This window comes from Plecotus auritus, assembly GCF_963455305.1.
Source record: "Plecotus auritus genome assembly, chromosome: 6".
NCBI classification, from domain to species: Eukaryota; Metazoa; Chordata; class Mammalia; order Chiroptera; family Vespertilionidae; genus Plecotus; species Plecotus auritus.
The window spans coordinates 6,166,991-6,238,730 of record NC_137773.1 but is presented as its reverse complement, the minus strand read 5'-3'; the positions used below and the strand labels follow the sequence as shown (position 1 = coordinate 6,238,730).

Sequence of the window (71,740 nt, the reverse complement as noted above, 5' to 3'; positions counted from 1 at the left end):
GGAGGCAGATGACACCCCTCCCGGGCTACGCACGGCGACAGGAGAGTGGGTCTCCACGGGGAATCGAGGTGCTGTTAGGAGGCAGGCTGGCTGCTGACTAGCCCCGGCCCACCCACGCTCACTGCAGAGACTACCCTGTGACTCCAGGAGAGAGGGAGATGCTTCTGGAGGGGACCCGAGCGGAGCTGGGTGGCAGGCGGGGAAGGGGAAGGTGGGTTTCTGCGGCTCCATGCCCCGCGGTAAGGGGAGCCGAGAGGGCAGCGCCCGCGCCTCCAATGATCAGCCCGTGGGACCGGTCTGAGCTGCTGCTCTGAGCGGGGGCCTGACAACAGGGCCCCCCGAGGACGCAGCCAGAGCGAGAGTGGGCACGGGGCAGCACAGGACGAGCAAGCTCCGGTGACTGCAGAGCCGGGGCCAGAGCGGCGGCCAGGCTGCTCCCCGGTGCTGGGCCCCACGCCTGAGCGGCAGGGGGTGCGCATGCCAGCCCCGTGGGCTGGGAAGCACACAGCTCTTCAGACGGGGGCCCCGACACCTGCTAAGGGGGCTGAGCGCGGGCTCTCCTGGGGCTCGCAGCGTTAAGAACACACTGTTATTAACGACCCTGAGAGACGGGAGTATGTAATTCTCTCTCAGCACGAGGATGCCTCGGCCCCTGAAACACGCCCCGCCTGACACTCAGCCCCGTCCTCGGAGCTTTTCCAGCGACGTTGAGCAACGTACCTATTTCGCAGCCCGGAGCTTTCCATCCCGCCCACTCCGGACGGCGGAAATGTCAGAGGAACCCTGAGAGCCGCCAAGGGCCGCCACCCTCCGGAAAGGAAATCTGGTTCAGTGAAAACACTCGAGACGGAGCCGACAAGCACATCTCCCTCTCTTTTCTCTGGAAGACGGCTTGCCGCCGTTAGCCACACGATCCGTTTTCTAGATGAGGAAATAATGGCTTGGGGGCGGCGATGCGGAGGCCCAGCATTCATCACCGGTCAGCTCCGCGGCCTGTGCTGCGCACCTGTCCCCCACGGGGCCTCCGGCACACGCCCTCACACATGACAACACACGCAGGGTTTGCTCTGCCCCTCGCCGTCTCCAGATTCCCGGGCGTCGTGGCCTCCCTGTTGGCTCCCAATGGCGCACCGTGCGGACTTGGTCACTTCCTCGCTTGAAACCCCTTACTGACTTTCCATGACCTTCAGGAGACTCGTAGCACCATTTGCCAAGTCTCTCGGGACCCTGGCTCCTGCCCGTAACGCCAGCCTTTCTGCCTTTCCTGCCCCACAGGCCGCCTACCCCGAGCTGATCTCTCATCCGTCCCCTGAGTGCCATGGGGCCGCCGTCCAAAGCGGCTGCTCTGCCTGCTGCGAGGGACCCATCGGCAGCGCACGGGGCAAATGAGACCCCTTCTCTTAAAAAGCACATATCCTGAGAGCCAAGGAGATGACAATGAGGGGAAGGAAGAACTAGGAGCCTCTCGCGCTGTGAAAAGCCCCACAGGGCAAACGCAAGAGGGCGAAGGGCGAGAGTGACGGGGAGGGGACGGTGCGGCTCTCGGTCAGGTGTCATGGAAGGCAGGGACACCTGAGAGCCAGCCCTTCCCAGCGACTGGGAATTCCGTGACTAGTCAGATGCTCGGGCCGCCTGCGTGCATGCGCACGGGCTGCTGCCTCCTCCAAACTGCGCCACCCCCACCCCCATTCCTCTGCTGCCTTTGAGGCTGGCGCAGTGCCACCTCCACAGGAAGCTGCCCCCAATCTGCCGTGTGCTGCCCAGATGCCCAGAGCCCGCTCCAGCCTAATGCCCCCTCCACAGCATCACACCTACCCGTCCCCGTCCCCGGGACACCCAGCATCAAGAGAGGGGGCCCAGACGTCGCCCCTGCCTCGTGGGAGAACCAGGGAAAGAAGGAAAAGCTGGAGGGAATTGGAGGGACCAGTTGGGGTCTGAGCTTGGTGAACATCAACGATTTTTCCAGCATTTTCTGTTTGATTAAATCCCAAAGGATGTTTTTTCCCTCCAGTTCCTTTTCCCCTCCAACTCCCTTTTCCTTTAACTTTTAAGCCATATGGTTCTGATTCATTTATACTTAACTAATTACAACATTGGTTTTGTAAGAGCCATTTGATGTCCGTGAGCCTTCGGAGCCCTTTCATACGGTTTTCTAACCCTTTTCACTGTGAAGCCCGAAGTGGTCCTTCGCCAGCCGTGAGCGGCGGCCAGTGCCAGAAGGTTACGGTTTGGTCTTAGTTTGGTCACAGGGACCAGGCCCTGCGGTTACAAGACCTTGGAATTTGGCAAAATGTGTTTTTTGACTCCCAATGAAATTCTTAAAAGGTTCTCAGGAAAAAATAATGAGAAGAGAACATGTACATGAGACAAGCAGCTCTTAAAAAGCAAGGCCCTTCCCTTCTGAGGAGCCCTCCTGCAGGCACGCTTCCTCCAGCCTGCCCCCGGGGACCGCGGCTGGCGTTTGATGGCTCAATAAAGTCCAGAGGCCTTTTCGGATCCTGCCCTGCCTCTTAGGCTCTTAGAAAGTGACATTTGTGTAAACAGGTAGGATTTTATGGGGGTGCATGTGTTCTGGCCAAGCTGGCCGCTGAGCAGCTCTATTTTTGTTCCTTGGAAGACCAGAGGAACTCAAGCCAGCTGAGGGCCCACTGTGTGCTGGACCCACTGTGTGCCTGGCGCTCTGCAATGCCAAGGGCGAACAAGGATGAGAAAAGCGCAGTCCTTGGTCTCAAGGAGGTTTGAGTCTAATATTCCCATAACGTGCAACAGCAACTAGCACCGATTGACCAGGGGCGGACACCGTGCTTCCAGAACATGTTTCCATTAGTATCTGTGGTGACTTCGGAGGTTGGTGCTCTTCGTAGATTCCACGAGCACACGAGGAAAGTGAGTCTCCGAGCGTTGAAGTGACAGGGTTGGGGAAGCCGTAGACTTGGCATTGGAACCCAAGTCTCTCTCACCCCCAAAGACCACAGTCCGTGGAAAATGGCAAGAAGCTTATGAGAAGGCCCAGGGAGTAGGCCAAAGACATCATTGTAAAGGTCAGAGAATAAGGCCTGGGAGGCAGAGGCATGAGATAGTATTGTTGAACACCTACTGTGTGCTAGGCACTACAACCCCAGGAGGTCAGTCCTATTCACAACGCAGTGAATGGGTGAGGAAGCTGAGGCTCCGATTGGAGATGTCACTTACCCAAGGTCACCAGGCCAGTAAAGAGGAATGTAGAGTTTAGGCCTGTTCCCTCTGACTCCAAGGTTCTCTCCAACACACCCTTACAGATGTGATAATGTCTCCCTCCCACTCCCCCCGCCCCAGTTCATTATAAAACCACCGTCTCCTACATTCAGCTAAAATCTATATAAAGTGGGATTGTGCAGATAAAATCCAGAGAAAGCCTCTGTAAGACAATTTAAATAAATGCTAAACGGGGAAAGGAGCTTGGCATCCCCCTGAGAGGGGGATGAAATCATGGAAACCGGGTTTGGAATGATTAACAATGGAAAAGATGTCTGAAATGCAATCACCCCAAGTGGTAAACGTGCAAAGTTCTCAGCAAGAGCGCGAGGAGGGAGCAGACAGTGGCCAAACCTGGGTGGTAGCCAGGCAAGTAGAAAAGCGAAACCGTGAGATCAAAATGTATCTAGGTTGGTCAAGAGAGAAAGGAGTTGGCAAGTGGGGGACAACGTGCAGTTTCTTTTAAAAAGAAAGAGGAGAGAGAAATAGCTCTGCAGAGGTCTGCCGAGGCTTGGCCATTTTTAAATGGGTTTATCTCATTTAGCACATTTTCTCATTTCATCTTTTCAGGGGCCTTCAAAAATTGGCTCGAGTCTCATCCACGTTTTACAGAGGGAAGAATAAAAGCTCAGAGACATAACATGACTTTCCCAAGGTCATTGACTTGGAAAGCATTAACTGGATCGTGTGCTCGTCCTGCCTAAAAAACAGATGGCTTCTCATTGGTCCTCAAATAAGCCGTAAACATCGTACCAGGACCTATAAGAATCTGACGTCTCTGACACATCGTAAAATGCGTACCCCATCACCCTGAATGTTCTAGTCACAGGTTATTTTTAGTTCCTTGAGTACACTGTCTTATTTCCCATTTGGAGCCTTCAGATATGCTGTTATGCCCACAAGAATGTCCTTTTTCCAGCTCTTGATTCATCTGCATCCTTTGATTGCTCAAGCGTTAGCTCAAGTGACTTCTCCTCCGAGGAGCCTTCCTTGACTGCATGGTTCACAAGGGCGCCTTCCCACTGCTCTCTTGGACAACACCCCATCTTTTATCACAGACTGTGTTAGTCATATATTGGAGTGTTTTCCTGTCTATTGTCCATCTCCGCACGCAGGCCATACGCTCTAGGAGAGCTGACTTATTAGTCTGAACCCTAACATGAAACACCCCTTACCATGCATGACTCAATGCTCATTCAGGATGGATTCCAATAGAGCCTTTCTCAGGGAGCCAGCACCCCCAGCCCTGCCCACTCACAGCCCCTCCTGAAGGGAAGCCACCAGTAGGTCACATGACACCATGACTGACTGGAAACCAGATGAAGAGCAGACCTTCACACGAGCCCAGGCAGAGCTGTCAGGACCTGGAATCGAATCAGACCTGAGAATCCACACCGAGGGTATCGTGAAACGATGAGCTGGCCCATCCTATTCCTCCTTCGAGATTTCCCAGGGAGAGCTGAAGCCAAAAGGATGTCATGTGCTGAAGTCAGGGCCTTGATGGGGCACCTTCTGTGGAGATTTGAAGCAGCAGAACTCACAAGAAGTGATTGGAACTAGGCCAGCGCTGCCACAAGAGAAGAGACTCAAGAGCCTCATGTCCCCAGGGCCGCCTTGCTCCTGCCTGAACTGCAATTCCAGTTCCCACCAAGGGGAGTCTCCAATGAGCCTCCTCTTCCAGAAGGCAACTAACAGTTACATCAAAAAAAAGGAATCTCCAAGGCAGCCAATCAATGCTTCTCTCATCATTGATGTTTCTCTCTTCCTCTCTCTCCCCCCTCCTTGCTCTCTGAAATCAATTAAAAATATATATATATATTATTTTTTTAAAAGTAATCTCCACGCCAAAGTTATATATCCAAAATCTGTTTGGGCTTGTACTGAGAGGGTGAGGGTGTCAACAGCCTGCAGACATTAGCCACTGCAGAATGTCGTCAGGAAAGATATGCTGAAATTGTGCTCGACTCATTGTCTCCCTGACCTCTGCCAGGGCAGCCGGTGTATCAGTCACAACTCCTCCCATCACAGGAGACAAAAACCCAGCTCACGCTGGCTTTGGGAACTGATGGATCCAGGCGCTCAAGTGTGCCTTGTCATCTCAGGCCTGCTTCAGTGCCTAAGAGATGGTGATGGTGGTGGTGGTGATGATGATGATGATGATGATGGAGGAAAAGAAGACAGAGGAGGAAGAGGAGACAATGATAATGTTAGGGATTGACTCCAGTCTTCAGATTCTCACCGTTGGAAAGGACCTTTGGAAGTCACCTGGGCCATCCAATTCCTGTGACCTGTATCAAGATGCTAAGAGATAGAATTGGACTGTGTGCCCAAGTTGGGAAAACTGAGGCTCGGAAGGAGGAAGAGCTTGCCCTTGGTCTCGCAGCCAAAGAAGTAGCAGAGTTGGGCATGAAACCCCAGTCGGTCAGCTCTGAAGCCTGGACCCTCTACCAGAGGCTGCTGCCTCCCAGCACATGGACGAGCGCCTCCGGCTTCACAGAACGTCCGTAGCGCCTGCGAATGAGCGTGCCCATGACTTTGCCCTGTGTATTGGGAAAGGGGCCATTGCATACAGGACGCTCATCTCTTTTTCTTTGGACTTCTTTCTACCATCGTGAGCACCAGACAAAAGAAAAGCTTCTATTTTAAAAGGGGAAGAAAGAACACAAATTATAAGAGCCACCCATATTTCAAAAGCAATTTCACATCTTCCCTGAAATTCCTCTCCGTACAAACATTTCGCAGATAAGAACAAAGAAATGCACTGAAGAAAAGTAGGCCAACTCTGCCTGCTCCCCGCAGATGGCGCGGGGCCGTCACGCACATCCATTTTAGTCCTGGCCAGCGCCTTCGTCATTAGTGTTGGCCCATGAGCTGTTTAAAGAAGTGTCTTCTTACCATGAAAAGAACAAAGTCAAAGTAAAAACATCTTTGGACACATTTTTGAAGAGCTGAAAAGAACCCAGTAGAGCCAGAAGCCGTGCCAGCACATCACCGGTTCTTTGTGAAATTCAAGTTTACACAGACACGTACGCTGTGGCAGCTTATATATAATGTCTCCTTGGGCCTAGAAAGAAATGGACTTAAACACAGCCTTTTGGACGTGTTTGCACATGGATGCTTTCTGGATTTCTATCCGCAGTAATGGCACTAAGCATTGCTTTATATTAGCCAGACAATTAATGGCATTGTCTAGACATGACCCACACTTTACATCGCGCCATGGCAGCCACGGTCGGTTACTTAGGCAACAGCTATTCCCTCCCCTTTCTTCCTTCCCAGTGAAGTCTCTTCCCAATAACAGAAGTTGAAAATGGTAGAGGCAGCATCCAGGGGGGGGCAAACTTTTTGACTCGAGGGCCACAATGGGTTCTTAAACTGGACCGGAGGGCCGGAACAAAAGCATGGATGGAGTGTTTGTGTGAACTAATATAAATTCAAAGTAAAGGAGTGGAGGGGAGAGCAAGAGAACCGGATAGAACAGCCGGATCCGGCCCGCGGGCCGTAGTTTGCTCATGGCTGATATAGAGTGCTGACAATAACAGGTAAGGAGAGCTCGCTAAGGAACTGCTTGATAAAAAGAAATGGGTGCAGGCGGAGCAGCCTGGTGCTTCCTGCTTCGCATAGTAGCCTGGGGAGGTGTGATGCCTGGAGCTGCCACAGCCATTTTGCAACCACGAAGTGACAAGCCTAAGGACCAAAAAATAAATTAAAAAAAAAATCAGCAGGCTAAGCGTGGTAGAGCTGAAGGATGGACAGATGCTGGCTTTCTGATGACTGGGCGGAGCCAGGAACCCACCTCAGCAACGCACTTCTGAGCCATCTCCCAGGTAGGAGAACAAAAGTATGTGGTAGTTAAGAGTTTGTATTTTCCAGCTTTGGGTTCCATGAAAGACCCTCGTTTCCTTTCTTACACGGGTTTGAAGTAGGAGCCTGTTTATTTCAGCCTCGCCATGACCCCAGGATGCTGGTGGCCACGCTGGGGCAGAACTCCATCTCCCGACTTGTTGCTGCGCCCTGCTGTCTCAAAGAACCATAACTAATATGTACTGAGCATTTTCTAAGTGCTAGGCACTCCTCTATCGCACTTCACTTGTACTGTATTTAAACCTCACAACAATGGGGTTTCCTAGGCGGAGGGGGGACTGAAAGGAGTTTTTAGGGGTGAAATAGGTAGGTTTAGGAAATTTTTAAAAAATTAAAGGGTCCATGGAAAAAGCACAGGGCTACAGGGCTGCGAAAGGGCACACTTCCATAAGACAAGGGAGTTGGGAGCAGCAGAAGTTACATTTCCATAAGACAAGGGAGTTGGGAGAGGCAGAAGTTATATTTCCATAAGACAAGGGAGTTGGGAGAGGCAGAAGTTATATTTCCATAAGACAAGGGAGTTGGGAGCAGCAGAAGTTACATTTCCATAAGACAAGGGAGTTGGGAGAGGCAGAAGTTATATTTCCATAAGACAAGGGAGTTGGGAGCAGCAGAAGTTACATTTCCATAAGATAAGGGAGCTGGGAGCAGCAAAAGGTCTATATTTACAAAATAAAGAAGGAGGAAGAAAGCCCAAAGGGAATAGGAGAACAATAAGGGAGAAGAAGGAGGGTACTTAATGCACTTCATGTGAGGCTTAAGCTCAGGAGTTGCTATAGTGACCAACCTAAGGGAACAGTGACCAATCAGAGGGGATATCAAGGCACAAAGATCTGCAGCCTTTATAAACCATAGGGAAAAGGGACTCAGTGGGACTCTTCCCCCTCCCCACGTGGGAGTCTGTACTTGTTCTCCAATAAATTTCTACCTTTACTATAAAAAAAAAAAAAAAAAAAAAACACAAATAAAAACTCACAACAATCCTATGAGATAGGTCCAATTTTTGACCCCATTTTTCAGAAGAGGAAACTGAGGCTCAGAAGCTTTAAGTAACTTGCCCCAAACTACACAGTACGCATGTGACTGAGCCAGCTTTTGAACTCCAGAGTTCAAGCTGTAACCACGTAGCTCTACTATCTCACCTTCCTATTCCTTCTGCCCTTCCCACCACCTAGTGGACGACAGAGGACCCAAATGTTTTCAGTGGGTGCATCCCTTGTACACACCCCGGAGCCCGGATGCTTGGGCCACTAACTGTCTGAGAAACCCAAGAAGGCCTCCTGGAAGAGTTGTTATTAGAGTAAAGTATGTGAAGATAAGGTAGAATTGCCAAACAAACAGAATGGAGGGGGAGGTTGTACTAGTCAGAGTCCACAGTTCCCAGTACAGGTGCTGATTTCGGCTTTTTTAAAATAGAAAAAGAATTCATTAAATGCTAGGAGCTCAAAGAACTGCTGGGAGGAATGAAGAACCACATTCTAGGCAACACAGCCAGCAGCACCGCCCAAATCATATCACAGAACTGGTCTAACGAGGACCTCACAACCTTCCCCCCACTCCCTCCCCGCCCCAGCACCACAGCTCCCAACACCAGCCCAGAGGGGTTTGTCCAGGCCCCTTCTACTCTGCTTCTACAGCTCCTAAGGCAGCCGTGGGCAAACTACGGCCCGCAGGCCCGATCCGGCTGTTCTATCTGGTTCTCTTGCTCTCCCCTCTGCTCCTTTACTTTGAATTTATATTAGTTCACACAAACACTCCATCCATGCTTTTGTTCCAGCCCTCCGGTCCAGTTTAAGAACCCATTGTGGCCCTCGAGTCAAAAAGTTTGCCCACCCCTGTCCTAAGGGCAAGGTCAGGCCAAGTGCATCTGATCGGCAGAGCCTGGGTCCCATGTTACCCTAGCTGCAAGGGAGGCTGAGAAAGTAGGCCTTGGTGTCCTCAGCTCCTACTCTGCGGGATGGGTTCTGCCACTACCGAGACTCATAGGAAGAGCATTCAGGTGCTGGGTGACCAAAGACAAGGTCGAGCATCCACTGCAGGAGGCATTGAAGGCAAAGGAACAGTTATGCAAAGGCACAGGAAGCACGTGCTGGCCTTGGCTCGGAGCAATGAGATGCCACTGGGAGCCTTGGAGTATATATTTAGTGCTGCATTGTGCCTCGTGAATTGCTGTTTGGACAGCTTGCCTTTGCATTTCAATGCCTTCGGTCTGCAAGGGCAGAGTCTGTGCTTGACGGGCCTCGGAAGACCTGGAGGGGTGCCAAGCGTTCCAGAGAGACTCGGTGGCTGTTGAGGAGGAGGAGGAGGAGGAGGAGGAGGAGGAGGAGGAGGAGGAGGAGGAGGAGGAGGAGGAGGAGGGGAGAACGGTAAGACGACAGAGTCACTATGCAGGTCCCTTTTGTCCAAGGCCCAAGTCCCCGGGGAAGCAAATTCACAAAGGATCCCAGCCTCTGCGGAAGGTCATCCTCTTGCATAAGAACTGCCCTTTCGGAAGACGCCAGAGTCCTGCCAAGAAAAGTTCTCCCTCAAGGGCCGGCTTCCAGTGGTCCAGTCCTTGCCCCCCGAAGCCTTCACCACTTACCCCGAGGGGCAGGGGTCAACGTCTTCCCAACCCTCCCCCCCCCCCACCCCCGCTGCCAGCCATCAGCGACCTGGGCCTGGCTTCACCTTTCAGAGACTGGCTAGAAATCCTGCACCAGGCTCTGGGCCAAATACAGCCAAATTGAACTCATGTCAGACAGTAGCATGAACATAGCCAGAGCACTCGTTTTCTGCTGGAAACATGGGAGGCTGCCCCAGCCAGGACAGTGACCCGTCCTGTCTCCACTCTCTCTCCCCGCCTTGGGGAGCAGCAGCCGTGGGGCCACCGATGCCCCGCCCCCAGCACCACCGCCTCGCTCCAGAGGTGTCCCTGGCAGCCCGCCCAGCACATCCAGGGAGATGCGAGCCCAGCAACCCCTGACCCCTCAGAGACTGGTCTTTCTCCAAAGAGACTGGACAGGCGCCTTCCCGGGCGCCAAGAGGGAAAGACCCTCTGGGAGTCGCTCTGCATTGGGGGGAAATATGCTAAAGAGCCCTAGTCACTCCTTCTGTCCCCCAAGGCCCTGTGTCACACTCACTGCCAGGAAGATTAGCCAAAGCTGAGGCCTCTGATGGCTGGGGTTCCGTGGAGGGAGCTAGGACAAAGATGGCCTGACCACCTCTCCCCGCCCCCCCACCCCCACCCCGGGCGAGCCTCAACACCCTCCCAGCGTTGGCTCCTGTAGCTCCCCTCTGGGCCCAGCATTCAGCCAAGGGGCTGACCCCTGGCCCTGCTGTCCTGCCTTCAGCCTTTACTCACACTGGGCCCACCCCCCGAAGGTATGTACCTGCTAACCCTACACACCCACGGCCTGTCTATTAGAAGCTGTCTGGAAGCCTCCTTCGTACCCACAGTTAGAAGGGATCACAGCATTTTGAAGATGTACTTCCCCTTAATTTCTAGTCCTGAACGCTACACTTCATCCTTCCTAACGGGCAGTGGCTTTTCCAAGGGCGGGAACTCTCCATTCCTTTCGAAACCCTCCGCGCCTAGCACAGGGCTGGCCCCAGCACGTGGCCAGCTAGTGAGATAAACACGCCAGCTCAGCCATCATCTCGCCTTCCTCTTAGCCTTCTCACAGACTGTTCCTTCTGTCTGGAACACCCTTCCTACCACCCACCACCAAGGCCCATGTCCCCACGCTAAGCTTTCACTCCGATCTGGCCTCACAGGGCACCTTGCCTGGCCCCTGTCGGTGCCCTGCTACATGAACCGGTACCAGCCGGGCGTCTTCTTTCACAGTCTTGGCCACACTTCAGCAGATCCTCTCTTCACTGGCCCTACGCAGTCGGCTCCCCGGGTTCGGGCACTGTCTCTGTAAGATACACGACTGACGTCCCGAGCAGGCCAATGCTCCCACCTGCCGGGCCACAGTGCCGCACTTTGGGCTGCCTTCCCGACACTCATTTCGTGTCCCTTCGTCCTTTCTGTCAAAGCCCAGGGCCCTTTATGGAAACATAAGATGCCAGTCACCTGCTTTCCCAGCCTCCTTTGCAGCTGGGACATAGGCGGGCGAACAGTCCTGGCCAATGGGAGCTGAGCAGCTGGGGACTGGGGACATCTGGGGGAGGTTCCTCAGAAATGCTAGGTGACCCTGCAGGGCAGTGAGGAAGCCACCAGGGACGGTGGGAAGGTGGGAGGGAGACAAATAGGAAGGCAGAGAACTGAGCAGGAAATGAAAAGGGCAGAAGTCGGACAACAGTCATCAATCTCTCACTTGAAAACTTTGTATGAGAAGCAGAAGGAGGATGGATGATACCAGGGGAGGGATTATGAAACAAAAATGATTGTATAATATAGGAGATTTGATTAGGTAAATATCCTGGGGAGAAAAGGAAAAGAGGAGAAGAGATTGGAATCGCCCGGCCAGCATGGCTCAGTGGTTGAGCATCAACCCATGAACCAAGACGTTACGGTTGGTTTCCTGATCAGACAGAGCACATGCCCTAATTGCTCGATTCCCAGGGGGCTGGGGGCATGCAGAAGGCGTCCAATCAATGATTCTTTCTCATCATTGATGTTTCTATCTCTCTCTCCCTCCCCCTTCCTCACTGAAATCAATACAAAATATATTTCAAATAAAAACAAAACACCTTCATTTTTTTTTAGAAAACCACCCCTCCCCCAGGCTGTCATGTGACTCATGAGTGGCTGACCACACCTCGACTCCGTGATGGGCATGACAAGGCCTGAATATTATTGCTGTCTTTTCTTCTCCTGTCACAGTGATTGGACCAGAGCAGACCCATGACCCAAACGAGGCTGGTGAGAGCCTTTCCTAGGACTTGTGTTGCGTGTGTTTAGAAAGAGGCAGCCAGAAGGTGGCAAGCCTGTCCGAGGAGGACGTCTGTAAGGCGGGAAGTGAGCTGGAAGGGGAAAGAAGTGCCTGATGACGTCATCTGTCACGTGGATCCGGCCATTCCTGGAGTTGCCGGTATATCCCAGCCGTGGGCAAACTACAGCCCGCGGGCCGGATCCGGCTGTTCTATCCGGTTCTCTTGCTCTCCCCTCTGCTCCTTTACTTTGAATTTATATTAGTTCACACAAACGCTCCATCCATGCTTTTGTTCCGGCCCTCCGGTCCAGTTTAAGAACCCATTGTGGCCCTCGAGTCAAAAAGTTTGCCCACCCCTGCGACTGTTCAGTTAGGCCAGTGGTCAGCAAACTCATTAGTCAACAGAGCCAAATATCAACAGTACAATGATTGAAATTTCTTTTCAGAGCCAAATTTTTTAAACTTCTTCTAACGCCACTTCTTCAAAATAGACTCGCCCAGCCGTGGTATTTTGTGGAAGAGCCACACTCAAGGGGCCAAAGAGCCGCAAGCCACAGTTTGCCAACCACTAAGTTAGGTAAACCAGGGACTTCCATTTCCAAGTAGAATGAGGTGGATTGCAATAGACCGACATTCCCTCTGAGAACAACTGGAAAGGATGAACTAAAAATACATATTTAAAAAACACACAACACTATTTAAAGGCGTTGGAAATCCACTGACATGACCAGACCTAGAGGCAACAGAGTCAGGGAGCAGGAATCGTGACGAGATGAGCGGGATTCTGAAGCCCCCTTTTCCCAGGGGGCATCTGTGGACTCGGGGTCCAGGGAAAGAAGATGGGAATGCAGACTTTCCTGGCAGAGCTCACTCCCGGGGTCAGAGGCACCGACCGAGGTTTTGTAAGTCTCGCAGGTCTGGAAAGATAAACTTAGAGATGAAAGGGACCAAGATTCCTACGAGAAGGAGGAATCTGAGCTTGGCACTCATTTTCCCCTCAAGATATTTGTCAAATTCTGAAGCTAAACAGAAAGCGTTTTTGAAAAGCACAGTTTCAGCAACCTCACAGTGCTGAGGAGACCAGGACGGGGTTCAGGCTCAGCCAGGGGGAGGCGGGCCCAGGAGACACCAATCTCTCCATTGGAAGTCCTGGAGGACTGTGCCCTGTGGGCAGGAGAAGACTAGTTATATGGAGACTTCCCAAAACTGCAACCCAGCCTCAGCTCAGCTCAGTCCAATTAGAGGAAGGTGAGCCCCCCGCCCCCCGTCTTCCTGGTACAGAAAAAGGTGAACAAACCTTCCCCGGAGGAAGATCCCATCATCTGGAGACTTACAAGATTTCATACACGTTGTCTGATATTCCATCAAAAACTATCGCCCGGCCGACTTGGCTCAGTGGTTGAGCATCAATCTATGAACCAGGAGGTCACGGTTCAATTCCTGGTCAGGGCACATGCCCGGATTGTGGGCTCGATCCCTGGTGTGGGGCATGCAGGAGACAGCCCATCAATGATTCTCTCTCATCATGGATGTTTCTCTCTCTCTCTCTCTCCCCCCGCCTTTTCCTCTCTGAAATTAATAAAAATATGTTTTTAAAAAATATATTAGGCATTCCAAAAGACAAGCCCATATGACTAGAAAAAAGGTGGGGGGTGGGGGGACAGACAATAGAAATAATTATCTGAGCCAATAAATCTGCCTTTTCGCTTAAGCCACCTGGAGGTGGGTTTCTATCACTCAGGATCGAAAAGTTCCTAACGACTTCATTCCAGGGCTTTTCCTGTCCTCTCCAGCCCATTAACATCACAGCAGCCGAGGCAGAACTTGTACCAGTTGCTCTCGTTCTTTATCCAGGTTTGAACTCGAATATTTTATTTTTTTAATATATTTTTATTGATTTCAGAGAGAGGAAGGGAGAGGGAGAGAGAGAAACATTAATGATGAGAGAGAATCATTGACTGACTGCCCCCGACTGGGGATTGAGTCCACAACCCGGGCATATGCCCGAACCAGGAATTGATCCCTGACCTCCTGGTTCACGGATTGACGCTCAACCACTGAGCCACAGCAGCCGGGTGGAGCCTGAATATTTTAGACCTAAAGGTTTCGATAACAAAAATCACCATACATGTACGTTCTCTGTCTTTCAGCAGCAATAGCAATAGCAGCTAGTACTTTGTATGGAACTATCTAGTTACAAAATACTTCACATACATCACCAATACTCAAGGTCATACGGTGTACTTGAGGTAAAACATCATTTCTCTATGCGTAGATGATTAACCTGAGTATGTCTTGGCTACAGATGAAGAAGTTGAAGATTAGAGAGATTAAATGATCTGCCCCAGGTCACACAGAAGTCAGTGGCTCATGGTGTCTTGAAGCCAGGCTTCCCGATTCCACTGAACAGTGGATCCAGGAGCCCTGGGTTCTGGTCCCAGCTCTAGCATTCACTGGCTCTGTAACCCAGGGACAGCAGCTCACCTCTCTGTGCCGCAGCATATTCACTGCCCCTCCGTACTTATTGCCCTGGACCCTTCCTGACATCCGTCACAACGTATCTAGTCTATTTTCCTGGCTTTTAGAGCAAAAGGATTTTACTATGAGGTCTCTGGATGCCCATTTCGGTGGATTCATTAACACCAGGGAATTGTAAATAAATTTCGCATGGATGTGCACTCTGTGAGGGCACATGAGAGCCTTATGACCCCCCAAATTTAAGAATCCCTTCTGAGAGCATGCTAGCTGAGCAGCCACACATGGCGTGCCTTCACAGTTTCCGCCCCTCTCTGGCTGGATTTGCATTTGAACATGAACTTGCAATGCCTAACCCAAGGCAATGATACACGCCCAAAACTGTAGGCATCAGGGCAGGGTCAGCTCAGAGGGCAGGGCAGGATGGGGAGTTTTTGCTTCCTTCAATAAAAACAGCGCTCAGGATTAAGCGGACAGCAATTACAACTGTTATTTCCATTTTGTTTGGTCTTCATTAATAATTCTGCCTTTAAAAAGGGAACAGAAGTAATGATCCCCCATTGTACAGTTTCCAAGAACTTAAAAGAAGAGTTCAGGTTCAACAGTCAGTATCTGGTCCAGGGGTGGGCAAACTTTTTGACTCGAGGGCCACAATGGGTTCTTAAACTGGACCGGAGGGCCGGAACAAAAGCATGGATGGAGTGTTTGTGTGAACTAATATAAATTCAAAGTAAAGGAGCGGAGGGGAGAGCAAGAGAACCGGATAGAACAGCCGGATCCGGCCCACGGGCCATAGTTTGCCCACGGCTGATCTGGTCCGAGGCAGAGCCAGGACGTGAGATTGAGAGTTTCTAAAACAGGACGGCTGGCCCTGTGGGCTCTCTATTCCTGCCGGGGGTGGGATCAGTGCAGTAAGGAAGGAGGCCGGTGTCCTTCGAACATTTCTTCCTCCTCCCCCCTTCCTATCTTCTAAAGCCCAGACTCAATAAATAGTCTACCCAGCGCCCCTCTAGGACACCACTCCCAAGGCATAGAGGGACAGCAAAAGCAGCCGAGATCCCTAGCGTGGTGTTAACAAATCACATCTTCTTACTAGCACCCTGTCCCCTCACTCCCATGCGTGTTTCTGGGCGTGCTGAGCACTACAAACCAAGTGCAGCTGGTCTCGAGCTGACGGCCAGGACTCACACACACACACACACACACACACACACACACACACACACACACACACTCGTGTTTAGAGGACGCCTGCTGCCAACTTCTTGCCTGGCAAACCAGAAACATTTCAGTGGTTTATAAATATGATCCCAGTCCGTCTTGGACTTCTCAGGTTCAAGCCCATCTGTGTCAGGTGCTCGGAGGGCTCCGAGTCCCTTTCCGTCCACACCCACACTCTACCCCAACAAAGCCGTCCACGTCCCATGAGGCACCGCGCTCCCCAGCACCAAACATCTGAACCGGACAGTCCACAGGCCCCATCGGTCATGTCAGTCTGTTCTTTTTTTTCTCCTGTGTGATGGAAATGTTATTTTTTCCACTCATATACCAACCACCTCTCACCCCTCCCAAATCAGCCCGTTGGAAAAGATTTATTTTGCTTTGCCGTGGCATAATTTAATATCAGACAAGTGCATCTCTGGTGCAGACAGTACATTCCTGGGACATACATTCGAGATTCTGATTGATCAGCATTACAAATCTATCACGTGGTCCTGGCCGACGTGGAACTGGCACCCCGACATCATGTTTCTGTCCTTCGGGCCTTGCCAGTGGCGGCGAAGATTGCCAGGGGGCTTTTCTCCACAATACATTAGGATTTCAGAAATAGTTGGCAGTGCCTTAAAAGAAGCCTGTTTTTTAACATGAGATAATGTATGTTTTCTTTCTACTTACTTGGAGAAGGTCGGATTGGGCGCCACCCAAGTTCACTTTTAAATCATTTTTCTGCACGCTAGACGCAGCTTTTGAAGTCGTCTGCCCCAGCCCACAGGGAAGCCAGAGCCCTGGCCTCTACCCGTGGCCCCACTGTGTGCCTGGCAGCCCATAACAGGAAGTGTGTCAGAGCTGGGTGGGCACGGGGTGGGTGGAGCGGGCCCACGGGGCTCGGTTCCACCAAACGGAAAATCCTCTGACGTGTCCTCAGTGTATGTGTCTGGAGCCCGAGCAGGTCAGATGTCACCCTTGCCTCCAAGTCTCAACACCCCTTTGTGTCTGCCCCGCTGGCCTTCAGACGGAGCGCATGGCGCAACAGCTTTGTTTCAAAGCGCAGGCCACAGGAAATGGCATCTGAAGGGCCTGGCGTGGAGGGTATTTTTATACCGTTCACTTTTTCCTTTTTCTTTTCATCTGTTTTCTGCATTTTTTCAGTTTGCTTTTTCTTCTTGATTTATTGTTGTATTATTCTATTTTTAAACCAAGACATACTTTCCCATCAGACTCTTTAATGTAACTCATATGAAAACTAGAGCTGGGTGGACCTCAGACAGGGCAGGGGCTGCATCCAGGCGGAGCGGACCTTCCCAAAGAGCAGATGCTTATCAGAGTCCACATCTCACGAGACGGCCTCAGCTCCGAGCCAGCGAGACCAGGGCTGAGACCCCTGCTCGCCTGGAGGCCTGGGCTGAGTCTCTTTACTAGTAATGCCCTGGGTTCAGTCTGCATAAAAGACTTTGCTTCTGTCAAGATTAAAGAAATAGTTTGTCAAACAAACGGTGGGTGCTCAGCAAAGAGGTAGCTGGTCTTAGGATCCCAAGAGCTGTTCCAAATGCCCATTCAGACTGAAGTCGACCTTCCAGCAGTCACCTTTCATTTCCACGTATGTGCCTTCTCTGTCTCCCTCTTTGCTCTGCTCCGATCGGAGAGACTGTGAAAAGTAAGGGCCACACACCACGTGGCCTCTCCGGAGCCACAAGGAAACGCCACCCTGGGAGAGCAGCTGCGGCAGATGGAACAGCTGGGACAAAGGGCTGGAATGACAATGATCTTGGCACGGTCAAAAAACTGTGGATGGGGAAGAGAGGGATCCAAGATAGGGACGTAGGGATGTAGAGGGAAATGAGACCAGGTCAGTTTTGTATAAACCAGGGTAAAGATTTTAAATCTTTTTTTTTTCTTTTTATATTTTGGTGAAAGAAAAATTTTAATACCACTACAATAATACAATGTTAACAAAAATTGGCCAGGTACTGAGGTTAAGATTTTAAATCTTAGTCCCCAGAATGGTAAGGGCATGGAGGGCACTGAGCAAGCTAGTGTGACATGACCTCACTTACGTTCATTCGCTGGGCTGACCCTCAGCTTGTTCGCCTGTAATTACCTAGAACTCCGGTGGGAAGGAGGATTTAATGAGCCCACGTGTGTGGAGTGCGCAGTACAAAGCCTGAAATACATTCACTCTACATATCTGTTCACCATAAGTATGATCTTAATTCTGCGTCCTCACTTACTCGGCAGGGCCCAGAGCAAAATAAGCATCTACCTAGTCACTAGGTGGTTCAGAATGGGAATAATGATGGTCAAAGAAATTGTCATGTTATAGAAAATCATAGGGTTCTTTGGATTCAGATGCCAGTCTCCCATCTTTAAAGGCTCCCCTCCTTTGCTAAGAGAGGGAAAGTGATATGTATCCTGCGAGACTGTTGTGAGCTAATACATGTAACATGTAACATACATGTGTGTGGCTTCTGGACGGGGTGCAGTGGCGACTGAAGCATAGTTCAGATTTCTCAAAATCCCATATAATAACAGGCAATGAAATTAAATAGCAAAATCCAAAGCCTATACATAACGTTTAAAACCAAACTAAGTAAAATTGAATGCCCACAGATCCTGAAGCACCAGGAGCCATACGCCCTGCGTGTTACTGACATCTCTGAGAGGGAACGTCAGAGAAAGCAACAAGGCATCTGATACCCTGAATACAGAGAACCCCAAAATAGCCAAGAGGCACTCATGAAGAAGTGCAACAGGCCAATTTGAAAATGGCAGCGGAAACGGGGAGGGTTTTGCTGAGTCCAATAGGGGATGCATGCTAAAGGCCTGAAGAGATGGGTACAGGTTAGTTCCTGCGAACTCTCAAAATGGACCCACAGGCTCCTTTCCAGGTCAGGGTTCCACACCGAGGAGAAAGTTCTGGAAGTGTGATAAAAATTAAACAGGACAAGGAAAACAGAGACAAAGGGATGAAAAACTAAAGATAAAGTCCGAGAGAAAAACAGACCAGGAAATATCAAAAAGCAAGATGCTATATTTTTTAACTTACCATGAAAGTAACAGAAGAAAGGAGTGTAAAGTTACAAAAGCTTCATAAACCAATTTTCTTCCTGGACGTTTAGGGAAATCAAATTAACAGAAAAAGTATCAAGAATAAGTCCTATACAAAGTTACTGTAAAAAAAAGGGGGGGATTAAAGAATGGAATAATATTCCTACAGATAATGAGAACACATCAGAAAAAATTTTTTAAAGAGATAAAATTTCTATATTATTTCAAAATAAGTAGAAGTTATTAACAACATAGAGCAAAATTTTAGAACCTCAGAAATGAAATGACAGAATTCAAGACAGAATTAAAAATAAAAGAAGAATCATTTTATAAATGAAGACTAAACTGGAGGAAATACAAGTGCAGACAATACAACAAATAATGCCTTAAGAAAAATATAATATGAAAAATTAAAAATTTTTAAATAAAAATATACATATTTTTATTGTTGAAAGTATTGTAGATGTCCCTTTCTTTTCCCCCACTGACCCCCTCTACCGTCCCCCAGGACTACCACACTATTGTCTGTGCCCATGGGTTAAACATATAAGTTCTTTGGTTAAAGATAAAAGCAATTTGAAAGTTACAAATACTGAACATACACAAAGAAGAACCAACATATGCATAAAAGAATTCCCAGCAGGAAATCCAAGCAAGAGAACAAAACAAATACTAAAATCTATGTTTCAAGAATATTTCCTAAACTAAAAAGATTTGAAACTGCCTATTGAATGAGGACACTATGTACCTAAGAATTTATTGACGCAACATGACCAATACCAAGTCATACTTTAGTAAAAGTATTTAACTTTAAAGAAAAGAAAACACCCTTTGGGCATCTGGGGGTGGGGGGCGGGAAAGCCCATGACTTATAAGGGAAAGAAAATGTGATTGCAGACTATTTGATGTTAGTGCTTTATATCAAAAGAAAGAAATAGTAAGTCAAGGATTTTATATCCAGCAAAATTAACCTCAGATATAAGGGACACAAACTGTTGTCAACTCAATGAATGAGAATATTGTAGAATCTATAAGAGAACAAGCTTCAGACAATAAAAACACCTGATGGGACAAATTATGTTTCAATCTAACACTAAATGAGAGTTAGGAGGCAGGGAGAGATTATAGTAGGAAATGGTTCTTTGTTCTGACAATGTAGATATAGTACAATCATTCTTTAAATGAGGAAAAAAATGGATCTAGTATATGAGAAAAATAACTATGTTCAGTAATCTCAATCAGTGGTGGTAGCATTCACATTGCATTTTGAGATTGCTATATGTATACAGTGGGGCAAAGCAAGTGAGTAATTACGATATATTTTAATTTTACCATCTCCTGTATCCTCAAGGACCAGAATTCTCCATGTGGAAGAAAGCAGATTCAGATATAACATAAAAGATGTTAATTAAAATCTCCAAAGTACTTAATTTGTATTAGAAATACCAGTATAAACACAAAAGATGTTTGTACATAATGCCTGGCAAACAGGTGCTCAATAAAGAGCTGAAGGGATGGATAATTGTTTCTTTGGTGTGTTTACCCAGCACAGCGAAGCATCTTGCTTATTCCCAGAGCACCTCCCATTCAGAATCCCTATGCTTTCTGGCTTCTGGATTTTAACTATGCTGATGACACAAACTGTCTTCTTTCTTTTTCTCCAAATCCACCCACACTGCTTTCTTAGGGAGGGCTCCCTGATTAGCCCAGAGCACCTGCAGTCCTCTCTCCTCTAAACCCCAAATTTCAGCCGTATTTCAGCCGGTTGGCTTTCATATGGTACCAAAGCCATCCCCACCTCCTTCCTGCACAGAAATCAAGCTGTGTAACCTGGCTCCCAGGGTCCAGCATGATCTGACCCCTCAATCCTCAGCTGTGTTGATTTCCCACAGCCAGTTCCTCAGATGCACCATGCACTCTTCCATTCGGTCTGCCTGAGGTTGCCCATGTGGTCCCTCTGCCTGGATCGCCCTCCCACTCCATTCTCTACTAGTGAGTTCCTTGAAGGGTTATCTCCTCTAGAGGCCTTCCCTGGAGTCCCTCTCCATAGATCTCAGGCGGAGGTACTCCTCTGTGGTCCCCGGTATCTCTCACAGAACTTACGCTATAGTGCAGCGGTCGGCAAACGGCGGCTCTGTTGACTAATGAGTTTGCCGACCACTGCCTTAGGGAAAAACACTTAAAAAAACATTTTAATAATGTGCTAATGTCTTTAACCCGAAGTCAAAACTTCTGGATAAGGGTAATGCCTTACAGCAGTGGTCGGCAAACTCATTAGTCAACAGAGCGGCAAACCTCGGCTTGCAAGCCGCATGTGGCTTGCGAGCCGCAGTTTGCCGACCACTGCTATAGTGTGATGGTCTGACTACAGGACTACCTCCCATGGCAGACTCAGTTTGTCTCTGAATCCCCTCGTGCCCAACAAAGTACTCCCAAGCCTCCATCTCCCAGTCCCCCACAAGTATCCTTCTCTACCATCCTCTTTTGAGACAGGATGAGACTCTGCCAGGGTGACGCTCCCCTTGGCTCAGCCAGTTTAATAAACTATGTCCCTGGTGGTCTCTGTATGGACTTCAGCAGAGCCTAGGGCAGTGTTTGGCACTGACAGGTACCTGGAAAAATATTTGTGGAAAGGAGCAAAGAATTAATCGGAGGGAGAGGAGGGATGAAGGGAGGGATGATAAAAGCAGATTGAGTATTGTGGATCGATAATGAATAAGTTGGCATTTGATTGCTATTGATGATTTCAAAAGGGCATAGAGAACAGTAGTTTGGGTCGACCCATATATATTTACCGAACTTTACCTTGGAGACAGCCAACCTCTCCCAGCTTAATCTGTTAGTTCCAAGGCAGAAAAATTAACTTGCTTATCCTGAAAAGAAGTGAAAATTTATCCCCCAAAGTCCTATTTTTCATTTATCCATTCAGACACACACACACACTCCCTTCTCGCCCTTGGTAGTGTACAGTTTCTGACTTTTTAAAAAAAAAAAAAAAATGGTTGTTCCTTTCTGTTTAAAAAACTGGATTAGCTATTCAGGGAATACTAGCCCTTTCCTCGGACTCAAAAAAATATTTTATCCATTAAAATCTAACCAGGGTGTAGTAACCATAAAATCCAGCCACTCTCTTAGGAAGACGGATATCCTCAAAGATTTATGTCTGGCCGTCTCAAAGAAAATGTGTAAGATGGAGTTTTCTCAGAGACTTCCTGGCTGCTCTCCACCCCACACATAATTTCTGTTTGTATAAACCTCAGATCAAAACTCGGGAAGGGTTAAGGGAAACCTTCCTGAACCACAGGTTATGTCTGCTCACCATCCTCGGTTGACCGTTTGGAATGAATTAACCAGTCCCCAACCAGCCCACAACTGGTTCTTGGATGAAATGAACCACCTCTCCAGTCCAAATGGTCAAACCCTTTGGGGTCGCAGATTCGATCCAGACTTGGGGCGAGGGTATGGTCAAAGTCATCTGCACATCCCTGTAATTGTGGTGAAAGATAATGAAAACACACCACATTATTAGTCTCCAGGATATGGCGGAGACCATTGGAAACATCAGAATTCGGGAAGGGGTGGAGAAGGGGGTGTGACTATTTTGAATGAACCTGAAAGAAAATACTTCCCAAACCTTCTTTCAGAAGACGATTTCGGTTCCAATTTTTCATAAGGTTGGAAAAAGTTAAGTAAACGAGAACTATAGACACTTGTTTATAGAAGGTTTTTCTCTTTAATTGCTGTTTTTGTTTCATGAAAGAAAAGTCCCATAAAATAGAAGCTCATTTCTGGTTCAGGGAGGCGGCGAGACTCCTGAGGACGCCACCAAAGGGCGGACTTGACCCTGGCCCGCCGAGGAGTCCCGGAGACGTGAACGTCGATATATTTCCACGGCGAGGCGTGCGACTTTCCCACCCTACACCCTACGGGTCTCTCCATACATTTGAGACAGTTTTTAAAACCTGAACTGTGGGACCATCTGGTTGCTGGCAAGCATTCCAGACAAGTGGTTTTCTAAGAAGCCAAGTTCTGGTTTGACTCTTTGATTGGAAAAGTATCTATTTCAATAAGGGTGATAGGCCCCTGGATGCATTCTCACCAAAAAAAAAAAAAAAAAAACCAACCCGAAACCAATACTTGAAATGCCAGCAGCGAGTTGTAGGGAATTCTTTTGGTTTGCCTTCAAGGACACAAAACATCCCAAAGGTCTTCTCTTTGGCACAGAGGGGCCTGGCGCGGAGAACCGGCCCAGGGTGTGTGCAGAAACAGTCAGACGTGGAAGTCAACAGACCCGGGTTCAAATCCTGGCTTTCCCACCAGCAAGCCCGTCTGACCTGAGGCCAATTCACTCCTCCTGAGTCTGACTTTCCTCATCTGTAAAATGGGGTCACGAACCTCAGTTCAGGGAGGTGGTGGGGGCTCAGAGGGATGATATTTTGGGGATTCCCACCAACCACACCTGGTACACAGTAGGGGCTTGTAAGGATGGGTTTCATAGCCACCATCCTAGTAGCATGATGGAGGCGCACAACCTCTCCAAGGCCATGGAATTCCCCCCGCCGGGACCTCTGTCTGGGGCCTTCAAAGAAGGCGGAGGTCCTGATCTGCTCTCATTAATCCAATCAACAGACCATCTCAGGACATGGGGCTGGCACAGGGCCCCAGACTGGAGGGATTCTAAAGATAGAGGGGGTTTCTCTCTCATCACTGATGTTTCTATCTCTCTCCTTCTCCCTTCCTCTCTGAAATCAATTTTAAAAAGGTAAAAAAAAAGAAAAAAAAAAAGAGGCCGGCCGGTGTGGTTCAGTGGTTGAGCATCGACCTATGAACCAGGAGGTTACGGTTCAATTCCCAGTCAGGGCACATGCCCGGGGTTGCAGGCTTGACACCCAGTGTGGGAAGTACAGGAGGCAACTGATCAATGATTCTCTCTCATCATTGATGTTTCTCTCTCCCTCTTTCTTCCTGTCTGAAATCGATATTTAAAAAAGGTCAAAAAATAAATAAAGTTAGAGGAGGCATTTCATCTACACTCGAGCTAGTGCCCGACAAGGCAGACAGGAAAGTCCACAGGAAGCCTTTGCTAATAACCAAAGCGTTATTCGAAATCAACGTGGAGAGTGAGCTACACCAAGCCGCGTACCTGCAGGGCCAGCCAGGTGGCCTGACCGTGTCCAGCGGATGCAGGGGAGCCGGGCCTGTCTGCAGGCGGCCACCAGCACCAGGCAAGTGTCCTCAGCAGGAACCCGGGTCAGCGCGGCCAGATTTCTCATTCCTCAGGCAAAGCCAGAAATCTGCATTTGTATGTAGAGCCTCTGAATTTTTAAATATTGACCGTTTTAAAAAATTTAAACATCTGTCTGCTGGCCGCAAAGATTCCTATGGCTGGAGGGTTCCACCCAGGAGGTGGGGCTCACGCCACACCTTGATGTGAGGGTAGAATTCAGATTTACCTTTTTGGGTATTTACCGGGTGAATGCCTCTTAGGAGGTGGTGTGGCTTGGTGGTTATGGACTTGGTGTCTGATTCCTCGTGTGCAAAATAAGAAAGGTGGCATCTATTCAGAGAGCGGTAGTGAGGATGGAGGGAGGTCAAGTTCATTGGATTTGCACCATCAAGAGCCTGGTCTTATTAGCCTTTGCTGTCCCAGCCATCGTGGCTGTTGCAATTGCTGTTTTTATTGAGAGAAGGGACCAGTGGCATCTACAGCTCTGCCACCCTCCACCCAACCTGTCCCAGTGGAGAGCCCGCACTTGCCCAATCTTGACACAATGGCCCTGAGACATGGACGATGATATCCTTATCCCCACTTCATAGATGAGGAAACTGAGGCAGCACGGAGCGTGAAGAACCCGTGCAGGGTTACACAGAGAGTCCGTGGAGAGGAGATGAAAACCTGGGTCTCCTGGCTCCACAGCGCTCCTCCCTTCTGCTCCACCCACACCCTCAGGACCTGCTCCACAGTGGCCCCGGGTGCCCCGCATGCACCGATTCCAGGAGCCCCACACCCTGAAGCTTCCTGTGGATTCATCTCCCCTGGGCCCATGACACACCATCCCTGCCCTGTCCCGCCCCATCGACCACTTCCGTCCAAGGCTCCTTTGAACTGGGCGGCAAGGCTCATCCACAAAGCCCAGGAAGCATCTTAGACACAGAGAGCATGTCATGGTTTCCCCCCCAAAAGCACAGCCTGCCGTGCAGCTATTGTGTCAGTGAGCCCGCGCGTCCCACTTGCCAGAAACCCCAAGCAGCTTACAAGGAAGGAAGCTGGCTGGAGGGCGTGGGGGCCTCGTGTCAGGCCGTGTCCACACGCGCTCTCTGCTTTTATTGACTTGGTCTGGGGCTCCCAACCCACAGATCAGGGGCAGCTCTCCCACGCGCAGACCCAGCCCCCCTCCGGAGATGCATGGGGAAGGGACACGGGGACACGGGGACATGGGGTTGGGGACCGTGGGCAGTCCCCATTGGAGCAGCACTCTGGGGCCACAGAGTCCCAGACACAGATGCTGTGTTCTCATCTTGGAGCCATTGCGACCTGAGGGGGGGCTCAGAGGGCAGGTTGCCAAGCCCAGGCATGTCGCCGTGACAGACACCAAGCACCCCCTGTGTGCTGGGAAGTCCACATACTTATCGCCCCTTTCCAGCGTCTTCCCATCCCACCACCCTCAGCTACCCACCTCACTCAAGTTCAAGTTCAGTAGTGCCCCCTTGTCCACAGGTGCACTCTCTACAGTTTCAGTTAACCGTGGTCAACCACAGTCTGAAATTATTAGGTGGAAAATTCCTGAAATGAACAATTCATGTTTTATTTTTTATTATACATTCTTTTTTAAAATTCTTTATTGTTTAAAGTATTATATAAGTCTTCTTTTTCCCCCATTGACCTCTCCCCAGCCACTCCCACCGCCCCCCCCCACCCCCCCACCCCCCGCCCAGCACATGCCCTCACCCCCTACTGTCTGTGTCCATGGGCTATGCTCATATGCATGCATACAAGTCCTTTGGTTGATCTCTAACCCCGCTCCCTTCCCTCTTATGTTGGATGATCTGTTCAATACTTCTCTGTCTCTGGATCTATTTTTGTTCATCAGTTTATGTTGTTGATTATATTCCACAAATGAGTGAGATCATGTGATATTTATCTTTCTCCAACTGACTTATTTCACTTAGCATAATGCTCTCCAGGTCCATCCATGCTGTTGCAAATGGTAAGAACTCCTTCTTTTTTACAGCAATGTAGCATTCCATTGTGTAGATGTACCATAGGTTTTTTTTTGGTGTTTTATTTTCAGGTTTTTTTTTTTTTTATTTTTTTAAATAAATCTTTATTGTTCAGATTATTAAAGGTATTCCTCTTTTTTTCACCCCCCATAGCTCCCCTCCACCTGATTCCCCACCCCACCCCATGCCCTTACCCCCCGCCACTGTCTCCATCCATAGGTGTAAGATTTTTGTCCAATCTCTTCCCGCACCCCTGACAACCCCTTCCCCCTGAGAATTGTCAGTCCACTCCCTTTCTATGCCCCTGATTCTATTATATTCACCAGTCCATTCTGTTCTTCAGATTTTTTATTCACTTGATTTTTAGATTCACTTGTTGATAGGTATGTATTTGATGTCATTTTGTTGTTCATAATTTTTATCTTTACCTTTTTCTTCTTCTTCCTCTTCTTAAAGAATACCCTTCAGCATTTCATGTAATCCTGGTTTGGTGGTGATGAACTCCTTTAGCTTTTTCTTGTCTGTGAAGCTCTTTATCTACCCTTCAATTCTAAATGATAGCTTTGCTGGGTAGAGTAATCTTGGTTGTAGGTTCTTGCTGTTCATCACTTTGAATATTTCTTGCCACTCCCTTCTGGCCTGCATAGTTTCTGCCGAGAAATCAGCTGACAGTCGTATGGGTACTCCCTTGTAGGTAACTAACCGTTTTTCTCTTGCTGCTTTCAAGATTCTCTCTTTGTCTTTTGCCCTTGGCATTTTAATAATGATGTGTCTTGGTGTGGTCCTCTTTGGATTCCTCTTGTACGGGGTTCTGTGCACTTCCTGAACTTGTAAGTCTATTTCTTTCACCAGGTAGGGAAAGTTTTCTGTCATTATTTCTTCTAATAGGTTTTCAATATTTTGCTCTCTCTCTTCTGGCACCCCAAAAATTCGGATGTTGGTATGCTTAAAGTTGTCCCAGAGGCTCCTTACACTATCTTCATATTTTTGGATTCTTTTTTCTTTTTGTTTTTCTGGTTGGGTGTTTTTTGTTTCCTCATATTTCAGATCTTTGCTTTGATTCTTGGGGTACGTTGATCTACAGTTGAGTTTCTGTATATTCTTTATTTTAGACAGTGTATGCTTAATTTCTGACTGGTCCTTTTCCATTTTTTTTTTTTTTTTGGCATTCTCATTCAGATCCTTAAAGTTCTCACTAAGTTCCTCAGAGGTTTTTAGAAGATTCTTGAGTAACCTTATAAATGTGGTTCTGAACTCTATGTTGTCCAGTAGTTTGCTTTCCTCCATTTCTTTCATTCGTGACATGTTTCTTTGTCTCCGCATTTTGGTTGCTTCCCTGTGTTGATGGAGTGGCTTTGTGTGGTAGGTGACCTATAGGGGCCAGTAGCTCAGCCTCCCCAATCACCTGAGGTGGACGCTCTTGGTACACCTCTTTGTGGGCTGAGTGCAAAATCTTGGTGTAGTTAAGCCTTGATTGCTGTTGGTACACTGGGAGGAATTGACCTCCAGGCCAATTGGCTGTGAGGACCCGCTGTGTCTATAATGGAAGAACTGCTGCGCTGGAGACACGCTTATGGTGCAGGACTTGTTTCAGTGGGGCTTTGGTGCTCACTGAGTCTGCCTCTTGAATGTGTCACTTACGGATGTGAGGAGTTGAAATCTGGTGTCTCACACTGACCACTAGGTACACTGGCTTCTGGATCTCCAATGGGGTGTAGGACAGCTACTGTCTGAGGCCACCCAGCAGGAGCTACAGCGAGAACTACAGTTTTCTCTTTGCTTGGGGTTTGGAAGTTTTGGAGCTGTCTGACCCAGGCTGCAAGGTTGCTAGGTTAAGCTGTGATAGGGAAGGCCATTCATATGCTAAAGCCGCTGTTTGGAGCTTGGGTGGGTTTGTAGGTTGTGCTGGGCGGGGTCTCAGGGCGTCACTAGGCTAGGGCGTGGCAAACAGCAATGGCTGCTAGTTAGCTGGCTCTGCGTCTCCAACCGCGTCCCCACATCCCACGCTCCAGCACAGTAAACAATTATTCCTGGGCACAGCTCTGCAAGCAAGCCACCCTCACTTTCCGACCCGATGGCAGACAGTCCAGCTTCTCCCCGTAGGAGTTTGGGTCCCCCGCGTCTCCCCAGAAACTGGATTTCAGAGTAATCGGGGACTTGTCTCCCTTCAGGTTGAAAAAAGCAATGCCTGCCACCAGCTCGGATCGCACGCCTCCGTACCTCAGCTTTTCAGCGCTTGTGCACATCTCAATGCTCTTTTCTCTTTCCTTCTATTTGTAGAACTTCCACTCAGCCAGCTTTCCCATGGTTCTGGGTGATAGACGTTTTGTCTTTTAGTTGTAGTTTTGAAATTGTTGTGTGAGGCAGCAGTTTAGGTGTTTACCTACGCCGCCATCTTGGATCCTCCTCCTGTACCACAGTTTTTTAATCCACTCATCTGCTGATGGGCACTTAGGCTGTTTCCAAATCTTAACTATTGTAAATTGTGCTTCTATGAACATAGGGGTGCATATATCCTTTCTGATTGGTGTTTTAGTTTCTCGGGCTATATCCCTAGAAGTGGGATTACTGGGTCAAATGGGAGTTCCATTTTTAGTTTTTTGAGGAAACTCCATACTGTTCTCCACAGTGGCTGCACCAGTCTGCATTCCCACCAGCAGTGCACAAGGGTTCCTTTTTCTCCGCATCCTCGCCAGCACTTGTCATTTGTTGGTTTGTTGATGATTGTCATTCTGACAGGTGTGAGATGGTACCGCATTGTCGTTTTGATTTGCATCTCTTGGATGATTAGTGACTTTGAGCATGTTTTCATATGTCTCTTGGCCTTCTGTATGTCCAAAAATTTGTAAGTTTAAGTTGCGTGCTATTCTGCGTAGTGTGATGAAATCTCGCGCCAACCTGCTCTGTCCCGCCCTGGGCATGAATCACCTCTCTGTCCAGTGTCTCCACGTTGTTAGTCACTTAGCTGACTTCTCAGTGATCAGATCGTCTGTCATGGTATTGCAGGGAGCATGACCCTTATTTTACTTAATAGTGACCCCAAAACGCGAGAGTAGTGATGCTGACAATTGAATATGCCAAAGAGAAGCCGTGAAGTACATCCACTGGGATTCTTGGAATGTGTCCCCTGTGGAGAAAGGGGGGGGGCAACTGTATACACAATCAAAGAGGAAAAGAACCATCCAGAACACACCAAACCATGCTGCCCTCGCCACCCTCCACCAAGGGTTGAGCATTCCCTCCTCCCCTCAGGCTCAGCTGCGGCATGCCCCTCATTGGAGGGGTGTCCGCCCCCCAAGGGCAGCACTGCCGGTGAAAAGGATCCGTTAGTTGATTATGTGCCTGCAACCACTTGGAATCGACACAGGGTCCTTCCCACCGCCACGGGAAAAGGAGGTCGCTGGACTCTTCAAGGATGCCGTCCCTTCCACGTGACCACATCCACTTCCGGGTGCAAGAGCTTCTCTTTCAGACCCCACTCTTCACGTAACACAGCGGATGTGTGATCCCAGGTCCCGGAGCAGACAGGCTTCATGCATAACCAACGGTGTGACCTCTGCCAAGTAGATGGCTGTGAGGATCCAGGAGAATGAATGCTAGGCGCTCAGTTCCACGCCTGGTGCTAAATGTGCAAAGGAGGGAGCAACTGTCCTCACCTCAGGCCAAGAGCTTATATGGGTGATCTTCCTTTTCTTACACCAAGCCTGGGGGCGAGTACAGTTACTCCCACCTTCCGGATGAGGACACTGAGGCCTGGCAAGGTCGCATGTGCAGCCAGGTACATGGAGGATGACGCGAGATTTGTTCTCAGGACGGCCTGACTCTACAACCCAGGACCCTCCCCACTAGTCCAAGGAAGTTCAAGTTAACCGCCAGTTAAAGAAAGCCCACGGCGAGTGCAGACAGCCCTGCGTGGTCAGCTGCTCCGTGCCCCTCTCCCTGCACGTTTTGGGGTCACTATTAAGTAAAATAAGGGTCATGCTCCCTGCAGTACTGTGACAGACAATCTGATCACTGAGAAGGCAGAAGCCCCTGCTGGCCAACAGCACGGCGTTCACGTAGACTTCCAGAGACAGCGAGGTCGCAGACTGCACAAGGACACACCAGACCCTCCCACAGCAGAGGACACCCCTGCCCTTCCAGATGCAAGAGACAGGGGTCCAGGGATGTCTCTCAGCCACCGCCCCGCCCATCAGCGGGGCCCTTCTCGCTCCTTGGCAACCTCTGGCTCCTGAAAGCGAGGGGCGGGCTGTCCCGTCTCAGACTCCTTCTCCCTCAACAACCCCACGGGGGCTTCTCCCTCGCTCTCCAGCGCCAGTCCCGACTTAACACACAGCTAACTGAGACGAGCGCACACGGGACAGGTGGCGGCTGAAGTCATGTGCGGGGACCAGGTGTCGGAGGCGTTCTCGGAGCCCTGTCGCTGATTCATTTGTCTGCAGACATGCTAGACTCCGCGTCTCCGAGACAGGCCACGACAGAGTGCATTACGAGGTGAGCCCGCCTCATTTTCCCCTCCAGCTCCTCCCCCCTCCCCCAAAACACTTTCTTTTTCCTTCTTGGCCTCAGGGCCCAGAGTATTCTGGACATATTTTTCATTTTTCCAAATATCAATTGCTCTTTTATTCCCTCTTCGAAGGAGTGAGTAATAAGAGTTGTGTCTGGTCCTGAAATTCCGACTGAAATAAATTAGCCAATGACCAACAGGAGGTGCCTAGAACAATAACGGCGGAATACTTGGCATATTACAAAAGAGCGCTGGATGTCGAAGTACAGTAAGTCTAGAAGCACATTGCGAGCGGCGGTGCCAAAACGGGGATGCAATGAGCCATCCAGGCAGCAGAACGCCTCATAAATTAATCCCGTTTTTTTTTTTTTTTTTTCCTTCTTGGTCCACCGTTCACAGTTCTCCTAGCCCTCTGGTTGGTGGGGCACGGAGGAGGGTATTTTTGGTGTGGCCCTCGCCCCCAGTGGCAGGCATATGCCAAGGCTGTGTGTGAATGTCTACATTTGCCCCCTAACTCGCCTGGCATCCCGGGGACCGTTTGCTGCAGCCTCAGGAGCAGGAGAGAACGCCGGCTTGGAGGCGGCAAGCTGCTAACAAATACTGAGCCCTTGCCAAGTGCCAGACACTGTACTGAGCGGTGGGAGTGCCACAGAGGACCACGGGGCAGCCGTCCCTGTCCTCATGGTGCTGAGAGCTCAGACATGCCCCAGGCCATCTGAGCTGGGTCTCCATCTCGGGGGGCAGCAAGCAGTGGTGTGATCCGCAAATCAAATCCCTCTTTCCCTGGAAGGAATCACTCATTATGGAGGGGAGGGGGGAGGGGCGGGGGTGGCACTGCACCTCCTGGCGGCCAGGGGCAGGCCTGTGACAAAGCCCAGCCTCGCAGGTGCTCCTGCCCAGAGCTTTGAATCTCCAGGGATTGTCCCAAAGATGCTGTGGTAGGCTGGGGGAGTCCCCCAAAGATACTCACGGCCTAATCCCTGGAGCCTGGGAATGCTTCTTTATTGTGCAAAATAAGAAGGACTTTGCAGATGTCATCAGATTTTGGATTCTGAGGTGAGGATATCATCCTAGATTATCTGGGGGGACCCCGATGCATCTTTATTAAGAGGGAGATTTCATGCACACAGAGAGAAGGCAATGTGACGGCGGAGGCAGCGACTGGCGTGATGCGGCCCCAAGCCAAGGAGTGCTGGGACAGGCAAGGAATGGGCCTCCCTCCAGCCTCCGGAGGGAGCGCAGCCAGACAGGTGCCTGATTTTGGCCCAGCGACACTGACTTTGGACTCTGGCCTCCAGAACTTTCGGTGAGAACGTTCATTTCTGTTGTTTTAAGCCACCCAGTGACGATCTGTTACAGAAGCTCTAGGTCACAGAGGCAGACACCGAGAGAATTTAGAATTCCTTCGTGGCACCGGAGTCCAGCCACCCAGAGCTCACAGTCCTGGGCTCAGACCATTCCTGCGAGGCACCCTGATGTGCAGGCTCCGCGGCTACTTCCCTCCCGGGATCTTCAGCCTCTCGGCCACTTCCAGGCGCTCCCTCGGGACATCCCTCCACAGCGTGCCTCTTCTGGCTTCAGTTAGCCAGGGCGCTTCTGTGGCTTGCCATCGTGAGTAAGAAACCCCACGTGGCGGAACTGCTACGAAGATTAGGAACACGCCATAGTGGGACCCAATACACGCACACAAAAACCAGAGTTCACAGACCAATGGCCTGCGTTTTGCCCACATGGTGCGTTTTTTTCTAAACTTGAATTTGTTGCCAACATTTAAAGGTCAGGAGAGTGCACATAAAAGGCTGCATTCCTAGCTTTTCTTTTAAAAAGTCAGAAGATTTCACCACACTGGACCCCACGGTTTCATGGCGACAGTTGGCTGCCCTGTGGACTACGTGGTATAATCTGCCTTAGTCCCCTCCAGGCCTTTTTCTTGTACGCCCAGCCAACTCCTCTCATTTTATTCATTGTTCAGTACCACTATGTATTTGGGTTTGCAATCCTTATTACAAATACAAGTCTTTCTTCCATCAGACTAAAGGTAGGGCACTGATGGGAAGTTTGGGTGGCGGGGGGGGAACGGCAACCAGCCCTTTGCAGACCCTCCCCGCTCCCACTGCCCACCCCGGCTTCTGGGTACGCATTGTGAGGGCCAGGCAGGGACGCCCCTCCCTCTGCTCCCTCCCTTCCCTGTCCTGAGACTGAATTCCCAGAAAACGGCCCTCAGAGCTCAATCGCAGAAACTCCCCGACTCATCGCCACTCATCACCACTCTGCAGAGCAGTTTCCTGGAAGAACCCACTGGGTTTCCCCGAAAATGTTTCAGGTCATCTTCTGTGTCGGTGACCGCAATTCATCACTTTTGATGCCCATACTTAGTTTAATGGGCAGTCCTTGAGTATCTATCTACAGCTGGCATGTGAGACGTTTTGCCATGGAAAGCCCGAGAGGCCAGTAGCACAGGCAAGACCATGGGGATGAGGCAGGTGGCCGTCTGAAGAGCCCCCAGGTGGAAGCAAGAGATGAGCTCTGGTCCTTTTTCTCCAACTGACTGGGCTGGTCCAGTTCTTTCTTTCTTTCTTTCTTTCTTTCTTTCTTTCTTTCTTTCTTTCTTTCTTTCTTTCTTTTCTTTCTTTCTCCTTCCTTCCTTCCTTCCTTCCTTCCTTCCTTCCTTCCTTCCTTCCTTCCTTCCTTTCTTTCTTCCTTCCTTTCCTTAAATGTGTTTTTATTGATGAGAGAGAGAGAGAGAAACAACTGATGAGAAAGAGACATCAACTAGCTGCCTCCGGCATGCACCCTACTGGGGATCAAGCCCACAACCCAGGCATGTGCCCTGACCAGGAATCCAACCAGCGACCTCTTAGTGATTGGGACGACGCTCATCCACTGAGTCAGGGCTGGTCCCTTTCTTTTTCTAGCCTTGACTTTTCCATGGAAAGGGCGAATATCTCATGGCAAACAAGAGCCTGGGTGCTGGGATCAGACCCGCAGAGTTCAGATCTCAGCCCTGCCTCTCACCAGCTGCGTGGCTTTGGAGAAGTGACTTAACCACTGTGAATGAGCTTCTGTCTCTTCATCTGCAAAAATGGGGTCATAATATTATTTACCACCTAGAACTGTAATAATACGATGAGCCAATATATCTAAAGCACTTCACATCGTGCTGGGTACTCAGTCATTTCTTGAAATATAGGCTGGCGATGATGATAATATTAAGGATATGGAGGGGAAGGGGGGAAGAGAAGAAATGGAGGTTGTATGAAGTCCCTGGGTGCCAAACTGTGGGAGTCATAAAGTTGTAGAGGGAGGAGGGGATATAGCTACTTTTGATATTTCAAAAAGCTTAATGGGACTCTCACATCTACTTACCCAGGATAAAGCCACAAAAGATACCAGGAATGGCAACTTCCTTTGCTTTTGGCTGAAATGGCTATACATACTCTGGGGTAAGCTCAAAGACTTTGGAGCTCAATGAACCTGTACTCGGATCCCCGGGAGGGTGTCTGACCCTGAATAAAGAGGATAACGTCCAGAGAGAGACGGAGAGCACTGACCTTGAAGGCCAGTTCTAAGGGCTAAATGAGATGATGCGTGGAGAGCATTCAGCGTGGGGTCTGGCTCAGTGCATGACCATGGTAACAGCCTTCTTTCGCCTGCCCGGGCCTCCGCTTCTTCCCTGGCGACATTAAAATCACACGCCTGCTTGACTCCTTCGACACACAGTCACTGAGCCGAGGACTGAATACAAAAGAGGAACCACCGTTTGCAGTTGCTTATCATCCATCCACTCAACAAATATTTTTACTGAACACACCTCGTATGTGACAAAGCTGCCCCATGGGCATCAGAGATACAACGGATAGTAAAACCAATTCGGTTCCCACCTGCCTACAGAATCATGGCCTGGAGAAGGTGTGATACATACACTAGGGAGGTGCCTGGCCTAGTAGATGCTCAATAAATAAAAATAATCAGAGACCGTGATGTGTAACTCATAGAAAGTATTGATTTCTTAACCCATGAAAATTATTTGTTCGACGGGGACTGTTAAACTAGGAGGGAAGTCCAAAGGCAATCCAATTTCCATTATACACTTAACAAAACATGTAGGACCTGTATTGCTGAAAATGACAACATGCTGATTAAAAAAAACAACAACACGAAGAGGAACTACACCATTGCAGAGGCACAGTGTGTCCACAGAGTGGAAGACAGACATGATACAGAGGGCAAGTTTCCCCAAAGTGATCTGTGGGTTTAATGCAACTCCGATCGAAATCCCACGCGACAAGGTTTCCTGGAGACACAGGCCCCTTAGTCTGAAGTTTGGGAAGGAATAGGGAAAGGAATGGGCCCGAGAAGTTCTGAAACGATCTTGGCAAAAAAGAACAAAGCGGGAGAAATGGATGTACTCAATATCAAGATCATGTGTTATTATTGGTGCAGGGATCAATACACAGATCAAAGAGCAGAGTCGAGTACCCATTCAATAAACCCACACAAATATGCTCCGTTTGACCAAGGGGCAAAAGCAATTCAAAAGAGGAAGGACAGCGTTTTCGACAAATGGTGCTGGAGTGACCAGACATCTACCGGCAAAAAAAAAAAAAAAAAGACCTTTAACCCGAACCTCACACCTTCTACAAGAATTACCTCCTAATAGATCATGGGCTGGACTGTAAAGCAAAAAACTATCTTTTTTAAGATAGGAGGAAAATCTTCTGTTTCTAGGGCTAGGCACAAAGTTCTTAGACTTCTCACACACACACACACACACACACACACACACACACAAAACGCATAAAAGAAAAAATTGATAAATTGGACCTCCTCAAAATGAAAATTTTTCTTTGCAAAAGTCCACATGAAGCGGAGGAAGAGACAAGCTACCAGCAGAAAGAAAGTATTTATAAAGCCTATATCCCCAAAAGGATATATAAAGGACTCACAAAACTCTGCCATAAAAACGAATCCAGTTAGAATATGGGCAGGAGACATAAACAGACTCAGCACAGAGGAGGGGCTGCAGATGGTGACTAAGCACACGAAAAGATGTCCACCACCCCAGCTCTCCGGGAAATGCAAATTAAAACCACAACGAGATGTCACTATTCGCCTATCAAAGCGTCTAAAATGAAAACACCAAGTGCCGTTGGGGATGAGAAGAAACCAAATCACGCATGTGCCGTTGGTGGAAATGTGAAACGGTAGAGCCATTCTGGGAAATGGACATTTTCTTACCAAACTCCCAGGCTGTCACCATACAACCCAGCAATCGCCCTCTTCGGCATTCCAGACAAATGGAAGCTTCCGTTCACACCGAATCCTGTACAAGTATGTCCCTATCAGCTTTACCCATAAGAGCCCCAAACTAGAAGCAGCCAGACGTCCATCGGAGAGTGAGTAGTTCAACAAACTGCGGTACACGCATGCCATGGAGTACTGCGCGGCCACGGCAGCCGTCTGGCTGGATCGCCAGGGAATTAACACAAAAAAGCCGATCTCCAGAGGTCACGTACTGTTTGATTCCATTGATACGACATTTTTGAAAAGATGAAATTTTAGAAATGGAGAACAGATCAGTGGTTGCCAGGAGTTGGGCACCGTCGGGGAGGGAGGGGGCAGGTTATCAAAGGCAGCACAGGGACTCTCTGGTTTTGGAATTCTGGATCTTGACTGTAGTGGTGGATCCACAGACCTACCCACGTGACAAAATTATTTGGAACTAAATGTACACACACGGATGAGGACAAGTACAACAGATCTGAGCCAGGTGCACAGGTTGTGTCGACGGCAACGTCCCGGTTGTGATCCTGCATGCGGCGAGGCTACCCCTCGGAGGGAAGTGAGTGAAGGGCACACAAGGTCTCCTATATGTTTCCTTACTGCTGACATGAATCTCAAATTATATCCATGAAAATTTCAGTTTAAAAAAGCTTTTTATTGTTTTGTATTTAAAAACTCCTGTTTTATTAAAAACGTGCCAGTAGAGAGGGAAAAGATCAGAAAAATCATCACCCTGAAATATAACCTTCTGATGTATTTCTTCCTGGTGTTTTGTTTTCTTTGTTTTTTGTTATTTTACATTTCTATGAAGAAAAAGTGAGGGACGGGGCTAAAAATCAGGATGGTGACAAGGGTGGGGCCTCGCTGTCCCCACCTTCTGTGACATCACACCTCATTGCTTGAGGGATGCCTGGTGAGCAGAGGACACTGCGGGGTGGCCATCTGCTGTCAGGTGCGGGGACCTTGCTCCACCCAGGCAGCCTGACCGGAGGCCATGGTGATCCAACAGGAGGAGAGCAGGGGGCGAGTGGCAGCCGAGCTGCTTGAACGCAGAAGGGGCAGTCGCTGTGAGGACAAGAAGCAGGTGAGGCCAGGCCAGGTCCACCCCGCTCTCCTCCCGGCTGGGCTCAGACACACTGTCAGGCCCTGAGCTGGTGGCACACAGCACGGGGGCTCAGACGCTCCTTCCCGAAGCGTTACCGACGCGCTTACCTAATCCCAGCGCTGCCAGCAGAGGGTATGCTCTCGGAGGGCTGAGGTTTTTGTTGTTGCTGCTGGTGTTAATCCTCACCCGAGGATATTTTTTCAGTTTAAAATTTCAGTTTAAAATTGATTTGTAGAGAGAGTGGAAGGGAGGAGGAGAGACAGAGAGAGAGAGAGAGAAACATCGATGTGAGAGAGACACATCAATCGGTTGCCTCCAACTAAGGTACGTGCCCTTGACCAGAATTGAACCCGAGACCCTTCGGTCCATGGGCCAGCACTCTATCCACTGAGCCAAACTGTCTAGGGCAAGGGGGTTTTGTTTAGTGTCCTGCTATATCCCTAGTGCCTAGAATGGTGTTTGGTGATGAATGGATGAATGAATGAATGAATGAACGAACAAACTGAAATAAATAGGATAATACACCTGAATTGGAGAGCTCTTAGAGCACTAGTTCTTAGGACTGAAATTCAAACCTCACCTGGGATTTTTGTCAAAAATGGAAGCTCTCACTGTCCGCAGCCTGGTGCTTCCATCTCCTCTCTCTTTCGTGACATTTTACAACCTTCCTGAGAGGTAGCTGTTGTGGATCTCACTCACAGATGGGTAAACTGAGGCTCAGAAAGACAAAAAGGCCATACAGCCAGGATAGGCTGGGGTGTGAAGCCAAGTCTATGTGACTCCAGAACCCTTAGCAAGGGTAACACTGCACTCCAGCGCCTCCCAGGTGGAGAGATGAGGAGGACTGGGAAGGAGGCTGGGGAGGGCAGCTGGGCCTCCCACACCATGGGAGATTTTATTCTGAGATTAGGAAGAAACCGTTGAAAGGTTTGAAACAGTGCGATGGACGACCGATCTATACATGTCTTCAAAATATACTGAATATACGCGCGCCGGTGCCTCCTGGATGCTGGGCCTCGCGGCAAGACGGGATTTGAGGGGCCCCTCATCCTGCAGCTCTTCCTAAGAAGCGTCCCACAGATACCAAAGCCTAGGAATGCTCCTTGTCGGAGAATCCTTAGAAGATCCTGTGGTTGGGGGTGTACACTGCTCATTCACGTAACGGAGGCTCTGAGAAGGCCCGCAGCGAGGCGACTCACTCACTTTTGTTGACCATGGCATTTCCCAAATCAGAGTCCCACCCCTCCTTTTTGAAAGAGGCACATTTCAAACCCATTCTGCAGATGAAGAAACTGAGGCTCGGCGAGAAGAAACGAGTTGGCTCAGGCCCAGGACGTCACAAAGAGAAAGACTAAAATGTACTCCTAGTCCCGGCCCTCCTCACCTCCCCACCTTTGCTTCCACGGGACATAAAATAGAAACCGAGCAGCGAGCATGCGGGTGGGAAACAGTCAACCTGTAAGGTCCGAGGTTGAAGAAATGGAAGAGCCTTCAGACCGCTCGCCGGACAGTTTCAAGAAGGGGGCGGTTCTACGGGTTTCCCATTAAAAGATTCCCAGGGGAAACTGTGGGGAAGCGAAAAAGCACCCAGCCTTACGTATACAGAGCAATGACTCACACACTGGGTGGACCCACGCGGGCAGCCACCCCCCAGATCAAGCCACAGAACATTCTGGTTCCCGGCTGGCTCCGTAGGTCCCCCACGCAGCCAGCACCCCACCACAGCCAGGATTCTTTTTTTTTTTTTTTAATATATATTTTATTGATTTTTTACAGAGAGGAAGGGAGAGGGACAGAGAGTTAGAAACATCAATGAGAGAGAGACATCGATCAGCTGCCTCCTGCACACCTCCCGCTGGGGATGTGCCCGCAACCCAGGTACATGCCCTTGACCGGAATCGAACCTGAGACCTTTCAGTCCACAGGCCGACGCTCCATCCACTGAGCCAAACCGGTTAGGGCCACAGCCAGGATTCTGACTTCTTTGATCGCCATGAGCTGTGCGTATGTGAGGATTTCACGGGGATGAAACAGTGCGCACCTTTGTGTCTGGCTCATGTCACTCATCAACGGGGCTGTGAGGCTCGGCCCGCTGTGATTTACTTTTCGTTTTGAAGTTAATAACGAGAATATCGCTGCTGGTCTATACAAAGAACACTACCCGGGGGAGAGGCAACTTGGGCCAATCTTTTGTCCTCTTTGTTGTGGTAGCGGGGCTAAGTCTCGCCTCACGAACGCGAGTACGTAAGAAATACACGGTTTCAAGTCAGATCCAATCTGGCTCCGTCCACATCTGGTGAGTTTGAGGAAGATTCGATATCAGTTCACACTGTCCGCCTCGATCCCCGTCCACGTCTGCTTGCCCCTGACACCGTCACTGTCTCGCTGACGGTGAAAGCAGGTGTGTCTGAACCCCCTGTGCCAGGGGGAAGGAGGGAGCTGACTGCACAAAGGCATAAAGGAATGTTCTAGAACGATGGAAATGCTCTTCATCTTGATTGGGGTGGGAGTCCACAAGTATAGGCGTTTGTCAAAACTCATGAAACTGTACGTTTAAAAGGTGTGCAGTTTAGCCCGGCCAGTGTGGCTCAGTGGTTGGGCATCGGCTCATGAACTGAAGGCCACGGTTAAGTTTCTGGTGAGGGCACATCCCAGGTTGCAGGCTTGAACCCCAGTGTGGGGCATGAAGAAGGCAGCCCATCCATGATTCTCTCATCATTGATGTTTCTATCTCTCTCTCCCTCTCCCTTCCTCTCTGAAATCGATAAATATATATATTAAAATGCATGCATTTTATTGCATGTAAACTATACCATGTTAAAGTGGGTTTGGCTTAAAGATCCTTTCAAACAAAAGATGTGAAAGTGAGGCAAGGAATGAGAACAGCAGCGGGCCTTCATTCTCAGCAGCGAGAAAAGGGGGAAAACAGCCGTGAAGTGTCGGTTAGTTGCCACGCTACCTGTTTCTGCAGAGTTTTGGGGTTCTGCAGTGAGCATGTGACTTAGGTAACTAGGGAAACGTTAAGCTCTAAAGACGATCTTGCCCTAACCAGTTTGGCTCAGTGGATAGAGCGTCGGCCTGCGGACTCAAGGGTCCCAGGTTCAATTCCGGTCAAGGGCATGTACCTTGGTTGTGGGCACATCCCCAGTAGGGGGTGTGCAGGAGGCAGCTGATCGATGTTTCTCTCTCATCGATGTTTCTAACTCTCTATCCCTCTCCCTTCCACTCTGTAAAAATCAATAAAATATATTTATAAAAAAAAAAAGACGATCTTATCGCTGCCCCATGCCCAGTTCCCCGAGAGAAGCAGACGCCCATCTGCCCCCCAGCAATTTACCTGCCCCCTCCTCCTCTTGCCCGCAGACGCTGTTGGCGCTGCTGGTCTTGGTGCTGTACGTGAGCACGGGGATATCAGGTGAGCTTTCCGGAATCTGAGAAAGGAGAAGCCGAGGCCACAGAGTCGTGAGGGGTGTTCTGGAGATGGTTGCATGCCAAGGTGGTCTCGGCGCTTGCCTTCTCCCACCGCCCTTCATCGCACTGCGGTGACCAACCACCTTTATGTCAGCTGCCATTCGTTTGCCCTTGTGAAGAGGTGTGTCTGTGCCCATTTCAGGAAGAAGTTGGGAGATGTCAGAAAGGATCAGAGAATGTAACTACCAGAATCCTGTGGCTTCCCAGGTAACATATTCAGGAAGGTCCTGAAGGGAGGACAAGCTTGGCTGAGGAAATCTGGGAAGGCTTCCTGGAGGTATCATTAGCGAGCTGGGTCTTGAAGGCTAAGTAGGAGCTGGAGACAATGGGGAAGGGTATTCCAAGCAGAAGGAGTAGCACCTGCAAAGGCTCAGGGGACTTTCTGAAACCAGGGGCAAAGGAGTCTACGTGAAAAAGCTCCAGCTGTAACTTTGGTGTCTGCCTTTCAGGGATTTGAATACCAGACCAAGGATCCCTCAAAAGAGCCGTTAAAGGTCGTCAGGACTTGGTTGAAGGAGAACTTGCAAGTTTTCTTAGAAAAGCTCGAGAAGGAGGTGCGAGAGCTGGAGCAGCTGGTGCGGGACCTGGAAGAGTGGCTCGATGTCCTTCTGGGCGAGGGGCGCCCCGAGGAATCCTGCTCCTCCTTTAGAAACCGTGTGTGAGGGGCCAGGGCTGGGACCCGGGCAGGAGGCCAAGGAGACAGGGGAAAGGCTTGCCAGGGGCTCCCCTAAGTAAGGCTAAGCTGTGATCCCTGAAGTTCAAGGCAGGCAAAAAAAAAAAAAAAAATAGAATAGTTGGGACTCTAAGAATGCTGTTGGTGCTGCTGCTTCCTGACCGCTAACACCACCAGGAGGACCCGGGGCTCTGCTGAGTTGTCCTCCCTCGTACAGGACTCTGGCCCTGCGGGATCAACACGGGCTTCAGAGCCAGCCCCGGGCCAGGAGCCTTCTCTCCCACTTACCTGAGACTTTGTGCCAAATTCCTTAACACCTCAAGACAAATTGCCTCATTAGTGAGAATCAGGGAAACAAACGGCCTCACAGGGTTAACAGCGGGGATCAAACATGTATAGACGGAGCGTGTCTGGCACAGAGTAGGTACCCTGTAGTATACATGTGTTTATATTATATTTAGATTTTATATTACATATAAAATACAGCTATAGATTTTTTTAAATGGTTTTTCAACTAATTAGAGAGAGGAAGAGCAAGGGAGAGAGAGGGAAGGAAACATAGATGTGAGAGTGAAACATGGATCGGCTGCCCCCTGCATGCCCCCTGCTGGGGATCTAGCCCACAACCTGGGCATGTGCCCTGATCAGGAATTGAACCAGCAACCTTTCAGTGCAAGGGACAACGCCCAACCAACTGAGCCACCCCAACCAGGGTATATAGATATTTTTATAAAATGTATATAAAAACTAGGGGCCACAACTGTCAAATCTCAGATGGAAGGCAGGAGTAGGGGGTGAGGGGTGGGGGGTAAGAGATCAACCAAAGAACTTGCAGGCAAATATGCATAACCCATGGACACAGACAATAGGGTGGTGGAGGCCTGGGATGGGGGTTGGGCTATACAGGGTCAATGGGAGAAAAAAGGGGACATATATAATACCTTCAACAATAAAGATTTTTTTTAAAAAATAACAAATAAACTAGGGGCTACATTAAAAAAAGAAACTAAAGCCTGGATCCTTAAGGAATGGAACGACTCCAGTGGATACAAGCAGAGCCTTGAACCCAGGAGTAAATGTCCTGAGAGCTGTCGGACACCACCCCGTGCCCCCACATAGGGACAGAACATGCTGGTGTGGGCCCCGACCCCAGACGCTTTAGTTACTCTTGTTTCATTGCTCTGTGAGCCCATAGGCACAGCCAGCCACTCCAGGTGGCTCAGGCCATGAGGGTTCATTGTGGCCTAACAAAGGAGCCAGAATCTCATGGAAATCAGAGCGTCCCATGGCCTGGGATGGTGGAGGCGGGAACGGGGGAGTCCCAGGCACCCACGAGGTGCTCCAGGTGCCCTCGCGGCACAAATCCGGGAGCTGCCCTCGGCGTCCCGCCTTCTCCTGGACTGGACCGCTGCCTGGCCTCTGCTCCCCTTTGTGTGTCTGCCCATCTCCTCCTGCTCCCAGGATGCACAATTGTGAGAGATACACATTCAAAGGCTGAACACAATTGCTGGCCCACTGGAGGCCCCACAGGGGAGCAGTCAGCCCAGCAGGCGTTTTCACTCTCTGCCGTCAGTGGCTGGGTGTGAAAGACACAACGCCACATGTAAGAGGAGTAGGACTACCTTTCATAACTGTGAAGCCTGTTGTCGCTTGAGTGATGTTAGCAAAATTAATGCCGGACATTGGGCGACATTTAACGCTGGTGGGTCTTGATCCGGCACCTAGAAGGGTTCTGGAATCCGGAGAAGAGCCGTGCATAGGTTAAATAAGAGTCCAGAGATGAAAGATCATTTTGAAATGCATTGGGGGTCAGAGGAGCCTGGCTAAAGAAACTAAGTTCTCCTTGTCTCAGGACCCCTTGCTTTTTATTAACACAAATTGTCCTAAGGCAAGGTGGAGGTATACACTTCAAAGGGTAGGGTTTCCTCTACAGAGTCCATTGTCAGATTGGGGAATAGCCTTCGGCTGTTCAGGTGTTTGGATAGTAGGAGGCAATAACATGTAGATTGAGATGCCCTGAGCTGTCTGGCAGCAAACAATCAATTTAATGCATCCCTTTCAGGTTTGGGGAAATGCCTTTAGCCATTCCCGCAGGTGACAACATATGTGACTCAGCCCTTGTTGAGTCCCCAAGTTCCATCAACCTTTGGATGAAAATCTTGCAATTATGATATGCTGGAACTGGCTCCAGAGTGGATTTCTTTCTAGAGAGGAACGACTTCTCCTCGAGAAGCCACCTCTGGCTCCCTCCTGTCCAGCAAGAGATACTGATGGGCAGTAGATGAGTTGATAAAAAAGCTGTGGTACATTCAGCAATAAAAAGAAGGATCTCTTACCCTTTGAGACAGCATGGAGGGACCTGGAGAGTATTATGCTAAGTGAAATAAGCCCATCAGAGAAAGACAAGTATCACAGGATCTCACTCCTATGTGGAATCTAATGAACAAAAAAAACTGATAGAAAAAAATAGATCCAGAGACACAGTTGCATAGAACAGACTGCAGAACCTCAAAGGGGAGGCGGGAGAGGGTGGATGGGTGGGAAGTGACCAACCAAAAAACTCGTATGCTTATATGCATCGCCCATGACAGGCAGTAGGATGGTGAAGGCCTGGGGCAGGGCGCCGGGGCGGGCTAGAAGGGGTCAATGGGGAAAGAAAGGGAACATATGTAATACTTTCAACAATAAAGATTTAAACATTTAAAGTAAAAAAAAAGAGAGAGATACTGATGGGGCCACGCATGTGCAGCTACTGGTGAACAAGAAGTTTTACATGCCCTAACCGGTTTGGCTCAGTGGATAGAGCGTCGGCCTGCGGACTGAAGGGTCCCAGGTTCCATTCCAGTCAAGGACATGTACCTTGGCTGCGGGCACATCCCCAGTAAGGGGTGTGCAGGAGGCAGCTGATCAATGTTTCTCTCTCATCCGATGTTTCTAACTATCTCTCTCCCTTCCTCTCTGTAAAAAATCAATAAAATATATATTTTTTTTTAAAAAAAAGAAGTTTTACAGGCTTTTTGGGGAAACAAAAAACAAGTGGAAAAGTCAAGACAAGGCCATTTCGGAGAAGGACACGCGTAAGAGAGATCCGAGGCAACCACGTGCCCAGCCGCTGCTGCCTTCGGGGCACGTGGAGGCTCGGGGCAGGGCAGAGCGGGAGCATCAGGGCGCCATCTGACAGTGCAGTGAGCGGGTGCTGATGGGTGGGGCTGCAGAGAAGGGTCCCCAGAGCTGCTCCCCAGGCCTCTGGACTTGCCCTCCTTTCAGAGGAGAGGAATCTGAGCCATGATCAGGTCCTGCCCCAAGTAACCCAGGAGGGTCAGAGGGAGGAGACGGGTCTGGTCTTGTCGAGGGGCGAGGGGCCAGCTGGAGAAATGTCACGCCTTCTCATCATCTAGTGTTTCAGGCACCTGGAGCATGAGGTCAGCATCGCAAACAATAACTTTTAATTAACTTTAATTGGTGGTTTTCTCCCCTCTCTCCATTTTAATTAATAGATCTATTTGGCAGCCCTCCTGATGCTCCCCCGGCCTCTCTTGTGAACACTGATGCACTCCGCATTTTATTTTGTTGTATTGCTTGGGCTCCGCTTCCTGTCTGTTCCTTCAACTTACAGAATGCGGCGGGGACGGGGGAGCCCAGTGGTTCAGATGGCCCACGTGCTAAAGACGAGAATGTGATAATCTAGGCAAAAACTGGATTCAGTGAATTCCGCCTGTGTATTAGCCAGGCGCACTTCTTAGAATATAAGGGTTATCGGGAAGAACCCATCCAAGTGTGACCACGGACACAGCTCCATCATTTAAAGAAAGCTCCCTGTGTTCCTGTTTCCAGGGCTTGGTCAAGTGCTATTGTCGTTTCCGGTTTACAGAGGGGGACACTGAGGCTTGAAGGGATTTGCATCGGTGTTAAGCTCCTGTACTCAATAAGTGGAGAGCCAGGATGGAGAGCCAGGATGCAAACCCAGGCTGCCTGGCATCAACGGCCAGCGGGCTTTACAGCCTCGCCTCCACGAAGCCCAGCCAAGATAACGTCTTCCCTCTGAGGAAATTCCCGCTGTATTGTTAAATGATCACATTCCAGTTAAGTTGGTAAGACAGTAAATATTTATTGCATGCAGCTACGTGTCAGGTAGATATGGAGAGAGCAGTAGGCGCTCCCTGTCCACATAGAGCTTGTCTTTCTACCGGGAAGCCAGGCCACAAGGCCGGGGAAATGAAATGTCTGCATTGTTCTACGAGCCATTGGGCGAAGTGCCAAAGGCACCTAACGAATTGCCAAGTGAGCTATGGATTTACTGGCCGGCCTGAGAGTTCAGAGAAGTGATAGGGTGCTTAAGTTGGCACTAATATGGAAAGCTGTTAGTTCAGTTATAGGAAAATGCTGGCACTTAAACTAAGCTGTGGCCAGGGGAAATCGTGGGGGAAACCGAAGAGGGATGAATGGTGGGTGGGTGGGTGCAGAGAGGGGCCTTCCCACTAGAATCGCATCTTGGTTATGGGTGCTGAGGCCCAGCCTAAACCCAGGTCCTAGGTAAGAGGGAGCAGGCTTCCCACAGGCCTTTGTGTGAATCCGATTTTTTGAAAATACCCTTGAGACCTCGCCGGTTTGGCTCAGTGGATAGAGCATCAGCCTGTGGACTGATTCCAGTCAAGGGCACATGCCCCGGTTGCGGGCTCGATCCCCAGTGGGGGGCGTGTAGGAGGCAGTTGATCAATGATTCTCTCTCATCATTGATGTCTCTGTCTCTCTCCCCCTCTCCCTTCCTCTGAAATCAATAAAAATATATTTTAAAAATACCCTTGAGAAGCAGAGATTCGGGCTCCAGAAAGGTCAATTGCCGGTCTGTATGTCATATTTTTGATGATGTCAAATAAAAACATGGATTTAATTTGTTCCCTTAATCCACAAATTTGTTCAACAAAAATTATGAAATGCCCCACATCCAATTTGGTTCAGACTGGCTGTCAGGAGGACAGTCGAGGGGGGTGAGGGCTGGAGCCCAGGAGCCGCCACTCCGGGGAGCCACCCCCTTCCCAGGCGCCATTCCCGGGAGGCGATGAACACGTCCCTGTCTGAGGGCAGGGAGCAAGGAGGCCAGAGCTTTACGCAAACACTGCACGGCCTTCTCGGCGGAGAGACTGGGCCCTCGGCAGAAAGGACCGGGGTCACCTGCGTGCTTTGGCCAAATCACGTCTTCCCTAGAGCCTCCGTTTCCCCTAGAGCTCGGCTTCCCCCGTTGTAGGGGCTGCACCCCCCTTGCGAGTGGCGGCTGGGACATTAGGAGGGATAGTACTGATGGTGAAACAGGGGCTAGAAATACAGGTACTTAGCTAAAATATCAATAGTAACAATCCACAAATTAAAAATGGAACCGCCATTTCACCCAGCGATCCCACCTCTGAGAATATATCCTAAGAGACCCAAAACACCAATCAGAAAGAATGTGTGCACCCCTATGTTCATTGTAGCACTATTTACAATAGCTAAGATCTGGACACAGCCCAGGTGCACTTCAGTAGATAAGTGGATTCAAAAGCTGTGATATGTTTACACTATGGAATACTATGCAGCTGTAAAAAAAAAAAAAGGATCTCTTACCATTTGAGACAGTATGGAGGGACCTGAAGACTGTTATGCTAAGCGAAATAAGCCAGTGGGAGAAAGACAAATATACGATCTCACTCACATGTGGAATCTAAAGAACAAAATAAACTGATGAACAAAATAGGTCTAGAGGTGTGAATGCCTGGAACAGACTGACAGATCTCACAGGGGAGAGGAGGAAATGGGATGGGAAGAAATTAACCAAAGAACATACATGCATAACTCAGGGACACAGACAATAGCATGGGGAAGGCCTGGGGTGGGGCGGGGGTTGGGTGGAGGGGGGGCAAAAAGGGAGGAAATGGGAGACATGACATCTGTCACACTGTCAACAATAACATAAAGTAATAATCTATATATATAAAAGCCTAAGTGACCGAATGACCAAACGACCAGTCGACCGGTCGCTATGACGCGCACTGACCACCAGGGGGCAGACGCTCAACGCAGGAGCTGCCCCCTGGTGGTCAGTGCGCTCCCACAGCGGGAGTGCTGTTCAGCTGACCGATGGGCGCCAGACCCCAGGGTCACGGCTGGCAAGCGCAGCTGCGGCGGCATAAGCCTCTCCGCCTCTGTGGCAGTGCTACCGAGTGGGAGCGGCCCAGCACCCAGCCCTGGGCTCCTCCCCGGCTGTCTGCCACTTCACGCACTACTGCATCCCTCGGGGGTGTCGGACTGCGGGTTTCGGCCTGATCCCCGCCTGGCCTGTGGGGATCGGGCTGAAACTGGCAGTCCAACATCCCCCGAGGGGTCTCGGATTGCGAGAGGGTGCAGGCCAGGCTGAGGGACCCGACCGGTGCATGTGCACAAATCCATGCACGGGGCCTCTAATAATAATAATAATAATAATAATAATAATAATAATAATAGCAATCCTCTCGAATGCCCTCCTACTCTGGCGGGCACAAAGCTATCCCATCTCATTTGGCTCTTAGCTCATCCAGAGAAGAAAAGTGATCTTTTTGAACACTCTGGTGCACGGTCAGCTACAGCAGAATTCACTTCCCCCGCCTGGGAGTCCAGGCAAAGTGCACGTCCATGGGCATGGCGTGCAGGGGAACTACAAGGACAGGCCTAGTCCCGCCCTGCCTCCCCACCCCCACGTCTCCACTGTGACCTCAGACAGGTCCCTCCATGCTCCTGAACCCCCGTCTGCAGCTCGTAAAATGGGGTACGTCTACATGTCTCCAGGGCCTAGTGAGAGGATTAAGGAATAACAACCAACTTTTATTTAGTGTTTACTATGCTCCAGGCGCGATTCTAAGTGTTTTACGGGCATCACCTACCTTACTGAACCATCACAACAGATCTCTGCGTCGGGTACTGTCAGTATCTTCGTTGCACACGCGAGGAAATTGGGACGCGGGGGCATAAATATTCCGGGTCACAGAGTGAAGTAGTGGGGCCAGGACACACTCAGGCCGGCAGAGTTGGGGGCCACGTGCTGAAACCCCATCCCAGGCTCCTTCCGGATCAAGTGAGGTAATGCCCACGTGAGAGCTGTGTAAACTGCTCTACGTTGTGTAAATGTCACCCGCCGTTCCTTCTCTCCTCCCGCCCTGGCCACCGGGACCTCGTGCATCTGCCGTTCAGAGCGTTTCCTCGCAGCTGGGCTCGGGCCCTGGGCTGCGCGTCCCAGCCTGCCTCCGACTCGAGGCTACACCTCGACGCCCAACCGATTCTGTCCACGCGAGTCCCAGCAGAGAGGTATCTCCCCCACGTGCGTTCATTCACTCCACAGCCCTGCTGACTGCGCGGTGAGCTGCGGCCACGTGCTGCGGACGGTGGAAATATTTTGGAGATCGGAGCCAACACGGTCACTGCCCACATGGGCTCCGAGGGTGGTGGGGAGTCAGAGAAACGGGGCGCTGGGAGGAGTCTCAGCGCCGGTAATTTACAGCAGGGTAAGACGGGCATGAGATGAGAACCGGCCGCCGGGTGCTGTGAGGGACATGGGAGAGGCCTCATGCGGGTGGGGCCCCTGGCGCGGTTGGGCTGGACACTGACTATTGTCACAAAAGGGATTCTACTGTCTCACTCACATTTCTTGAAATTCACCAAACTACACTTGCAACCTATTTTTATTGTATGTATATTATACTTCAATAACATTAATTAAAAACAATAAAATTACACACCAGCTGTATGACCCAACAATTTCACTCCTAGATGTTTACTTAAGACAAAAGCATATGCCCATACAAAGTCTTATATAGAAATATTCATTGCAACTCATATCATAACAGCCCAAAACTGGAAGTGGACTAAATATTCCAATTAAAACAGATGATTAATCTGGATTTTTAAAAATGCATGTTGCTTACAAGAGACATAAATAAAAGAACCTAGAAAGGTTAAAAGAAAAGGGATGGGAAACCATATCCATAAAAACACTAAAAAAGAAACAGATTATCTTTAAAAGCAGGTATAGGCCTCCTACTGACACAGATCAAACAGACATTAAGACCAGAAGACTGAACATAGAGAATAACATTTCATAATTATAGAGAGGTTAATTCAACAGGAATGTATAACAACCCTAAATTCAAATGAGCTTAATGGGACGTCTTGAACACTGTAAGAACTGGAAAAAAGAAATAACCAATACCATAACCATCATGGAATGTCTCTAACCGACAATACCAACAGATACAAAAATTAGTAAGTAAATACAAAGATTTAAATGACATGAATAGCCCTAACTGGTTTGGCTCAGTGGATAGAGCATCAGCCTGTGGACTGGAGGGTCCCAGGTTCGATTCTGGTCAAGGGCATGTACCTTGGTTGCAGGCACATCCCCAGTAGGGGGTGTGCAGGAGTCAGCTGATAGATGTTTCTAACTCTCTATCCCTCTCCCTTCCTCTCTGCAAATATCAATAAAATATATTTAAAAATAAATAAAAATAAATGACATGAATAACAAACTTGATCACACCACCCACCCAGACGCATATAGTCACCTGATTTACGGCAAAGGTACCATAAAGGTACCATAACAGTGTGATGAGGAAAGAACTGTCTTGTCCATAAATGGTGCAAAATCAACTGCCCAACCTTATGGAAAATATGGACGCTGACTCTTACCTCGGATACCGTACTCAAAATTCTATTTCAGGGGAATCACAGCCTAAATGTGTAAAGTACAACAATAAAGCTTCTGGAATAAAACACAGGAGTACACATGCATGGCCACGGACAGGCAAAGACTTCTTAAACAAAACACAAAGAACACTAAACATAAAGGAAAAGATCAGCAAATTAGATTAGTTTAAAATCAAGAATTGCTTTATCAAAAGACACCATTAGGAGAGTAAAAGGGTAAACAGAATGGGGTAAGATGTTTTCAATATATGTCTCTTACAAAGAATCTGTATACCGAGTATAAAGAGAACTCCTACAAATCAATAAAGAAAAAAAAATGGGCAAAATCTTGAACAGGCTCTTCACAAAAGGGCATAGTCAAATGGACAACTAGCTACCCAAGAACCACAATGAGACATCCCTGCCCCCCAGGTGAGGTCAGAACGTCTACGTTTTTAAAAACAGACACGAAGGATGCAGGGTGACGGCCACTCGCCTGTACTTCCATGCGGTGTAAATGGGTACAAGTGCTCTGGACCACGATGGGCGGTACCAACCAAAGCTGAACATACACATGTCCGATGATCCAAGAAAACGTTCCCCTCCAAATGTGTACTCTCAGAGAGGCACATACTGCATATACAAACACACATCTCGAGAGTCAACTCCAAACTATCACAGCAGCAGGGCTTTTAACACGTGAGAATGAGAAGCCGTTCAAAAGTTCATCGACAGTAGAATGGATAAGTAGATAGTATTCTGTTCGTAAATGGAGCACTCTCCAGCAATGAAAAAGACGAACCAGCCCTAACCGGTGTGGCTCAGTGGATAGAGCGTCGGCCTGCGGACTGAAGGGTCCCAGGTTCCATTCCGGTCAAGGGCATGTACCTGGGTTGCGGGCACACCCCCAGTAGGGGGCGTGCAGGAGGCAGCTGATCGATGTCTCTCTCTCATCAATGTTTCTAACTTTCTATCCCTCTCTCTTCCTCTCTGTAAAAAATCAATAAAATATATTTAAAAAAAAAAAAGAAAAAGAAAAAGACGAACCAGTACATGTAAAACCATGGGTAAGTCTCACAGAAACACTGTGACCGGAAGAGTACAATTCTCCATGACCCCATTCACGTGTAATTCAGAATCAGGTAAAATTAATCGATAGTGATACACGTCAGGGGGATATTGGCAACTTTTGGAGGCAATAATCAGAAGAGAGTACAGTTAGGCTGGTGTGGCTCAGCGGTTGAGCATCAACCCAGGAACCCAGAGGTCACTGGTTCAATTCCCAGGCAGGGCACGTGCCCAGGTGGCAGGCTCGATCCCCAGTGGGGCCCTGCAGGAGGCAGCCAATCGATGACTTCCTCTCTCATCAATGTTTCTACTCTCTATCCCTCTCCTTTCCTCTCTCTCTAAAAATCAATAAAAATTATTATTTTTTTTTTTAAAAAAAAAAAGAGTACAAAAGAGACTCTGGGATGCTGGTGATATGCTATATCCTGAACTGGATGGAGGGTACCTACTTGCATTCACTTTGTAAAAATTCATCAAGCTTTTCACTAACGTTCGTGCATGAAACTATATCATGATCCTTCAGTTTCAACGCTGAGCAAAAACATAGCATATGAAAGTCATTAAAGTTCATGAAACATATCGCCCTATCATTTGACTTTCAGGTAACATTGTGCCAATTCCCGCCAGCATTCCAACCACCCCTTCCCCAGTGCGGAGCATTATCACCTTCAAAGGCATTCTTTAGCTTCATCTTAACTTGATTTTATCCAACACGCCAGCAAACAGTGATCGCATCTCAAGCTACAATGAATCCAGATCAAACTCTCTCTCCACTCCCCACGCCCTCCCCAACCCCCACCAAGGCAGTGGAAACGGAGAAGAAGGGCTGAACGTGGGAGATGTAGCAGGGGGGCCCGATAGGACTGATGGAGGAGTGGGCCTGCGTGGCACTCAAATCCCTTCCTGAGAGCAGCCTTTGGAGAAACAGCCGTGGGGGCTGGGGAGGGGGTGGCCTGGAGGACAGAGTCCTGGGCAGGAGTCAAGAGGTCTTATTTCTTAGCGCAGCTTGACCGCTGCCTCATGGGGACCTGGGCAAGTGCCTTCCTCTCTCTGGGTCTCTGCTTCCTAACCCGTGAAATGAGGGGTTAGACTAGGGGGTCCCCACGGCCCTTTTTGAATTGGTTATGGTCACACATGATCCTGTGGGTCTCTATATAACAGTTTTAAATGCTCCGGGAGGCACATATGGGTACATGCATGCTTGAGTGAGACATTTCATTGGCCAGAATTCTCCTTAGGGAGGGACATGTATTTGGTCGGGGATGTGAGCCCCCATGGGCACCTGAGGGCGTGAGGAATGGACGCCCCTGGAGGAGGGAAGGAGGTTACTGCTTCTTTCTCCAGAGAGGCAAGAAAAAAGAGCAAGGACAGAGCAGGCCAGACAGCCTCGCAGGGGTCCTCAAACTACGGCCCGCCGGCCACATGCGGCCCGCCGAGGACATGTATCCGGCCCGCCGGGTGCCGCTGCCTGTCCTGTTTAGCAGCCGACGCGTCCCGGGCCCGCAGTGCGCATAGGAATTTGTTCATAGTTTTTTTTTTAAACGATAGTCCGGCCCTCCAACCGTCTGAGGGACAGTGAACTGGCCCCCTGTTTAAAAAGTTTGAGGACCCCTGCTCTAAAACATCATCAGCAACGTCACTAAGTCCACGACAGGCCGGGGCAGACTTTCTTGTGAAAACGGATGAAGGGACCAAGCTCCCTGCACAGACCAACCTGGGCCAGTCCTAAGGCGGCTCATGCAAACACTGGGCCGGCGGTGAGAGGGAAGCGTCCACAGGGACTGGCATGCAGTGGAACAAGCACTCAGCTTCCTTTCTTTCTTTTCTTTTTTTAAACATATTTTTATTGATTTCAGAGAGGAAGGAAGAGAGAGAGAAACATCAATGATGAGAGAAAAGAGAATCATTGACCATCTGCCTCCTGCACAACCCCCAGTGGGGTCAAGCCCACAACCTGGGTATGTGCCCTGATTGGGAATTGAACTGTCACCTCCAGGTTCATAGGTTGACACTCAGACACTGGGCCACACCAGCTCGGCAGCACTCAGCTTTCTTAGCAAGGGCAGGGAGCTGGGGCTTGAGTTTCATGGAGCCCAATCTCCAGGGCACAGGAGCCCTAGGGGACAAATAGGGACCGCCCTCAACCTGCATGAAATAACCTGGGGGACACCCGGGGTCTTCTTACACCCCTCTCCTCCTTTCCAGCTGGAACCCCTGCCCTGGGGCCAGGCCTGCAGCAGCTGCAGCTGACACCCCCACCCCAATGACCTCTTGTTCGAGGGCACCCTCACCTGGGCGTGGTGAGTGCCGATGGTTGGCAGAGGGTGCTTTAAAAACATGGCCCTCCTCACGAATCGCACAGGCTTTGCGCCCTGGAAACCATCTCTCCCTCCCTCGATTGAAAACAAGGTTGAATTCATAATTTTACAATTTTTCAAAACTGCCTCACTCTGAGGGGGGAAAGGGAGCTTTCAGTAACCCCTATTCGGTAGCCAAGAATTAGCAAGGAAAACACTGCTTCCCACTTTCTAATTGATGCCTCTGCCAAGGGCCCCGGGTCTGTGGGCTCCGCAACAGGCGTCTCTGGGGAATTGGTCTCGGGGAAACATATCCTCCCAGGCCATGGGCACTTCCTGTCGCCCCCCCCAGGACTCCCGGGCCCCCTGGACACCTAATTTTCTTAATAGAAAACCATTTCTATTTTTGAAATGAAAAATGACTTGTTAAACCCCTCCCGGGCCACTTTTTTTCCCCCTCCTCCCAGAGAAACACATTAACGTAAACAAACTTGAGATGTAAAATGAAAACAGGGCCCCACGGCACCTGCAGGGCTCCGGCGGCTCACATTACAAAGCGCCGTCTGAAGTGGCCCTAGCACTGTTTCCATTACAAATAGCCCGTCCTCCTGAAAGCAAGGCCAAAGCCGAATTAGTCAGATTACATCAGGATAGATTTTCCCGCAGCAGGAGCTCTTTGGAAACACCTGCCTGACACATTTCAGACGTGTGTGCCGGGCCAGCCGGGCCCTCGGCGGTTGCAAGGGCTTGTCAAAGTCTCAACAAAAAAAATGGGGGTTTGGGTTTGACTGCGTCGGACTGGGTGAGATGCCTGTGCGGAATCTGAGTTGCTGCAGACGGACCTTCTGGCACCTTGTAGCCAAGTTGTGACCAAGTCTTGCCCCTGCAGCGCTTGACGGCGCCAAGACGGTCCTGGAACTCGGGCACCTGTGGCCGAGCCTCGTTTGGAGGACAGTGGGGAGGCACGCTGGGGTACTGGTCAGGGAGAGCTGGAGGCCCGGCCGCATAAGGAGTGTGTTTTCAAGGGAAGAGAGCAGAGCCTGTAGCCAGGCAGGGAGCAGGTGCTCCTGGGCAGGTGATGCTCTGGATCAAAGTGGGGAAAAGGGGGGGGGGGGACGGGACACCCCCCTTCTTCTATATCCTAATTAACTTTCCACCTTGACAACCTTCTCCCGCTTTAGTATTTATTTTGTTACCACTCAGTAATTATGGATAATTTCCTTTTCCAAATGATCTGCCGCAGTTAGAACGTGGTGCCCAGGACAGCGGGTTAAATAAATTAGAGTATTAAACTGTAATATGGAATGCAATAAGCATGCAAATGAGTCAGGGAGCACGACAGGGACTCTCGGGGAAGACCTCTAACATGTAGCAAGTCGGGGAGGGGGGACCAAGCTGCAAAAAATACAGGTAAGACCTCATGTATTATTAAAAGGGGGTGGAGGGAGCAAAGGTGCATGCGTATGCACAGACCTGTGCAAGAAGGTGCGTAGATCGGGAGAAGGACTAGTAAACTACCAACAGTGACCACCCCGGGGAGGGAATGGGGCCAGATTGATGAGGAGGGACTTTCGTGTCCTCTCCGGAATATGCTTGAAATGCGTGCAATGAGAATGGAGGTGTATCACCTGTGTAACAAGTGATGCCCATCTATACTAATAAAAGGGTAATATGCAAATTGGTCACGACGCCCTCACAGTAACAACCGAACAGCAGGCTGCGTGGGGCGACCAGGCCAGCAGGGGGGTTAGCGAGGGATGACCAAACGACTGACCAGCAGGCTACGTGGAGCAACCAGGCCAGCAGAGGGGGGCGGTGAGGGGCAACCAGACTGGAAGGGGGGCAGTTGGGGGTGACCAGGCCAGCGGGGGGTGGGGGCAGTTGGGGTGACCAGGCTGGCAGGGGGGGCAGTGAGGGGCAACCAGGCTGGCAGAGGGGGGCAGTGAGGGGCAACCAGGCTGGCAGGGGGGGCAGTGAGGGATGACCAGGCCGGCAGGGGGGCAGTTAGATGCGATCAGGCTGGCAGGCAGAGGCGGTTAGGGGTGATCAGGCTGGCAGGGGGGTCAGTTAGGGGCAATCAGGCAGGCAGGCAAGCAGGTGAGCAGTTAGGAGCCAGCGGTTCTGGATTGTGAGAGGGATGTCCAACTGGCAGTTCAGGCCAAAACCGGCAGTCAGACATCCCCCAAGGGGTCCCGGATTGGAGAGGGTGCAGGCTGGGCTGAGGGGACCCCCTCCTCCTGTGCACGAATTTTGTGCACCGGGCCTCTAGTAGTAACATAAAACAGAACGCGTGTGCGTGTGTGACGGGGCGGTGTCTCAGCACCAGGTGCATTCCTAAATCCTGCAAGCTGAAGAACCCACGCCTGCAACTGTGGGGTGGGCCTGGCCCTGGGACTTGCTGGGCTCTGAGTCCCTGGATGTTCTCTCGCCCTGATTGGGCCAAAGGCCAGCCAGCGGTGTGCGCTGTCCACTCAGGCCCTGGCAGCTGTTATCAGTGACACTGTCCGTGGCTCTCAGGCCCAGTGGAGTAAAAGTTCTCAGACCAACCGGCCTGGATGGACATCCCGACGTGGCCACTCACAAGCAGCTGGACTTAGGACATCACCCTTGACCTCTCTGTGCCTCGTTTGCTCAGCTATGAAATGGGTGGAATGGAAGCTACCTAATAAGGTGGTCGTGGGAATTAGAGTAGGGGAGTCAGGTAAAAGCACTTAGCACAGGGCCTGGCCCGTGGGGAACACTCTAAAATGTGAGTTGTTATCAATATGGTGCACACAAAAAAGGTTCTCTTTTTGCATTTACGCATTCTAAACAAGTACCTGGTAGGGTCCAATTCAGTCGATCAGGGTTGGGGAACGTCTGGCCCGCGGGCCATATAAGGCCCGCAAAATCATTTGGTCTGGCCCTGCCAAGGCATTAGGGCTGAGTTCATGAAATGTTTAACCAAATACAGCAGGCTAATTTTAAGTTGATAATTTTGTACGGCCCGCGAATGATGTTATAAATATCCAAACGGCCCTTGGCAGAAAAAAGGTTCCCACCCCTGCAGACGACAAACATTTCCCCCTAAAATAGGCATATGATGCTGCCCACTGGCAGAGCAGGCCACACGAACGCCCGCGTGCCAGTGGAGCAGGGCTGGGACCTTCCTCCCTCATCAGAGAGCTCTTTATGCTTTAGGGACATACGTAGACACAGGACTGCAGTGTACCTCAGGTGAGGCATCCCAGCAGGTCACCCAGAGGGCCGGGGGGCAGACGGCAAAGCCAGGGAGGCGCTGAGCAGGACTCCAAAGGCCAAGAAAGCAGCCCGTCTGGAACCGGGGAGCTGGAGACCTGGAGGTTGGCTGGAGCAGCGTGGGGAGGGGCGGGAGGTGTTCCTCCCCCGCCGTGGCACCTTGCCAGGGCACACCAGCTGTATGAGAAGACCAGGGTCGAACTAAACAGCCAGCGCTGCTTAAAGCCAGGAAATTATTGACCTGGAGAGCACCCGTAGACGATCGTCAAATGCAAGGCATGCCAGGTCCAACCAGCCTCCTCCCCCGACCGGCAGGAATCTAACGGCGCAGAGTCTGAAACCAGCCCCCTGACTCCTTTGTCTCATACATCACAGCCCAGATCGTCAGCACAATCCCCCCCAGGGGGGCTTTGATGGCTGGTGATGATGTAAGGAGGCAGAGAAAACACAGCTGGTCCTGCACGCCGTTTACCGAGAGGGCGCTGGGAGGACGTGTGCCTGTCCCCCAACGCCAGCCCTTACAGCTGCTCAGCTCCCGCCCCAAAGGCTGAGGGTCCCCACCACCTCTCATGGAAGGAAACACATGGCTCGGACCAATGAGACATGCCTTTAATTTTTAACAAAAATCAGGTGTGAACATTTTTAAAGGGACTGAGATGTTTGGGGTTCTCCTTCCCTGCCCCCATCTTCAGTGAGTTCTCCTTCTCGCCAACTTTACCCATTAAGTACCACTCTCAAATTCATCTCCTCTGCCATTTCCTGGGCTGGCCCTTGTGATCTCTCACTCAGAGTCTATAACCACCTTCTACCCGTTCTTCCTGCCTTCAGTCTTGGCCTCTCCGATCCTGTCTCCACCCAGTGGTCAGAGGGACTTTCTCAAACACAAACCATATCCATCTCTCTCCCAACTCTCTTTTTTTAAAAAAATATATTTTTATTGACTTCAGAGAGGAAGGGAGAGGTAGAGAGAGAAACAGCAATGATGAGAGAGAATCATTGATTGGCTGCCTCTTGCACGCCCCCTACTGGGGATCAAGCCCGCAACCCGGGCATGTGCCCTTGACCAAAATCGAACCCGGGACTCTTCAGTCCACAGGCCGACGCTCTATCCACTGAGCCAACCCAGCTAGGGCTCTCTCCCGATTGAAAGCCTTTGGTGGTTTTGCTTCCAGAATGAAGCCTGAACTCCTTTTGTATGATACAGCCCAGTCTTATTATCCACGACAGTCACGGTAGAACGTCACCACAAACACGGAACTAGTGAATCATGAAACGCTCGTATTAGGGGAAACACAGGGCTAGGATCCTGCAAGCGCCTAGCCACAATATTCTCATCAACCAATCCACATATAACCTTGTTGTATGTGTTTCAGTTTAATTTCAATATCTATTTAATATGCATTGCTGATTCATTAACAATGACCTCCTGGCCACCAGAACCATATCACTCACACCTGCAAGAAGGTTCACTTTTTGTGTAAGGCTCAGGATGTGATTGTCCCTGAGCTTATGAAAAGCAGACAGCACTTCAACACTATGGTTGGGGGCAATTTAACCAGCGAAATCACCATAAAAAAAAACACAACAAGGGGACAAACGTGGCACTAAATAAATCATAAAAAGGACGCCGGTGGCCCTGGCTGGGGGGCTCAGTTGGTTCGAGTGTCCTCCCAGACACCAAAAGGTCAGGGCACACACCTACGTTGCAGGTTTGATCTCCAGTCGGGGTGTGTATGGGAGGCAACCGATTGATGTTCCTCTCTCACACCAATGGTTCTCTCTCTCTCCCTCTCCCTTCTTCTCTCTAAAAAAAAAAAATCAATGAAAGCATATCTTCTGGTGGGGGTTTTAAAACAAGGAAGCCTGTTAATGGTATGAGGGCTGAAACAAGAAAGCAGCGTGCTCCCTTGCTCGTCCTCAGCGGGGAACATGTCCACTGGGTGACTCACATTCTTCATTGCTCTCCACGTGTCCGTAAATAACCTAGAAGCACTGTCTTGATTGGGAGATTACAAATAAACCTTAGTAAGTGAATTTGCAAATACAAAATCCACAAACGATGAGGATCACCCATAGTTATTACCATTCACTGCCTGCCCGGTACCTCTTTGTCCTACTTCTGTCTGGGAGCAGAGTGAACACAGGGCAGGCACATGACCACACAGAGACAGTCCTAATGTCCTATCCCCTTGGCTGCTGTGATTGGTCCAGAGGTTGGCATGTGACCCAATGCAGCCGATCAGAGACTGCTCCCGGGATTGTTCTACTAGAGCTGGGAGGAAAGGATTTGGGGGATGGGTTTAGAAAGATGTGACGCTGGGCTGCTGATGACCATCTTAGCCACCTGTAGCAGGAAAGCGGGTAACTGAGGATGGGAGAGACACAGAGAGAGAGACAGAGATAGACCAGGTTCTGTCAAGTCTGATTTTTCAATACTCCAGGCCCTGCAACCGATCCCCTTTTTTGCTTACCTTAATTTAGTTGCCTCTTACAGCAAAGAATCCAGACTAACACAGCCTAGGAGGCCCTTCTGCTATGGTCCCCATCTCCCTGACATCATGTTCTTCCTTCAAAGGTTATGCCCCATGACACAGAAACCCTCAGAGTTCCCTACGTGAGCTCTGTAGCTTCTCACTTCCACATCTGCCTAAGCTGTTCCCTCTACCAGCACCCACTTCCTTCACGCCTCAGCTCAGTTTTCCTGCCCCTCTCTGACCTCTCACCTTTAGCTACTGACCTCTCTCAGAGAACTCTGAACTCTCTTCAGAGTTCCTATTGCACCCAGACCAGGGTCCCCCTCCACAAGGTTCCCTCAGTGCCCTGCCCCTCTCTTATCTCAACACATGACATTGAACTTACCTGTTCATAGACCATGAGGCCCTGAGGGCAGAATTGATTCCTACACCTCGTAGCAGGGCCTGAGCCCTGGGGATGCCCCAAGGTGATCAACGGTTGCATTTCTGGCCTTAAGTCCAAAGTCCAAGTCTCTACCATCGCTTCTTTCCTGAGGCTAAGCCAGCGTTGCCAAACAAAGCCCTTCATGAAACACTTCACACTGAAGGATGGCTCCCGGTTCAGAAAGCCCTTCTACATGCACAAGTTCATTCTAGGCCAGGGGTGGGCAAACTTTTTGAGTCGAGGGCCACAATGGGTTCTTAAACTGGACCGGAGGGCCGGAACAAAAGCATGGATGGAGTGTTTGTGTGAACTAATATAAATTCAAAGTAAAGGAGCGGAGGGGAGAGCAAGAGAACCCTCCGCTCTTTCGGCTCCGTGGGCCCGATAGAACAGCCGAACGGGCCGGATCCGGCCTGCGGGCCGTAGTTTGCCCACGGCTGTTCTAGGCTCACAAGAGCCCCAGGAGGCAGCTGCACCCTTCTCTCCCTTTGAGGAAATAGACTCAGAAGGAAAGTGCTGCTGTCCCATATGCATCGCTGGGTGACAGCAGGCTCCCTGGCTTTGAGGCCAGTGGCCTGGACCATGGTGAAACGCTGGGCCCTTCTTAGATCGACCGTCCTTGAAACTCAAGATGCTTGTCAATCTCACCTCATGTGGATGAAGAATTGGGTGGAAAATACGACATATGGAGAGGAGAGTGGCCTGTCCCTGCTGTGGGAACTCGTGCTCTCTTGTAGGAAAGAACACCTCATCTTTTACCGGCCCCAGTCAACAGGTACTTGGTCAAAAACTAGACATATTTCCTATGTTCCTTAAAAATTCAGCCAGCCCTGTTCCATTTAACCCTCACAACCTAGGTAACCAACTCATCTGTTTTTCCTGAGGATGCCCCAGGTTTCAAAGTCAAGTCCCACATCTCAGGCCCTCCCTCAGTCCCAGGCAAGGCAAGACACTTGGTCTCCCTCCCCACCAATGACATGAGGCAGGTATTGGACTGATTCCCATTCTACGGATGAGGTCACTGAGGCTCAGCAAGAGAATGTGACTGCCAAAGGTCTCACACGTTATTTATTAACAGCCAAGCCGAGATACAAACCAACATCCCTCTGGCTCTGAAGCTCCTCACACCGCTCAGCAAATCCTCTCCTAGCAACCACTGGACCAGCCATCTGGAACAGATTAGCAAACTGAGGCGTCATGCAGGAAGAGTGGGTGTCGGGCCGTGAACATTAGACAGCCATGTGGAAAAGGGAACCGTGCATCCCACCACCATGTTCGTTGGGTCTATGTTTCTCATCGGGTCTTAACGGGGCCTACACAGGGCTTCCAGATCAGCTAGGGGAACAACAAGCTCGACAGATGTTTTTCCCGCACTGAACTGGCCCGCGATTTGACTGTAATTGTGTCTGTACCCGATGCCAAAACAAGAGGCCAATTAATCCCAATTCCATTGGCCAATACAGTGGAAAGAGAAAATAAACAAAGCCAGTTGTCGAAGAGAGATGACCCAGTTGAGGACTGAATCTGGCTGGCGATTTCACTACACCGACCAGCAAATTTGGTTATACCAGGTCACCTTCAGGCGCTTGGCAGACCCAGCCCGAAGCAGCTGAATCCACCAGCGCTGTTGGCAGGTCTGTACACGGCCCCGCCTCCTCCCCTTTCAGACCAGATCAACTTGATGGGGGGAGTTGTGCTCTCTCCGCGTTATGTAACGACTGCCATGCTACAGGCTTGCCGGGACTCGCTCTTCTCAAAGGCCTCTGAGTCCATTATGTAAGAGGCACGAGCTCATGCATTTGGAGCGGACCAGGGCAAAAATGACATTTAAGATATTGCACAAGCTTTTAAAAGTTGTGGCTCTACAAATAAACAGGGATTTGTAAAAGAAAAGGGGGCGGGGGAGAGTTTATAAACCAAATAAAGATGCAACAGGGGCCAAGCAAGATGAAAAGAAGTTTGACGCTGTGGTGAGCCACCTTCTGAGGCCTTAAAACACGCAAATCCAGAAAATTCCTCACACAGAAGAAGGAAGGGGCGTATTCTCAAAAACACCAACCAGTAACTTACCCTCCTCCTGCCCCACCCCATCGCCACCACTAAATTGTTTGGATTCAATGTGCAAAGTAAGAGGAAGCCAAAGAAGGATTTCATCAAAGAGGAACCCAATCGTCCACTCCTTCTCTGGCCCTTTAAGCAGACACAGCCCAGCTGCCTAGCCCAGCTCACCTCAGGAGAGCTGAGAGCCCCAGGGCAGCTAACAGACACCTTCCCTACTCACCTGGATCACAGCATCTTACCCATTGGAACAGCCAACAATGAGTAACATTTATTAAGCACTGGCTGTATACGAAGCCCAGTCCTAAACACCTTATCTACATTACCCCCCACGATCCCCACAAAGCTTTAAGATAGATGCCATTCTCAAGCCCCATTTAAAGTGAGGCATAGAGACGTAAAATGATCTTCTATCAGTCTCCCTGTGGTAGAGCTGGGGTTTGAAATCACACATTGGATTCTAGAACTGTATCTGTCCCCAACCCCTGAGACAGAAGTTAAGAATGATCGAGAATAGGTCAAAATGCTTCATTCACATAGCAATGAAAGCAACCCCAACTCAAACTGGCTGGAGATAGTTCATCCATCTGTTCACACAACAGCAAGTCTTGCAAGTAGTAAGGGGGACTTCAAATTCAATTGATCCAGTGTCTTGACGTGCCATTAAGGACTTGGGTCTTTCTGTTTTTCCATCACTGACCATAGTGTCAACCTCATCCTGAGGCTGGTTCCCCTGTGTCCGTGGGCTGACCAGCAACAGCAGCCATGGCCACTGGCCCTCAGTAGGTTTGCTGCGAGAGGAAGAGAGCCGGGCTCCCTGCCGTTCTCTCAACACAGCAAGCATCCTTCCTTTCCCAGGAGGCACCCTCCCTCCGGCTCTGCCTGGAACTCGTCCTGGCCCCAGCGCGGAGCTAGCTCCCAGGGAACGCTGCCACATCGGCCCCTGAGGGTTGAGGCCACAGGAGCAAGCAAGGTACCACGTCCTCACTCAAACATCTCAACCTCACAGAGCTCATCGATGGCACGGCATTAGCAAGGCACTGCCCTAGAGTAGGTTTGGGGCAGCAGACATTACTAAGCGGACTAGAGAATCATCGAAGAGAGTCATTTGTTAATTCCCATAAAAAGACACGGCCAGGGGTGACCAGGGGCCCGATGCCCTGCCTGGTGTAAATTGCAGTAAAACTCTATGAAAGTTGGGTGCACGGGCACCATGAAACGGGGAAGCCCTGAGGAAAAGTAGGTTCCATTTGCTTTAATGACCCTTTTGGAACCATGTACCTCTCCCTGACCCTCAGCCCTCTCCCAGCCTTATTCGTCCCTCTGGCTCTTTGCATCAGAGCAGTGGGTAAGAGACGCCCTCCGCTGGCATGGTCTGTTCCAGCTGGGCAATTATCTTTGCTTCCCAGTCAGGGGAGAGGCTCAGACACCAATCAACTCAATTTATTCATTAACTCGCACAGCCCAAGTAGTGTAAAAGAAAGTTGGCTTAAGTAACCAAGTTTCCAGTCTGGCTTCAAGCATTCCAATAACCCCATTTCTTTTCCTTTCAGCCTAATAGCCCTCTGCTTGACTCTACCCAGGTAGTGTTTATTCGGGAAGTGTGAAGGCCAGAAAATGACCCTTGTCCCCAAAATAGGTCAGCCTACCGATCTCATCAACCCACCCCCAGACAAGCAGTCAAGAGGCAGAGAGAACTGTAACATCAGATGTTGGGACAAGGGTCCTCAAACTATGGCCCGCGGGCCACATGCGGCCTGCCGAGGACATTTATCCGGCCCACCGGGAGCCGTTGCCTGTCCTGCTTAGCAGCCGACTTGTCCCGGGCCCACAGTGCGCAGAGGAATTTGTTCATAGTTTTTTTTTTAAACTATAGTCCGGCCCTCCAATGGTCTGAGGGACAGTGAACTGGCCCCCTGTTTAAAAAGTTTGAGGACCCCTGCTGGTAGATCTGATGCTACCTAGAAGACCAAGGCACTCTCACTCCCCATACTTGCTGATGGCTCACAGCTGAGATCCATCCTGCGGGTTGCCCTTGACAAAGACTCTCTCCTTGACCTATTTTATTTTATTTTATTTTTTTAATCCTCACCCGAGGATATTTTTCCACTGATTTTTCCACTGAGATAGTGGAAGGAGGGGGGAGATAGAGAGAGAGAAACATCGATGTGAGAGAGATACATCGACTGGTTGCCTGCCACATGCGCCCTGACCAGGCCATCTCAGCTTCAGAGTTCCCAGAAGGATCAGCTGGATCCTCTGCTGCAGCCACATCACAGGTCAACTTGTTGTCTGCCTAGTCTTGCTTCCCTCTCTATACAGGTGACAGCTAAGGGGAGAAGGGACTGTTCTCTGAAGGAGCCAACATGGATGGACCAGCAGAAGAAGTCAGATATGGGATAAAGGGGACAGAACATAATGAAAAAGAGAGAGTTTACCATGTGGGCACACTCCCTCAGGATACAGGATTTAACACCCCGGCGAGGAGCTCAGGAGAAAACACTAAACACACTACTTGGCTTTTAGAATGGCCACACGAAGTGAAGCAGAAATGCTAGCGCTTCCTTCCTAGATGATGGAAGAAGGGATCAAAGGATTCAGAATCACGGGCACACAGGAGTGGACAGGTTCTCCAACTCTGCTCTGCAGGTGGCCTAGAGGATGCTCCATCTCCAGGTACAATAAGTAACACGCTGGTGAGAGGGACACGGGCATTACTCAAGTTCGGGGTGGCTGTGCTCATGCGCCAGGCTGATGGCAGGAGATGCTGTTACAGGACTCTGTGATAGCGAGTGTCTCACAAAATAATGGGGCCAGGTGGTGGTGCTGAACCATCAGAAGCAAGGCTGGTGTGACCGCAGGAGTAGATGGAAAGACAGACAGGCAGAGAAGTGGTGTAGGAATACAGCACCCTTAGTAGCAAACCAGAGGCACTCCCAAAGGCTAGTTCTCCAACAAGGGGTGGGGAACCTTTTTTCTGCCAAGGGCCATTTGGATAGATATGACATCACTACAGGCCCAGTGCACAAAATTCATGCACTCAGGGTGTGGAGGGGGGGGGTCCCTCAGCCTGCCTGCACCTCTTGCAGTCCTGGAGCCCTTGAGTGATGTCGCCATCAGTCGGACATCCTTAGCACTGCTGTGCTCGCCAACCGTGAGCCCAGCTCAGGGCTTCTGGCTGAGCGGTGCTCCCCCTGTGGGAGCACACTGTCCACTAGGGGGCAGCTCCTGCGTTGAGCTTCTGCCCCCTGGTGGTCAGTGCACTTCATAGCGACAGGTCGTTCCACTGTTGGGTCGGTTTGCATACTAGCCTTTTATTATATAGGACTAGAGGCCCGGTGCACGAAATTTGTGCACGGGGGGGGGGGGGGGAGTCCCTCAGCCCAGCCTGCACCCTCTCCAATCTGGGACCCCTCGAGGGATGTCCGACTGCCCGTTTAGGCCCGATCCCGGTAGGATCGGGCCTAAACGGGCAGTCGGACATCCCTCTCATAATCCAGGACTGCTGGCTCCCAACTGCTCACCTGCCTGCCTTCCTGATGGCCCCTAACCGCTACTGCCTGCCAGCCTGACTGATGTCTAATTGCTCCCCTGCCAGCCTGTTTGCCCCTAACTACCCTCCCCTGTGGGCCTGGTCACCCCTAACTGCCCTCCCCTGCAAGCCTGGTCACCCCCAACTGCCCTCCCTTGCAGGCCTGGTCCCTCCCAACTGCCCTCCCCTGCTGGCCATCTTGTGGTGGCCATGTTGTGTCCACATGGGGGCAGGATCTTTGACCACATGGGGGCAGCCATCTTGTGTGTTGGAGTGATGGTCAATCTGCATATTATTCTTTTATTAGATAGGATAGAGGCCTGGTGGACAGGTGGGGGCCAGCTGGTTTGCCCTGAAGGGTGTCCTGGATCAGGGTGGGGGTTCCCTTGGGGCATGGGGTTACCTGAACAAGGGGCCTGTGGTGGTTTGCAGGCTGGCCACGCCCCCCAGTGACCCAAGCGGAGGCCCTGGTATCTGGGATTTATTTATCTTCTATAATTTCAAAGTTTCACTTTGTAGCCTTGAGCAGAGCCAAGCCTCCTGCTTGCTCCATGGCCGCAGCCATTTTTGTTGGGATTTATTTATCTTCCATAATTGAAACTTTGTAGCCTTGAATGGAGGCCAAGGCAGGCCAGGGCTGTGGAAACTTGGCTTCCTCCATTGTCAGGGGAAACTCAAGCCTTCTGCTCTCTCCAGCTCTGTGGCTGCCGCCATTTTTGTTGGGATTTATTTATCTTTTATAACTGAAACTTTGTAGCCTTGAGTGGAGTCCACAGCTGGCCAGGGTGTGCGGGAAGCTTGGCTTCCTCCATCACCAGGGGCAACTCAAGCCTCCTGCTCTCTCCAGCTCCATGGCTGCCGCCATTTTTGTTGGGATCTATTTATCTTCTATAATTGATACTTTATAGCCTTAAGCGGAGGCCAAGGCATGCCAGGGCAGGCAGAAAGCTTGGCTTTCTCCATTGCCAGGGAAACCCAAGCCTCCTGCTCTCTCCGTGGCTGCAGCCATCTTGGTTGGGTTAATTTGCATACTCGCTCCTGATTGGCTGGTGGGTGTGGCTTGTGGGTGTAGCAGAGTTATGGTCAACTTGCATATTACTCTTTTATTAGATAGGATTCCCAGGCTGTCCAAAATTATCAACTTAAAAATTAGCCTGCACCCTAACTGGTTTGGCTCAGTGAATAGAGCGTCGGCCTGAAGACTGAAGGGTCCCAGGTTCGATTCCAGTCAAGGGCATGAACCTTGGTTGCGGGCACATCCCCAGTAGGGGGTGTTCAGGAGGCAGCTAATCAATGTTTCTCTCTCATGGATGTTTCTGACTCTCTATCCCTCTCCCTTCCTCTCTGTAAAAAAAATCAATAAAATATATTTCTAAAAAAATTAGCCTGCTATATTTGATCAAACATTTAATTAATGCACTCCTAATGCCTTGGCAGGGCCAGACCAAATGATTTCTTAGGTCTTATACAGGCCATGGGCCGGACGTTCCCCACCCTTTATAGACAATGAGAAGAAATGCAGGATGATTCATCAGGACACCATGGGAAGCTATGTCAATAAAAAGTTATGATTCCTTGCCCAGTTTCCAAATCTGAATGTTGTCAATAAAAGGAGAGTCCAGGCCCCCATGAGGAAGAACCCTAGGCAAGTGCCGTGAGTATAGCCAACAGCCCAGTCCCCCAATCATTCCACAGAGGGATCTATAGCCATTTACTCGCCTAAAATATCCAGACATTTCCAAAACGATTGGACACCAGGGCTTTGGTACAGCATATCATGGTCCCCTGGGAGTGTAGGGGCAGCAGGGAGCCAGGCAATCAGGGGAGGCCTGGCCCAGGTCTGGCTCACAATGGACCCACCTCGTGGTCATTGCCCTGGTTCTCAAATGCGCATGTGGAACGGACATTCATTGCAGTTAGGAAAACGCCCGCACTGGCTCCTTGACACGTGGAGCCCATCTGAGTAGAGAAAGCCAAGGGCAAGCCTCTAAAACTGCCTCCCATCCCTCAGCTGAGGTATTAAATTTAAAAAAGAGTATCATATCCCAAGAACTTTAAGGAGCCACCCTTAATGACTTGTGAGGCCGAGGTGGTGGTTCCTGTAACATCCCCACTTAATCCCCCCACCTGAACCTCACGGAAACCAGATGGATTCTGGAGGAGGCCAGGAGACTTCCACAGATTCCACCAGGTAGTACTTACTCACAGCTGCTGGCCGGATGTGATGTCTTTGCTAGAGAAGACCAACACAGATCCAACACACGGTATGCAGCCCTGGCCCTGGGAAATGTGTGCTTTTCTGTCCCTGTCACGAACGAGTGCCGAAAGCAGTTTGCACGCCCATGGAACAGACAACAGTGTGAATGCACAGCCTCAGGCTGGGGCTATAGTAACGCTCCTGTCCTTGACCATAACACAGTCCAAAGGGGTCCGGACCATCTGGACGTTTTGCAGAGTATCCCATTCATTGATGGCAGATATCACTGCACCAGTGACATCATGTTCATCACACTGGGTAAGCAACAAGTGGCAAGTGTGTTGGAGGTCCTGATAAGGCTACATGAACACCCAAAGCTGGGAAAGAAACCTTACAGAAATTCAGAGACTCTCTTCCTCGGTAAATCGTTAGGGATCCTGTGGGCTGCAGCGGTCACCAACCAGTGGTCCGTGAGGTCCGGAAGCTTGGTGACCGCTGGTCTAAAGCATGCAAGAGTAGATTTACCATTAAAGGGGGCATCTCCTAAGAAATAAAGGACAGCCCTAACCGGTTTGGCTCAGTGGATAGAGCGTCGGCCTGCGGACTGAAGGGTCCCAGGTTCGATTCCGGTCAAGGGCATGTACCTGGGTTGTGGGCACATCCCCAGTAGGGGGCGTGCAGGAGGCAGCTGATCGATGTCTCTCTCTCATCGATGTTTCTAACTCTCTATCCCTCTCTCTTCCTCTCTGTAAAAAATCAATAAAAAATATATATTTAAAAAAAAAAAAAAAAAAAAAAGAAATAAAGGACAGCTGCCGTGCCCACCTGAGACCCTGACAGTGAGCAGAGAGCTGCGTCAAGAAAATGCATCCATCCCTCCACCCACCCAGAACTTGTTGAAGGCTACTCTGCCATCTGCTCCATGCCTGAGGTCGAGGTAGGGTGAAGAGGGAGCCATTTGATGGTGTCATCACCAGGGACCCAGGAATGCCTGGGTACCCTGCCTTTTACCACCACCGCCCTCCCCCCCAGAGGAAACCAGAGGACAGAGCAGAAAGAAACAGGGGAACCATTTACAAACAGCACCCCAGGGCACCCTTATAAAATGCAGAGCACCCCAGACAAATCCAAGGCCACCTCTCTCTACTCCAAATCTTCCAGGTATCTACCCTCTTCCAAACTCCCTCCAGCGAACGCAGTGAACGTTCAGTAAAAACCCAGACTGTCTCGAAGAAAAGAGGGCTTCCGGGGGCGGGGCGGGGGAGGGTGTCGATTCATCAGGAGAGCTATGAAGTCAGGTTGGGTTTTTCCCCCCTGAATCATGGGTATTTTTGAGGTTGGTTTGTGGTGTGCACACACCCTAGCCTCAGAATGCTTGGCGTGCGAGTGCTCCGCACCCTCTCCCCGAGTTCTGCTCGGTGGCTGAAACAACAAACATCCCTCCACTTGTACACAGTGAGGTCGAGACAGGCCAGCTGCCGCTTCCAAGATTACCCGGCAAGCTCGCTGGCGCCGGCTCGCGTTCTTCCAGGTTTCAGCGGGGACAGAGGCTGAAAATTGGCCTCTTGAAGCACCCTTGGCTGAACTGTGTGAGTTCATGAAAAGAAAGAAAAAAAAGGAAGAAAGAAAAACCGTGGAGCAACTGCTCCAAAAACTCCCCACCGGGCTGTAGTGTGTCACTGCCTCTGCCCGTTTCCAGAGGAGGGTAACCCTCTTTATAGAATAAAGTGCCCCAAAGCAAGGACACACCACGCGGGGGCATGGGAGGTACGGAGGCTTTGGTATCAGAGGGATCCAAATGCAAGCTCTGCTGCTGTGCGGTCTTGAGCTATCCATATAGCCTCTCAGAGCCTCGGTTTCCCCATCTGCAAAATGGGAATGCTAATGGACTCCTCCCAGGCATGAAAGGAGAGAGTGGCTGGGAGCTGCCTGGCACCCAGCTGATGCTCTTGGAATCTTCTGGCCACAACCGATTCAGCTTTCACAGACTCGGAGTTTGTCGGAGTTGGAAAGGGCCAGAGAGAGCATCGTGTCCAACTTTCAGTTGACTATTCAATTCTTACAGTCCCTGGGGCTTCTGTCTTATGGCTGACCTCACCCAAAACGGGTAGAGAGGTTTCAAGAAAAGAAATCAAGGCAAAATTCTCTTTGAAATAAAAGAGCAGAAGGTGCATTCCCCCAGCCCAGTTCCTGAGAGGTCGCTGTCTCGTTCATCCGTGGTTGCTGTCTTGGGCTGACACGTGGACCATGACCGGGGAGCGTGACGAAGGAGGGGGATGAGCGGCTGCTTGGCAGCCATGCAGGGATCCATGGCCTCCCCCGCACGGTGTCCCCTGAGGCCGAGGCAGGGGTATAACTCAGAGCTTGCATCTGCAAGACAGCCGGGAAGTGCTTCCAACAAAAAGAACATGGTGGAGGCAGTAGCTCTCCGAATCGCCAGGATCGCCCGTTCCCAAGCAGCACGAAACCAATGCATTAAGAGAACGTACTGGCCCCCGCCACTGAGTCCAGAGGCAGGAGAGCTTTCGGCAAAGCTTGGTTCGCCGTTCAGTGGAGGGTTAAGAAGGCCATTTTCCCTCTCTGCACTCTGCCTTCTGCCCACGTCTGCCCCCTTCCAGGCTGCCTCCCCTCCGGGCCACAAGGTGGCTGCCAGCAGCAGCAAGGGCATCTCTGTCCAGTGAGAAAGCAGAGCTGCTCCAAGATCGCTTCTGTGAAAGAACAACAAAAGGCTTCCTTCCCCAGCTCACTGGCACTCGCGGAGACCAAGGTGCGGAGCTGGGAGCCCTTCTCAGGGCCAACCAGGATCCACTCCTGGAGCTCGGACCCGGCCTGCCTCCCCTTGAAGTTTATGAGCTCTGTGGGACACAGCCCCAGCTGGGTGCACATGCCAAGATAAAGGGGGGAGGAGTGGGGGTGGACAGCCATGAGCAGCAAGCACACACCTCACCGTCAGATGCTTTGCCTGCTGGACATGCATCAGCTCGGATTCTTCCACAGCGGCCCCTGAAGGTAGACAGCAGATCTGACCAGTCTGTCTCCCCCATGTGGCCAGGACCCTGGGGACGGAGGAGGCCAAACAGGCCAGGCTCTGGGTTCCCTTCCACTTCAAGTGCACACATCTCACCCTGGCACTCCCTTAAAACAAGTCCCTGACTCCCACTCGTTATTCACAGCCTTCATTCTGGCCTTGGACCCTACCCCCACATCCTATGCAAATGCCGAGGCCCCTGCCTCCGAGAGCCCAGTTTCCTGCTGGTGACTGACCTCGGTCCTCAGGCTCTTTCCCTGAGATCTGCTTCCCTGGTGGCTCTGAGCAGACCCCTAGTCCTTCCATGTCACGGGGGCACTGCCTGCACACAGAGGGTCAATACTGTCACTCCGCCAACCTGCAACCAGCCCGCTTCAACCACGTCCTAGCTGTGTGACCTTGGGGGGCTCCCTTTACCTCTCTCAGTCTCAGTTTTCTATTTAAATCACAAGAGCAACCCACAATTTATACCAGCAAATACGCTGCTCACTGGGGCACTGGGTTGACGATTACCTTTGCAGAATCTCTTTTTTTATTATCAACTAGTGGCCCGGTGCACGAAATTTGTGCACATAAAAGGGAATTAATTAGAGGCTATATTTTAATATTGCTATTTATCCTTTCTCTATATTAGAAGAGTCAGAGATGAAAGAAAATTAGTAAAATGTATATGAAAATCTCCCTCCTGTCAGAGTCTGGGGCATGCCACAGGACCCAGAGCTCAAGTCCCTGCCCACCAGCGCGCACCTTGAAATCACGGGAGACCCAGACCTAGCCAGCCCCAACCCCGTCAAGCCCCACAGGGTGGGGGGGGGGCGCAACCTCAGGTCCCCCGTCAAGCCCCGCCGAGCAGGGGGCACAGCCTCAGGTCCCCCATCAAGCCCCGCCAGGCGGGGGCACGGCCTCAAGGTCCCCCGGCACAGCCTCAGGTCCCCTGGCCCTGGCGCTGGGGCGGGGGGCGCAGCCTCAGGTCCCTCAGTCCCAGTGTGAGGGTGTGAGGGTGCGACAACCATTTGCATATTAGCTCTTTATTATATAGGATAATCACTAGAACTGCTTGACCCGCTCAACATTAATATTAATAGTATCCAGGCTCCATTGAAAAAAAAAAAAAGGCTCTTTATAAAGGGAATTAGAGGCCCCTAAAGACAACACTTGCACTAAGTGGGCTAGGAGTGGCCCCGGCTGGTTCCCCAGAGCTCCATAACCTCCTGGAGCCTCTCCGAAAAGGATGCTTAATGCTAAGTCCCCATCCCACCTGGTCTGGTGACCAACATCCTGCCCCTCAGAACCGCCTTCTGTGGCTGCTGCTGACGGCAGCTTCCAACGCTGACAATGGTGGGGAGGCCCGTGTCTTTTCATGGCCGCTCCAGCCCTCCTGCCTTTGGGAGCCCAACTGCTAGGTTCAACCGAGGCCTGACAGTGAGCAGAAAGCTGCGTGGAGGACACCCATCCATCCCTCCGTCCACCCTCCCACCCAAAACTTGGTGACAGCCGCTGTGGGCACCCTGCTCCAGGCCTGAGGTCCGGGAAAGGTGAGTTGGGACTATCTGATGGTCTGGCTTCAGGGGAGCCAGGAATGCCTGCATCCTGCCTTTTCCCACCACCACCCTCTCCCTCTGTGGGAACCAGGGGAGCAAGAGCAGAAGAGAAACAGAGGAACCATTTCAGAAACAGCGTCTCAGGGGACGCTTGTAAAATGCAGAGCACCCCAAGGTTCAGACAAAGTAAGGCCCTATCTCTACCCCAAACCTTAATATCATATCAACACATGATGAGAAT

The 71,740-nt window shown here is 50.3% G+C and overlaps 1 protein-coding gene across 1 annotated transcript; it reads left to right on the top strand.

Annotated features, from left to right (window-relative positions):
• Positions 1 to 36,700: 36,700 nt before the first annotated feature.
• SMIM23 (small integral membrane protein 23) lies at positions 36,701 to 40,944 on the top strand (the record flags this gene model as incomplete). Its single annotated transcript, XM_080673320.1, has 4 exons — positions 36,701 to 36,790; positions 40,175 to 40,226; positions 40,425 to 40,489; positions 40,732 to 40,944. 4 exons carry the CDS (start codon positions 36,701 to 36,703, stop codon positions 40,942 to 40,944), a joined length of 420 nt encoding a protein of 139 aa, XP_080529446.1.
• Positions 40,945 to 71,740: the final 30,796 nt, after the last annotated feature.